This window comes from Poecilia mexicana, unplaced genomic scaffold, assembly GCF_051168715.1.
Source record: "Poecilia mexicana isolate PSO_F unplaced genomic scaffold, ASM5116871v1 scaffold_17, whole genome shotgun sequence".
NCBI classification, from domain to species: domain Eukaryota; kingdom Metazoa; phylum Chordata; class Actinopteri; order Cyprinodontiformes; family Poeciliidae; genus Poecilia; species Poecilia mexicana.
The window spans coordinates 3,042,836-3,114,752 of NW_028263386.1; the positions used below are offsets into that span (position 1 = coordinate 3,042,836).

Sequence of the window (71,917 nt, forward strand, 5' to 3'; positions counted from 1 at the left end):
GGTTCAAAACTAAACAGAATCAACTTATGATTTAAGAAACAAGAATACAAGTTCATAAAAATACCATCATCCCCTCAGTTTTCTGAGTTCACAGAGAAAATCCAAGTGAAACTGAAGTGACTTATCAATTTATATTGATTTAATTTGCAATAATTACTCAAACCCTCCCTCACAAACCAGTCTTAAAATATTAAGGAAAATGTAATTTTTAATTGAGTCCTAGCTTTAAATTAGATTTTGACAAACAAACTTAGTAAATGCGTATTTCAAGCTGACAATAAAATAAACAAACACCAGAGGCCAACCACATCCATCATGCATAAAAGTCTACATATCATTTCCCTGCAGGTATCAGGTTTTCCTTTCTCTCACATTAAAACTCAGAGAGCTTTCTGACCTATTTGAGTTGCCAGACGTATCTAGGACTCATCGGCCTGTTGGACATGGCCCGGCGAGTCATGGTGTTAAATAGAGTCTGAGTTGACTGAACTCAGCTGAGTCTCCAGTTTCATACAGTCGTATCCCAGCCAGCAGCGGCTGAGTGAATTTGGTCTGGACTCTGTGAAGGAGAGTCCTGGATTCAGGGAAACTGAAACGGTTATTAGGGAGGAGAATCGTGGTTCCAGAGACGCTGTAGAAGGACAGAACACCTGCTCTGTGGTTCAGGAACACTCCTATTTTAGATGAACGAGGAACCGAGATCAGACTCAGCCTGTTCTGCTGATATCTTTGTAAGCAACAGCCACTGTGAATCTACCAGAGCTCTCCACCTCCCAGTAAGAACATCGACTCAGAGAGTCTTTACTCAGCACTTGGAAGCTTCTATCAAACCGTTCAGAGTCGTCTTTAAATTGTTCTGTGTTCCTTCTTTACTGCTCTGTTTCCTGTGTCAGACAAATATATGTTTGCCGTCTTTGAGTGAAGTGTTAGGTTCAGTGAATACTTCAACAGTTCCTTTCTGGTCATCAGCCCCTCTGTGGGAGTTGATGATGAAGACTGAATCAATCTCTGTCAGTAGAATAATGAGATTGAGTAACTGGGCTTTGATTGTATTTACTCATGTAGCAAAGCATAAAAGCTGCACATTGGTGTGGTTGGTAGAGCTGTTGCCTTGCAGCAAGAAGGTTCTGGGTTCTTTTCCCGGCCCGGGGTCTTTCGCATGTTCTACTTGTGCATGGTGGGTTCTCTCTGGGTACTCTGGCTTCCTCCCACAGTCCAAAAACATGACTGTCAGGTTAATTAGTTTCTCTAAATTCTCCCTACGTGTGAGTGTGTGCATGGTTGTGTGTCCTGTCTGTCTCTGTGTTGCCCTATGACAAACTGGCAACCTGTCCAGGGTGACCCCCCCTCTCAGAACAATAGCTGGAGAGGCAGCAGCAAGTCTCCCAACCCCATAAGGACAAGGGTGTACAGAAAATGGATGGCAAAGCATAAAATTACTAATAGATCCTGGGAAAAATATAAGGGAAACTTTGTTAATTCAGTCTTCCAGTTGGGAATAAAAACTTCAAACAAATATCTATAGAAACACAGCCTATTTTATGGAGAGAAGATGTGATGTTAGAATATAGAAATAACATACAATATATATAATAGATGCATTTAGTTTAGCCTCTGTCACTTTTCTGTTTTATATGAAAAAGAAACTAGACTGAGTGACTGATCAATGGAGGTTGTAATTCTTGGTAATTCTACGAACAAGTTAATGAACATCTCTGTTAACTCTGATATTAATGTAGAGAACTACAGACATTTCTTTCCTGTGGTGCTGCACAGTGGAATATAATTTTCCTGCAGGAATAAAGACGCATAAAAAAGGTGATTCTGAAAAGCTTATTTCACAAAAACCTAGCAGAGTCTCTAGTTTCATACAGTCGTATCCCAGCCAGCAGTGGCTGAGTGAATCTGGTCTGGACTCTGTGGAGGAGAGTCGTGGATTTAGAAACACTGTAGAAGGACAGAACACCTGCTCCATAATCCAGGAACACTCCTATTTTAGATGAACGAGGAGCCGAGATCAGAGTCAGAGTTTTGTTGTGTCTGAATACATACATGAGTTTGCAGCACTCCAGAGCCCAGGAGGTTTCATTTAGCCCAAATGTGTAGTTCCATAGTCGGCCTGTTCTGCTGATATCTTTGTAAGCAACAGCCACTGTGAATTTACCAGAGCTCTCCACCTCCCAGTAAGAACATCCACTCATAGAGTCTTTACTCAGGACTTGGTAGCATCTACCAAACCGTCGAGAGTTATCTTCAAATTGTTCTGTGTCCTTCTTTACTGCTCTGTTTCTTGTGACAGACAAATATATGTTTGCTGTCCTTGAGTCCAGTGTTAGCTCCTGTGAAAACGTTAAGAGTTCATTTCTGGTCATCAGCCCCTCTGTGGGAGTTGATGATGAAGCCTCTGAATCAATCTCTGTCAGGGAAATATCCATCCACCTGTTGGTCATTATTTCCTCAACCATATTAACAGCCTCTGAGACAGCTGCTTGTATTTCAGTGAGACTCGGCATTTGACAAACATCAGACATGCCAAGGCAGGACCAGTAAAAGTCTGGTTCTGAAATGTGGATGTAATTATTCAGAAACTGGATGTCGTCCTCTGTGTCTAAAAGTTGCTCCAGTTCAGCGTCTGTCCTCTTCAGCTCAGCGATCTGCTGCTCCAAACCCTTTTGTTCATTTTCAGCTTTACAAACTTCAGTTTTATGGCTTGATTTCATGAACTTCTTCACATCACAGCGTTTCCTCTGAATTAAACTGATCAGATCAATAAAGATCTTCTCACACGCTTCAACTGAATTATCAGCAGAGCGATTTATGAACACAACTTTCTCTTTTTCCTTTTTCACATCTTTCTCTCTGTCCTGGATTCTCTGCTGGATGTTTCCTCGTCTCTCCTCCAGCTCTCTCTGCCTCTCAGCTCTTTCTGCTGCAGCTGACACTGTGTCATGGCCTTTATGTTCATCCACAGAGCAGAGATAACAGATACACTTCTGATCAGTGCGGCAGAACATCTTCATCACCTCATCATGCTTAGAGCAGATGTTCTCCTGGAGGTTCTTGGACGGCTCCACCAGCTTGTGTTTCTTAAATGTAGCTGAACTATAATGAGGCTGAAGGTGTTTCTCACAGTAAGAGGCCAGACAGAATAAACAGGACTTGATGGCTTTCAGTTTTCTCCCAGTACAGAAGTCACAGGCCACATCTTCAGGTCCAGCATAGCAGTGATCAGCAGGAGCATCTTGGAGTCCAGTCTTCTTCAGCTGCTCCACTAAACCTACTAGAATTGTGTTTTTCTTCACAGCAGGCCTTGGTGTGAATGTCTCTCTGCACTCAGGACAGCTGTGGATTCCTTTCTCATCCTCTTTATCCCAGTGATCTTTAATACAGTTCATACAGTAGCTGTGTCCACAGGGAATCGCCACCGGGTCCGTCAGTAGATCCAAACAGATCGAACAGGAGAAAGTTTCTCTGTCCAGCTGAATTGCTTGCTGCGCCATTTCTCCTCTCAGCAACAATGACTGTGTGAGTTTCACTTCATGAGAACAGAAACTAGTTTGAGCTCTGATTTACCAATCAGGTTTCAGTGCAGAAAGGCAGCAGCCAATCAGCTTTCACCTTCAGCAACTGTTGGCTCCACCCAGCTTCAGGTTTCAGATCAGGAAGGGAGAAAACAAGGAAACCTGAGGTGAGTGAGATGAGCTGCTGGGTTTAAATGCAGGGACGTGTTTCACTAAACTCTAATAGAAATATAAAGAACAGTTAACTGGGATTCACTGAACCAGAATCAGAACTTAGTCATTCACACAGCAGGCCTGTCTGAACCAGAACAATAAAATCAGGTTTCATCCCAAGCCGTCTTTATAAGGCCATGAGGTGATAACAGAAGCCAACACATAAAGACTGTCTGATTCTGAACTTATCCATGGTGAAAAACAGGGTGACACTTTATTTGACGGGGTAAGGTAAGGTAATTTTATTTATATAGCACATTTTCAACAACAAGGCAATTCAAAGTGCTTTACATGAATTAAAAGGAAATACAAACAAAATAAACAATGAAAGGAAAGAAAGAAAGAAGAAGAGAATCTAATGTTGATCTAAAGTATGTAAACTGGGAGCTCCTGTTCAGGGTTGCTAAGTTTCCTCTGGTCTAATTACATTTCTAGGTTGGGAGAACGGGAGTCTGAAAAATAGTCTAACAATGTTGATCCAGAAGTTTCCTCTGGGCTTCTGGTCTCTGCATCCAAATAGTGAGTACTCTACAGTTTCTGATAAAATAAGCTAAAGAGCGACTAATCTAATTCCTTTTCTGGGTTAAAGTCAGTACTCCACAATTCCAAATCCTTTTCTGGGCTAAAAGCAATACAAACTAAGTTGATTCTGATTCCATTTCTGGGCTGTATAATATTGATCTAAGTAGTCCGTACTCCACAATTTCTAATATTACTAATAAACTAAAATAATCTTTCTCTGGGTTAAATAGGGAGTACTCTATCAAACCAAAACAAAGAGAGGAATGTACACATTAGAGCAGATGGCAACATTCAGACAAAACAAAGGGGGAAAAGAAAGACGAGTGAAGGCGGTGACGTCAAAGGACCATGGAGCCAGGTGGCTGTGACCCCTGGCATAGTCCGATATAGGTATTTTATTATAGAGGAATGATGTCCTTAGGAGCGCTCAGCTCCACAGCTCCATGGAAACAGGAGGGGGTGAGGTGGGAAGGAGCGTTGTGTTTACATATCTTCAAGGAGATCGGAAATATGCAGCCCTTCCAAGGCCACATGGGAAAAGCCAATTCAGAAACAGAATGTCTTAGGTCAAGTAGATTATAAATTTCAATCTTCCCTAAAGTTTCTCCGATACATCTCAGTTCTCAATCATCCAAATTAGTTTGGTCGTTCCACTGAGCTGAAACTAACAACTTCTCCAAGATCGATTCCAACTCGTTAGTGAGTTTTAGAGTCCTCATCTCTGTCCACACCAACAGTCTGAGTGTTTGCTAGTTCGGCCAACTTCGCCACAAGCCAGGAATCCACAAGCTCCAAACAGCAGAAATCCTGTTATCATGAATAAATCCAGGTGTGTCCCTGCAGAACAAGAGGCTCTCCTGTGCCCAGACTTCTCTTCAAAAATTTGATCAATTGCATTGAGAGATCAGTTGACCAGATCCATAATTTGTAGATTTGGATGATGTGCAAAGCAAGGCTCCAAAAATATAGAAAAAGAGAAAAACACAGGACAAAAACAGAGCAAGCAGGGCAGGGAGGGAGCAGAGGAAAAAAGCGTCCGCCTTCATCGAGAGCAAGAGAGAAAGATGTCATAAGAAGGGTGTTCATAAGACTGACATGATACTGTCATAAACATGACAAAACATCTGTCCTGAACATGACAGATGTCTTTATGAATGTATATGACTGTCTATGACACTTTTAATGCAAATTGCTCTAGAAGTCTATTAAAAGGTCCAGCTTTGCATTAAAGTATCATTATTTACATCATTACATTATTTACATTACTTTATTTCCAAAATAATGTTGACATTTTGCCTTCAGTTAAGCCTCTTGCAGGTAAACATGTTATGAAAAGCTGTTATCAGTGGATCCCTGAAGTCTTCATATTCATTTATTTTATTTTCTTTGCAGAAAAGGGAGAAGGTGCATTGATGGACAAAACCAAAGTAAAGGCACTAAATACAGGTAAAAAAAAAACAACAACAAAGGCAAAAACATCTAAATAAAATCCAACAATCGAAGAGGTTGTGAGGCTTTCTAGGAATCCATCCAGGCAGTTCAGAGGTTTATATGCTCATTTTGCAGTTTTGGCTAATTGCTCTGTCAGCCACTAGGTGGTGCTGCAATCTTATGATCCCAACCAATTTATGGTCACTGCTCATGTTCCTGTTCATCTCTGTGACCCATCACAGAAATCATGTGATGGGTCATTGTTTGGACGGGGTCTGCCGTTTTGGGCAGCGTCCCATTGACAAGCTGCTAAAGTTAGCATGTAGCTGCTAAAGCTAACATGCTAGCATCTAGACCAGGGGTCTGCAACCTGTGGCTCTTAATAACTTTAGCCCAAAAATAATAAAGAATTGAATAGTGTTTTAAAATGTAAAGGTATACATAAATGCTAGCTTTAACAGTTCTTCACAAAGGTTTTAGGAATATTTTTGGAGATAATTTTTTTCTCCAAATCCTCCAAAGCATTTAGTATAATTTATAATGAAAACACAGATAAACAAGTGTTAACTTTGTCATTACAAAAACAAAAAAGTAGTTTGATTCATTCAGAAATTAAATGTTTTAATCTAAACTTTTTACAGTTTGAATGTGGATTTAAAGGGTAAATGACACATTTAATCAAATCTTATAATTCAAGTGAATCAGCTCTTAGCAGAATTGGGACTAGTGAGTTAAATGTTAAAATACTAAACAATTAACTATTAAAAATATTTGAATATAATTTTTCCGTTAATGTAATTCAGACAAAAAGGACAAACACTAAAAAAAATCATGCTTGAGTCTTTAGAGACTTGAAAAACGGATTTGTGAACATCTGAACGCTGTCCTTATTGTGAAAGCTTATCCATTTTAAAGCATAAAAATATAATTATATACTTTTTTTCATCAATGATAATTGTAAACAAGTCAACAAGGATCCCTCACTGGTTTGCTGATTTTCACAGCACCATTTACAGAGGATAAAAAAAAAAAAACATCTAAAAAAATAAAGTCTATACATAAAACAAGTTATGCAGTTAAAATTAGTTTATTGGATTTATCAAACAGACAGAGGTGATATATAAATGACTGAATCAACAGTCTTCATATCAATGTCTTAATATCCATCCATCCATCCATTTTCTTTACACCCTTGTCCCTTGGTAGGGTCGGGAGGGGTGCTGGTGCCTATCTCAATGTAGAGGGTACCCAAGCTGGGATTTGACCCCATGACCTTCTGGGTGTAAGACAACAGCATTAACAATGGCACCATCATGCAGCCCCGAATCAATTTTTTTTAAACATAAACAACAAAAGTTGTTAAGATTGCAGTGAGCTGCATAAGTTTTCACGCCTCTTGTCACATTTTATTTTTCAGCCACAAATTTTAGTGTTTTTGTGGTGCAGGCAGTCAACGCAAAGTACATCATAATTATGAACATAAGGGAAAATGAATTATAGTTTTTAATTTCTGCTGCAAACAAAACTCAGAAAAGTGTGTTGCACATTTCTATTCACCCTTTTTGTATTCACTCCTGCAGATTATTCTTCTCTATTTACTGACTAAACAGATTGAACCTGTTTGTTCTGTTTCTGGCCTCACTGGTTTGTTAGAGAAAATTGGAGAACAAACAGCATCAAGAAGGAGAAGTTTAAAACAGGGTTAGGTTAAAAAACAAAAACTTTGATTTACAGTTAGTAAAGCTCCATGTTCATCTGGTTTCTCTTTCTCACTTTGGGCTAAAGTTGAACTGATTTATGCTTTATTCTCTAAGTCAGGGGTGTCCAAAGTTGGTCCTGGAAGCCCGACATCCTGCATGTTTTAGTTCTCTCCCTGGTTTAACGCACCTGGATCAAATGATGGCTCGTTAGAAGCCTAAGAAGAACATTGACCTGCTAAAAAGGTTGTTACTACCACCAGGGAGAGAACTAAAACATGCAGGATGCCGGCCCTCGAGGACCGACTTTGGACACCCCTGCTCTAAGTAGTCAAAATTTTACCAAGTAAATTTGGTCTAGTTTCTTGTGAAAATGTGCTAGTGCAGTTTATGTCACTTATAACATGGGAAAATGTCTTGTTACAACTGAAATAATCTGCCAATGTAACTAGAGATTTTTCATCAATACTAAAATTATTGACTTAAAACAAGTTCCTATATCATGCTGAAAGTTTTGTTGTAAGTTAGTATATTCGTAATAAAACAAAACTAGAAAATTTGCGCATGAGACTACACCAAAAATACTTAATAAAATTTTGTTTTTTTGCAGTGAAAGCACAGCAACACAGGTACGGGTGCATACAGAGTTATCACTAGCTGACTGAGGCAACATCTGCTTAAATCAGGAAATTCTTTGTCGGGGAAAAAAAAATCTTGTTCTGTTCTGGTTATCATGAGACAGAATGAGACAGGACATTGCTGGGCCTTTTCATTTTATTGTGGTAATTTGATTTATAAATTAGGCAATTTATAAAGTAGTGAAAAACATGTTGCTTAGATGATTTGAAAAATCATATCAAAGTACAGACGACCCAGGTTGGCATTCACAAGGACAAGAACCTCACTTTTCATCATTGTTAAAATAAACTTTATTTATCTGATTATCTATTCTCCTGACTGTGTTCTGTATGTGGGTAAAGAGACTAGAACCATGACAACCATGGAGCTCAATCCTGACCTCCAGTGAGGGCTGCAAGGTGGTCAAATATTGCCTTATAATTTATAAAAAAATTGGAGAAAGAAAATGTGTCAGAAACTGATTAATATCTATGAGTTCTTTGTTTCTCAACATGTCGTCTCCTTCAGATATCTGAGATGTTTATAGTGGAACCAACACTGAACACAGGATGGAAGTTGATTGACTATCCATAATTACAGGAAATGCATTATTAAATGCACAGTGGTTGGTAGCACTGTTGCCTTGCATCATTGTCTAAAAATGAATTAACATGTAACATGACATTAAAAATGTGAATTAACTTAATTATCTTTCTCAAACGCATTTGGCTTTTATTTTGGATGGAATCAGTAACAAAAACAAGACAGACACAATCCCACCAATAAGAAGTTTATGTAAAGTGATCAAACATCAGTTTAAAATACATTCATTTAGCAAAGCTAATGATAATGGAAGTGCCATTTATTTCATCAGCATCTATAACAAACTAACATCACAAGCAATGTGGCACCTAGTTTCTTAAGCTGAAGAAACAAAATATGAACTGTAAAATGCAAACAAAACATGAAAACACCTCAAGTCCAATATGAGAAAATGTCCAAACAAGATCAAAGAATTGGTTTCACTTTTTCAACCTGAGGAATCATTTGTCATTTTTTTAGTAAGCAGTAAAAGACTTGCAGAAAATATTTGAAGGACATCTATATCTAAAGAACCAATAGCAAACTGAAAAGCAAAAGATAAAAAGGACAAGCAAAATAGAGGGAGGGTGTGGAGTGGGGAAGTGGATAAATCAGTCAAGCTAAATACGTTTTAGATTTGGTTTTGTGTTTCTATTTAAGTTGACAAAATTCAGCAGAGTCCTCATAGAATAGCAAAACTCCAGCGTGTAGCGGCTGAGTGAATCTGGTCTGGACTCTGTGGAGGAGAGTCATGGTTTCAGAGACGCTGTAGAAGGACAGAAGACCTGCTCTGTGGTCCAGGTACACTCCGACTCTGGAGGTATGGGGACCTGAGACGCGAGTTGAGTTGTCATTGTGCTGGAAGTAATAATTGTTACCTATAATATCTAAAGCCCAAGATCTGTCATTATGTCCCAGTTTACACTGATTTCCTTCCCCTACTCTTCTGATATTCTTGTAAGCGACTGCTACAGTACAGAGCAGTACTCTTCTGTCTGTCCACTCCACCTCCCAGTAACGACGTCCAGTCAGACTCTCTTTACTCAGGACCTGATGATGTTCAGTGAATCTGTCTGGGTGACTAGAATAAGGCAGATTTCCACGTACATGCGTCACCTTCCTGTTCCCTTCTGATAGGAACAAAGAGGTGTGAGCCGTGTTTGGATCCAGTGTGATTTTACATGAATATTTTAAGAAATCAGCTCTGTTCTTTGGTTCTGGTTCTGGTTCTGACAGTAGAACATCCACCTCAGTGACCATCAGTGAGATGTTTGTCCATGAGTCTCTCAGGACGTCCTGTAGTTTCTCTCTGAGCTCTGACACAGCTGCTGCCACGTCCTCAAAGTGTCTCAGAGGACGGATGTTGATGCTGGATGAGTGTGTCGACTCCCTGAGTGCTGGCAGTGAGGGGTAGTTGAGGAGAAACTGGTTGTGATCCTCTGTGTGTGAGAGCTGCTCCAGCTCAGCGTCTTTCCTCTTCAGCTCAGTGATCTCCTGCTCCAGCTTCTCCTGAACATCTTTGACTCGACTCACTTCAGTTTCCTGCTGGGATCTGATCTGCTGCTTCACATCAGAGCTTCTTTTCTGGAGGAGACGGATCAGCTCAGTGAAGATCTTCTCACTGTCCTCCACTGTTTTATCAGCAGAGTGATTGATGGCCTCCACCTCCTGTTGAAGCAGCTTCACATCTTTCTCTCTGTCCTGGATTCTCTGCTGGATGTTTCCTCGTCTCTCCTCCAGCTCTCTCTGCCTCTCAGCTCTTTCTGCTGCAGCTGACACTGTGTCATGACCTTTATGTACTTTCTCTAAACAGAGACTACAGATGAATTTCTGATCGGTGCGGCAGAAAACATCGATGACTTCATCATGACGAGAGCAGATGTTGTCCTGGACCATTTTGGATGCCTTCACCATCTTGTGTTTCTTTAAAGGAGGATCATCAAAGTGAGGATGAACATGTCGACTACAGTAAAAGGCCTGGCAGATGAAACAGAAGCTGATGGCTTTCAGTTTTCTTCCACAACAGAAAAAACAGGCCACATCTTGAAGTCCAGCATAGCAGGAATCATCTGGAGCAGCTTGGAGACTGATCTTCTTCAGCTGCTCCACTAAAGATAGCAGTGCTGTTGTTTTCTCTGAGGCACCACTTGGGTTAAAGGTTTTTCTGCACTGAGGGCAGCTGTTGGTTCCTGTCTCCTCCTCTTCATCCCAGTGGGCTTTAATGCAGTTTATGCAGAAGTTGTGTCCACAGGGAATCGTCACCGGATACTTCAGTAGATCAAAACAGATCTCACAGTAAACATCTTCTTCATCAATCTGAGCTCTTTGAGTTCTTTTCTGAGCCATTTCAAGTCTCAAAGCAAGAAGCTGTGATGCCTTGGAGGCAAAAATCTGTCCGAGTTCACAAGTTCTGCAGGGAGAACAGTGTTTGTCAGCTCTTAAATACAGGATGGCTCCACCCCTCGTAGGTAGGAGGACCAGAAAGGGAGGGAAAATGGAAAAACATGGAAAAACATTCAAACTGCATCACCAGGATGTAGTTTCACTTCCTGAGAAGAGAAACTACCTTGAGTTTTGTTGATCAAAACAACAAAACTCCCTCCTCTGAAAGGCCATCTTATAAAACCTCAGCCCATGTTAGTAACACATTTCTCATATCTGACTTTAATTCTGAAGTCAGAAAAGAAAGAGTAAGGGTTGTGCAGGTAAACTAGGTGAATATAAACATATTTAAACTGAAAGTATGTTTCTCTGCAGACCTGTGAATTTTATCAAAATCTTATAAATGCTTCATTCTGAAGAACATGTGGTCTTGCAGTTCATGGATATTGCCTTCATGAAGGCAATATTTATGTAAGGTTTGTTTCTAGAAACAGTTTCAGTCAGAAACGAAACTTGTTTCTGTCCAGGTATGCAAATCACGCCCACTTCTCGTGTTTGACGTTGATCGCATGAAAAAGAGAGATAAGCACAGGATATGGATCCTAAAGGATGAGATAAGAGCTCATCTTCATCATGGGAACAGAACAGGACATCAAGGCAACATTTTGAAAACTAAAAATGACACATGAGCTGGATTTGAGTAGAAATCTAATAAAAATAAAAAATAAAATCCAAACACACAGCAAGCTGAAGCAGTCTATCTTTGCGATAACTGAAGAATCAGATGCTTAAATTGCTTTAAGTCCAACATTTGTGTTCGCTAGAAGAAAAGAAAAGATTGTTTTTTGCTGCATCTCTGTATTTTATAGGTCATTTATTTATGAAACATATTTTCAAATTATAAAAGCTTCTCACCTGGTACCTTTACCAGGTGTCACAGATACAATTTAAAATGAGCAAATTCTGTTTCTTTACATTGATATTTATGAATGTATAAACCTTTTCTTGTATTTTAAAAGGGACCTATTACACAAAATTAACATTTCGCATGTTTTTGTACTTCCATTTGGATTTCTACTGTTTCTAAAAACAGCCATACCCTTTTTAAAAAAAAAAAAAAAAAAAAACATAGTTTTTTGGCAATCAGTTAATGTTTTTGGTGTCAAAAATGACCTGTTTCAAAAATTCAAAATGGCCCTCGGAAACATTTAAAGTTATTTGAATTTGAAACCTCCAGAATTTAACATCACAAATCAGGAGAGGCAGCACTGTTACCTAGCAACCCCAGCAAAGTCCACCCCGTTACCTAGCAACCCCAGCAAAGCCCACCCCGTAACCTAGCAACCCCAGCAAAGCTCCAGGACATTTGGTTTCTCATTTGTTTATCTTTAGCTCTATCTCTTTATTTCCATATTTTTCTGTGTTAATTCTCATGTCATTCAGTTCACATCCTTGATAAACCAGCCAGTGGAAAGGAATATTCCCGGACGCACAGTGGTGCAGTGCATGCTTTTGTCACGTTGGTGCAACATGATTTGAATCCCACCCTTATATCGATCAACAAGTTTCAGTGTGCTTTTAAAAGAAAATTTCATTTTCAGTCTTATTTCATTTTTGAAGGAACTGATGATACATTTTCCTCATTTATTTACGGATTATATCTGCTTTGTTTTTGTATTTCTGCAAGATGTGTTTGTCCATTAAATAAGTTTGCAGATAATGTTTAGATGTTTCTGCAGCTGTGATAGCAGAAGAGACCTGAAGACATCTTGAGTAAAATGCTTGATCTGGTGATTGAAAGGACTGATGTGTGTGGAATGTAGTTTGTACCCTGTTTGACCTGACCCCATGACGAATTGACAAAGAAGAATTAGAAGTTTCTCCTGAAATCCTTATCAGCTCTTTCCTGCCATAAAATCATCTCCTCCAAGAGGTGAGGGACGGTTCATGAGGTGGGGGTCAGGATTGTCTCTGTGGTCCATCTGGTAGTAGAGATAAGATCAGACTTTGGGTGGGTCTTTGTCTTGCTGTGACTATATAATGATGTGATGTGTGTTGTTCAGGGCTCTTCTCCTGACTGCACTCAGTGAGACGGGTCTTCAAACACTTTTGCCTTTGAATAAAGAAACTTAAAGACAAATATTAATCTCTCTCTTATTATTGAAACAGATTCTCATTCCTTGATAATGAAATGTCCATAACATGCTCTCTGTACATGCATGGACCTGTGCTTTCCACAGCCCCAAAAACATGACTGTTAGGAAAACTGTTCCTTGGAATTGTCCGTCAGGGTGTTTGTGCTTGGCTGTTTTCCATGGGTTTCTCTAAGTTATTCTTAGATTAACTGGCAACATGCGCATTTAATCTCCCGACCTCTCATTGGGTGAGAGGAAGGAAGATCCTACCTCTCGCCCAATGACTGCTGGAAATAGGCATCAGACCCTGCAGGGATAAGCAAGTCCAGACAATGGCTGGCTGGATGAGTTGTAGTGGTTTCACTTCCTAAAACAGAAACTAGTTTAAGTTTCACTCAATTTTTTTAATTTGTGAAGAAAAAATAAAAACTTCACTTCATACATTTAATTACAGGCTGGTTACAGCCATCTTCAACCTGCTGCACAAAAGGGGAAAGGAATAAATATGTTTACAGAGTAGAGTTGTTATGTACGAAGTCATAAAAAAGAGCAGGCATATCCAGGGGGACGAAGTAGAGGGGGATTGAGCCTTTAATCCTCGATGCCCCAAATCTGAAGTCTGTGAAAGGGGAAACAAGGCTATTATTTGAACTAACTAGCTATGATATATGTGTGAACAAACTGAGCTCAAACTCAAAGATTACAGATAGCACCATATTGTAGCCATGGCAACACAACCATCCTTGTCATGGTGTTAGGAATGTTCTGAACCCACAGGAAGCAATACACTCAGGAGAACTACAAGAGTAATAATGCGGCATGAGTTGAGGAATCAGTAAACAGCAGGCAGGTCAGAAGCGTCTGGGCTGGGGCTCTGAAAGGACAGATCCGTAGAGGTGAGTACACAAGGGATTGGGAATAATGCGCTGGGCGTACTGGGTCCAAACAATGTCCGCCCGTGGAAGTAGAGGGAGAGGGGAGCTGACTTGATGATGCTCACTGCATCAGAGCGCCGGAGGTCTAGATTTCTACTAGCGGGCTCAACAGGTCCTGGGCTTTGATCCTATTTCTGGGCAAGGTTAACGTGGGACGAAAAGACTTGAGGTTAGATTTAAAACGTGTCACAACACAAGAACACAAGGCTTTCTAATGGCTCTCAGTTACCACAAGGGTCAACACTCTGGCGTGGAAATGTTGGCTGCAGGCTCCTCTTATACTTCTCGAACTAGTCAGATCATCTGCAGGTGTGTGCTGACACACCCGCAGAGGAGAGCTGAGCGATTCCCCTGCTGGCGACAACAATCCTGATGATTCTATGCACTCTTACAAAGTAAGCTTCCTAATTAAATTCTAAATGTACTATTTAATTTTTTTGTCGCTGCTGAAAGCATGAAATAAATTTAATAGCATTGTCACTTTCAAACAAATTTTAAATCAGAAGTGCTAGCATCGAGTTAAACCCTCTGAGCTGTGTTGATCTGTAAAGCAGCCAAGCTGCTATGGAGGTAAACAGTCAGATATTAGTTTATGTAGTAAGATAGCAGCAAATAAACCCAGTGACGTTCTCTCCCTTAGTCTGAGTCTACAGTCTCAGATCAACACAGGCCTCAACAGCAACTTTATACCTATCAGGGAAAACATGAACTAAATTTGCTTTGCATTGTCCCCACATGATGAAAGGGACAAAATATGATCCAATTAAATATTAGATTCAATATGGATTGTTGCTAGTGTATGATGTTTTAAGATTTTACTATATGTAAAACTTTGGCCCCTGCCCCTCGAAATGTCTCGAAAGAAAATGTGGTCCCACAATCCACTTCATGAAAGCAATAAATGTACAAGGTTTGTTTCTAGAGACAGTTTCAGTTCCTCACAAAACTAGTTTATTCTCAGGAATGGAAATCACACCCATTTCTCATGTTTGGCATTGATCACATGAAAGATAAGCAGATAAACATGGCAAGAGTCAGAAAAAAGAGGAAGCACTGAGGAAGTAATCTAGGCAAATATAAACATATTACAACTTTATATAAGTATGTTTCTCTGCAGACGTGTGAATTTTGTCTAAATTTTTTAAATATTTCTTGTGTAAAGAAAATGTGGTCCCACAATCCTCTTCATGAAAGCAATAAATGTACAAGGTTTGTTTCTAGAGACACTTTCAGTTCCTCAGAAACGAAACTAGTTTTTGCCCAGGTGTGCAGGTCACCTGATAGTGGAACATTTGTGGCAACGCCCTTTTCCCATGTGACTTCGATTGCATGAAACGGGACAAACACATGATGAACTAAGAGACTGATCTTCCTCATGGAAACAGAACATGATGTCAAGGAAACATTTTGAAACTGAACATGAAACATGATCTGCGTTTCAGTACAAATAAAAAAACAGCTAACAGGATCAAACCACACAACGAGCTGAAAATCACAAACATTAGAGAACATGTCCATATTATAATGGCTAATAAATCAAATGTTTCAGTTTGCTCTTGAATAAATAAATAAATGTTTTCACAAACACCTTTTTGTTTGTAAAGAGGAATGTAGTCTGTCAGCTTTTACATTTTACCCCTCATTAAACTCTTCAGCATTGAAGAAGAATATGAAAAAACAGAATCAAAGCCTTTTAGCCAAACAAAACATATTGAGTGTTTCTGATCAAGAAAAAGTGATGTATGAAATTATATTTATTAAACAAAGAGCATTATTTTAAGTCAGTAATTTCTGGTAGGTATTCCACAGGGCTTCATACTTGGACCACTTGCTTTCTTTGCATATTAATTTACTGAAAACATTCAAAGATATCAACATTCAAATGTGTTAGAAATACAATTATGCTGTACTGTATCTGGTGTTTAGCACTTTAGCTAGTTAGATAATTAAAAACTGTGGTCTGTTCGGGTGTGTCCTGTTTGCTGCTGCTTTGATTGAAGTGTTTAGTGTTTGGATTTGTTCCAGGTGGCAGGTCCAATTAAATCAATTCTTTCTGTCTGTTGCCATCAAATTAAAATGTGGTTTGGCTGGAACAAAGGTGCTGCAGCGCCACTGTTTTTGTTACACTATAACAGGAGCTACTTTATTCTATTTATGATTTCATATTGTATGATTTACATGTGTATATTGTATTTGTTATATTTTACCTGTCAAGGGACAACAGATTAAAATCTTTTATTTAATTATTGCTGATGTTTATTATTTGGGCATTATTATTATTTGAGTCAAATAATAATAATAATAAAAAAAACCCTGAATCTTTCATGGTTACTTTTAAAATCTACGACTTTTTGAGCAGTAAATTTAACAATCTTACTTGTAATCTGTAATTTCTTGTTTCCACTGAGTGTTACAACATGGATTGGTTCAGTTCTGTTATTTTATCGGCTCCCATTGTAAAAGTAGCTCAAACATCCAACCGTTCCGCTTCTTCACTTCCTCCTCTGTGCTGAGCAATGTTGATGCTGAGTGTCTTTTCAGTTAAAAATTCTGTATTTTTTATTTTTATTTTTTACTGAAATTAATTGAATAAAACCCGACTTCCTTAAATCTGATTTCCCCTCAAGGTGAGGATTATTTGTCTTGTGTCTTTGTTTAAAAAGTGACAATAAAATCCAAGTTCTGTTTAGGTGTATGTTTGTAAAAGCTCACTTGGAACGTAATAGTTTAGTTTAAAATCTAAGTGATGGTTTACTGAAGAAAATTATATTTTAGAAAATAGAGATGAGTAGAAAATGTGGAAACATTAAAAGTACATGAAAAAATATATTTTTTATTATTCAGCACAAACTATTGAAAACTAAATATGAACAATGTGATTTAATTCATTCATAAAGTGCATAAAGATGTAACAACACAATCTTCCAGTAGATGGCAGTGTAACCATCTCTGTAGAGAATCACTAAGACAGATCAGAACAGGTCGGTAAGAACAAATATTATAATGAGAAATAACATCAAAATATATTTGGATTCAAACTTTACAATCATCCTTAACAGAACTGATCAGCAAATCAACATAAAAATCAGCAAAACATCAAATCAGCTGAAGTTCACAAAGAGACGATGATATCTGTTGTCTCATAACACAAAGAACATGACAAAAAACAAAATGGCTTCACTTTAACAAACTCAGGAATTGTTTCACATTTTATTTGAAAGTTTTGCTATTAAAAGCAACAAAACTGGTGAAAAGAAAGTGGTGAAAATTTTTGAAGATGATTTTTTTAGGACACAAATTAATGGTTTTAAGAAAAAGCTTGCAAAAAAACAAAAAACAAAACAAAACAAAAGAAAAAAAATACTATAGCCGAATTTTGTTTACTTAAGTTTACAGAGCTCTGCAGAGTACCCAGTTTCAGAACCAATGCAAACTCCAGCGTGAAGCGGCTCAGTGAATCTGGTTTGGACTCTGTGGATCAGAGTCATGGATTCAGAGACGTTGTAGAAGGACAGAATACCTGCTTCATGATCCAGGTACACTCCGACTCTGGAGGAAACTGGACCTGAGATGGAGGTTTTGATGTTGTTATGCCAGAATATATACTTGTTCTGTTGAAAGTCTAATGCCCAAGATTTATCATTACTTCCAAATATACTGTCATCTCCTTCTCTGATGATATTTTTGTATGCTACTGCTACATAAACTCTCCCACTGCACTCCACCTCCCAGTAACAACGTCCAGTCAGACTCTCTTTACTCAGAGCCTGACAGTAATCAGTGAATCTGTCTGGATGACTGGAATAAGACTGAGGTTGATCCATTACTGTTGCCTTTCTATTTCCCTCTGATAGTAACAGATAGTTATTAGCTGTGTTTGGATCCAGAGTGATTTCATATGAATATTTCAAGAATCCAGCTCTGGTCTTTGGTTCTGGTTCTGACAGTAGAACATCCACCTCAGTGATTTTCAGTGAGATGTTTGTCCATGAGTCTCTCAGGACGTCCTGTAGTTCATCTATGAGCTCTGACACAGCTGCTGTCACGTCCTCAAAGTGTCTCAGAGGACGGATGTTGATGCTGGATGAGTGTGTCGACTCACTGAGTGCTGGCAGTGAGGGGTAGTTGAGGAGAAACTGGTTGTGATCCTCTGTGTGTGAGAGCTGCTCCAGCTCAGCGTCTTTCCTCTTCAGCTCAGTGATCTCCTGCTCCAGCTTCTCCTGAACATCTTTGACTCGACTCACTTCAGTTTCCTGCTGGGATCTGATCTGCTGCTTCACATCAGAGCTTCTTTTCTGGAGGAGACGGATCAGCTCAGTGAAGATCTTCTCACTGTCCTCCACTGTTTTATCAGCAGAGTGATTGATGGCCTCCACCTCCTGTTGAAGCAGCTTCACATCTTTCTCTCTCTCCTGGATTCTCTGCTGGATGTTTCCTCGTCTCTCCTCCAGCTCTCTCTGCCTCTCAGCTCTTTCTGCTGCAGCTGACACTGTGTCGTAACGAGAGCAGATGTTCTCCTTGAGGTTCTTGGACGGCTCCACCAGCCTGTGGTTCCTTAATTGAGGCTCATCATAATGAGCCTGAAGGTGTTTCTCACAGTAAGAGGCCAGACAGATTAAACAGGACTTGATGGCTTTAAATTTTTTTCCAGTGCAGAAATCACAGGCCACGTCTTCATGTCCAGCATAGCGGTGGTCAGCAGGAGCAGCTTGGAGTCCAGTCTTCTTCAGCTGCTCCACTAAAGCTGCTAGGATGGTATTTTTACACAGGTCGGGTCTTGGTTTAAAAGTCCTTCTGCACTGAGGACAGCTGTGGATTCCTCTCTGATCCTCTTCATCCCAGTGAATCTTAATGCAGGTGAAACAGTAGCTGTGTCCACAGGAAGTAGTCACTGGATTACTCAGTAGATCCAGGCAGATCGAACAGGAGAAAGTCTCCTGGTCCAAAAGACATTGCTCCATTTCTCCAGTCAAACTGACTGTGAGTTTCACTTTGTGAGAATATATTCTAAGCTTTTGTTTTAAGAAAGAATGTCGTCTGTCAGGTCTGTCACCTACGTATTTGTTACCCCAGCTGTCACTGCTAGGAAGAGGATGAATGTGGAATGACTGGAACCGCATGAAAGCGGGAAGAAGAAGGGGGAATGCCAGACTTACAGTGTGAAAAGACAAATAGCTTAAGGGAAAAACTGATTTTCTATCTGTATTTCCTTCAACCATAAACCTATATGGTTTATGGATATAAAGTGTTTATTTGATTTCAGTTCATTGCAGGTGTTGCTTATTTTAAAGATCTCAAAAGGGTAAATGTGATAAAAATATTCAGCGGTTTGAAACTCAAAACCCCCAAAAAGGTAAAAATTGGAACAAGTAATGAAAACTGAACTGAGACAACAAGGTAACCATGGAGGACTGACAAACAACACAACAATCTGTCAAAGAGTGTCTGCAGCCACAAAGAAAGAACTGGGGATTGCCTCAAGAAAACAGTTGAGTGGTTAGAAATGAACTGCAGACATGAGAAAGTCAGAACTGATCCACAGAGGATCAGTTCAACCATCAGGAGAAAATGGTTGAACAAAATAACACAAGAATTAGACATTATTACAACACAACGAAACACACAAAGGAATCAGACTCACATAATCCCAGTGCAATACAATACTAAAACCAAAGTGTTAAACAAAACCCAAACTGTTCCAACTGATGACAGATTGCCTCCTCTAAAGGGTCTTCTGAAAAAAAATCGATGAAACAGAAACAGGTGGAAAGCCGGACAGTACAGAAACAAAAATATTAAAACGCAGGGTACCGTGAAGGATACCACAGGATCAATCAAGGGCTATTATGGTGGAACCCAACATGTTGCAGGATACAGAGATGCAGCAGGGGAGGCTATCCAGAAATCACACTCTATGAACGACCTCTGGGGTCTTTGGGTCTGAGAGACAGGTTTTTGGGCACCAATGATCCACAGGGTAGTGTGCCTTGGAGTCTGTTGAGACAGACAAAGAGGTTCTGGAAAATAACTTTGGAGCTCCAAGATCCAGTAAAACTATCTGACTAATGTCCTTTATGCTGCAGAGGCTATTAAGGTAGCTCTTGAAGAAGACCTAGAGGAAGCTTGAGGAATGGCCAAAAGTTTGAGGACAAGTAGTTGGCAAATGGCTAAGGCTTGTTAGCCTCAACCCAGTCAAAGAATTCAGGAACAACAACTGGAAAAGGTTTGTCATCCTCGATTTCCTCGAAATGCAAAGACTGTTGCAGCAACAGGTTGTTCTTGACCCTCTGGGAGACCTGGGAGTTTCAGAGGAAGGTCATCCTCAGCTCCTTCCAGGAGAACAAGGAATTTCCACACAAACCCACTGAAAGCAAAGTGTCTCACAGGCTGGTTGTTACCGACCCCATCAGTGATCAGGGAGATTTAGGTCCTAATAGATTATTTCTGGGATTAAGGAGAACTGTTCAGGTAGGACACATGTGTCAAACTCAAGGCCCGCGGGCCACATGTGGCCCGCCATCTCATTATATGTGGCCCGCCCAGCATTTTATAGGCTGATGATTGACTTAAAATAGGTTTTGAGCACGAATTGACTACAAACTACATCTCCCACAATGCATTCCGATTGTTACCAGCCAACATTACGGCTTCTCGCCACTAGTGAGCAGCAGAGTCACCTCAAGCTGCTTATTGATTTTCCCAGCGAATAAAACTGAGACATTGGCAGGTCGCGCTAGACTTTTTTTTGTTAACCGCTATCTTGACCGACAACATAAAAAAACAAAAACACAAACCCGTCATGTACTATTTTTATCCATGAAATTACAATCATATTAACATCGGCTATTTAGTCGCATTTTATGCGGTTTAGTTAATATTCACCCTGAATCCAGATCCCATCACAAATTAAGCAGATAAATGTATCTACATTTTCTCGTAGTGACAAAAACCACTGATTGGCCCCAATAACTTATAATAAATTAAGCGACTTCACTTAAATTAGCATCACTTCACCCGCTGGGGTCTGAATGCACTTCCTCCTGGTTCCCATCTGCAGAAAAATCTGCGCTAATTCATCAGTCAGTTGGATCTGTCTGATCCAAACAGATCAACTGAACTCTGTCTGTGAGTGTTTTACCCTGTGCGGTACGGATTATTTATTTATTTATTTGCGTGGTTTCGCTTCTCCGAAACGGACAGATGTTACGTCTGCAGCTCCTCCAGAGCAACGCTCTCCTGGGTAACATGAACCCAGAAGGCTCCATTTGTTAAATCCGCTGGATGAGTTACTTCCAGCGGTTTCTAATTCTTCGCAGCGGTGGAGCCGCGTCCGCAGGGTTGAGCAGCGGACTGCGCATGTTACAGTCTAATTAACTTTTGCATCGTCATTTATTTCCAAGAGATAAACTGCCGGCTCCTCAATTGGATTAACACAAAGTTGATTTCTCTTTAGTTTTCTCTGATCTGTAATGGAGACTTGAATTCAACCAAAGGTTTGTAATGCGCTTCCTAACCATTTTTTATTTGTAAGTATTGATTTTATCTGCTAATGACATCTTCAATAAATTTTTTGATCCCAGGCTTACTTTATGGACTGAACAGATACCATTATACATTTTGAACTGTAAATTTTAGGAACCATTTTTATTTGTAAGTATTGATTTTATTTTTGAAACCTTATTTATTGTAAAGTGTTGATTTTATTTTTGAACCATTTTTTAATTTTAAAGAGTTGAATTTATTTTTGAACCTTTTTTTAATTGTAAAGTGTTGATGTCATTATTGAACCCTTATTTATTTTGAAGTGTTGATTGTCTGAAAGACCTCAGACATGAATTGCCCCATACGGGTTTGAACCGACGACCTCAGGATTACCAGCACGGTGCTCTAACCTGCTGAGCTAACTCACCTACCTTACAAACTGTTGAGTTTCCATGGATTTAAGAAGAACTTACATGATTTTACCACAATGAAGATTTGATAAAAGTGCTTATATTCTAATGTTTTTCAAAACAACACATAATATTTTATTTTCCAGAGATTTTGTATTTTGAAGTGTTGATATTATTTTTGAACCATTTTTAATTCTCAAGTGTTGATTGTATTTCAGGTATATATTTAATTTTAATGTGTTAATTTTATTTTTGAACCATTTTTTATTTGTAAGTATTGATTTTGTTTTATAGCCATTTAGCCAAGTCTCTGTAGAACCATTTGTCTCTGCTAATGACATCTTCAATACAATTTTTTGATCCCAGGCTTAGTTTATGGACTGTAATGTGAAATTAGGCACAAGTATAAGTTTGTTCACCAAGTTACTGTGCTCTCTGAGAGGATCTGTAAATATTTGACCTTGTTCCATGCCCATCATTGACGTTAGTCTCTAACAAAATGTGGATCATCTACCAGGAACAGTGAAAACAGCATGAGTTTCTGTAGTGTAGTGGTTATCATGTTTGCTTCACACGCAAAAGGTCTCTGGTTCAAAACCAGACAGAAACAGATTTTACACATTCTATTCATCACAGGTGTTTACTAAAGGCCAACAAGGGTCTGTGGTGTCATGGTCTGTACTCTGAATCCAGGCATCTGAGTGCAAACCTCAGTTGAAATTTTCATGCGTTGCATCTCACATCAGGAACTTTGGAACCTCAAACTGAAACAAAGCAGAGAAGTTCAGTTCCTGTAGTGTAGTGGTTATCATGTTTGCTTTACACGCAAAAGGTCTCTGGTTCGAAACCAGACAGAAACGGTTTTTGTAGGTTATGCATCTCTTGGGGTGCAGTGAGACAACAAGAGCCTTCCTCTTCCATGATGGTTCATTTGCCAATCGACTTCAATGTCGGCTTCTTTGAAATCGAAGCTACTTTACTTCAATTACCAATTGGCAGTTCTATGGCGTAATGCACATGTGTCAAACTCAAGGCCATCTTTGCGTAAAGTCTATAATGTCTGCCCACACTGAGAAAAATTTGACCAATGGTTACTTAAAAAAATTGTGGCAACAAAGTGACACGTAATATAATTGAATAGAATTTAAGTTCTACAATTTTGATTAAAAAGTATTGAATATGTTAACTTAACTTAACTTAAAAAAATGAAGTACATCTTAATAAAAGCAACAGCTGAAATGTGTTTGATTTATTAATATCAATGCAAATGATCATTTATATTGCCCAAAAATATTTAGTAAATCCAAGTCAATTTTACAAGAAAAACTAATTTTTATTTACTAAGTATCTGAGCAAAAATGATGTAGATTTATTAAATATCTGGGGGAAATTTAATCATATTTACTAATAATCTAGGTGAAATTAACTTATATTTATTAATTAAATGCATGAAATTGATTTACATTTACTAAACATCAACATAAAAATTATTTGGATTAAGTAAATAATACAAATAATATCAACTCATATTATAGCACATTATTGGTTAATTCAACACATTAAAACTGTTGTTCTTATTAATCTGTAGCTAAAATAATTAATCAATTTTAAGTTTTTATTTGTATCATAGCACTTTAAATCTATTCAATAATATTGAATGTCACTTTGTTGCCATAATTTTTCTGTGTCTAATTTACACAATATCCTGACCAAACTTGAGTGGCATCAAAAAATAACAAATTACAATGCATAAAACAGCAGCAGCATTTATTTGTGCAATGTTATAAAACGTGTTTATCCAGCACCAACTAGTGCAAAATTCCTAAATACAACAATAAAACAGAGAAGGGACAATATATATCAGTATCAAGTCAAAAACATAGTGCCACTCTGCTCAAAGTATAGTTAACATGATTTTTTAGAACCATCACATCAACAACAATCAACGTGGACTCAGTTAAACTTGCTTCAACAATTTATCAATCACATAAGAGTTCACTTTATGTTTAAAGGGAACTCTTATGTTCACTTTTGTGCTCTGCATGTTTAAGGCATGCAGAGCCCAAAACAAGTATGCACATAAAACTTACCTGGGGAAAACACATGACAAGATGTTAGAGTTGGGCAAGACCTTTGAGGCATAAAAACTTCCATTTTCTTTTTTTTGTATGTTTATGCTACATCTTGTCACTGTATTGGGGCCCTTGGCTCCGTGACACTTACTTTCCTTTTCGAAAAATAAGTTGAAAGACAGAACTGGAAAAAAAACATTAAATAAAGTGCAAATGAAACACAACAAAGTTTTCCAGCCTGCAGATCATCACCCTTCAGTGGTGAAGCCTGCATGGACTCTCCAAAAAGGCAATAGTGGATGCTCTATGCTGTATAAAAGGGACAAGGGTTCATGTGACAGACCTGAACAGATCCAAGCCATATAACAGGCACATATGAGAACAAGGGGTCAGTCCTTAGAAAGGGTGGTTAACTGTAATGTACTGCAAGAAAAATACACATGCAGAAATCCACTGAACTGAAAATGACCCTAATTTTAACTAACTTCACCGAGCATTTCACAAAGTTTTGCGTGTTGGTTTTGACAGTGACTTGTCTATTCCCTTTTGTTTAGCAAGGGTCCGTTTTCTTAAGCCAGTAGTTTATTCCTGAGGCTGTTCACTTTTGGGGAGAGCTTTGAACTATCCAGCCCGAGGAGAAGTTTCTGAAACACTTCAAACGTGTATCTGAGCTCCTTTGGATAGGCGAGATTCACAGCATACGCCAACCCAACAAGCAGGGAGCAAGCCCTTGGAAAGTTACCCAGAGCAGTTAGAATTTTCATGCCGTCCACCACGATACCGATGTCTGGATCCTCTGACGTGTTAGCTTTGATGTTGTAGATCTTCAGGCTTTGAACAGCAAGGTCCTGTGACACACTGTCTTCATCAGCATCCTGTAATAGCAAGAACATTGTGCATATCAGACAGTGCAGCCAAAGGAGAAGGTTCCATTTCCCAAATTGCTTGCAACTGTTTGGACAAGAAAATCTGGAGTTTGTCAGCCGTTGCTTGTAATGCACTCTATTTATGTCAGTGTTTTAGACAAATCTGAGATAACAAAAAAAAACGCACATAATTTAAAAAGGAAAAATATATATATAAATCAATCATAATAATATATTATATTATAATCAATTATGCAATGAGGAGCTGAACAGTTACAAATATTTCTAAATGAAGTTTCTGAAATTAAATCAATCCATTACACTATTATTTCTTCCTGGCACTGTCTTGATTAATATCTTATTCTGCGTTGCCTCAGTCTTTCTGTAAAAATGTCTTTGTATTCACAAAGCAGCGTCTTGGCCATCATTTCTTAGCTCACTTTTAGGGAAAAATTGCCAAGACTTAAAAAAAAAAAAAAGTTATGGTTAGGTAAAGCATTCTTAGGAAAAAAAATACATAAATTACTGACAAGTTTTAAATTATGCCAGTTGGTGAAATCAAATTGAGATAGCATTCTGCACTAGCATTTAAAATTACTTAATGGAAAATAAGAATTTAAACACACTTAACAGAGGACAATGATATACCTTGCCAAGAACTACTGGGAGAAATACAGTTATGACTATTTTGTGATTTGACTTTCCAACAAATAACAAGTACAAGAGATGAGAGAAATCACCTACTTTATATTTTAACATCTAATTCAACTTACATCGTACTCTTTTAAGAGTTCATCTGTAGATTCCCCAAGGTACATCATCAAACATCGAATCTCTGGTCATGTTGATGTCAGGATTGCTTGGAGTCTGAAACAAAAAAAAGAAACACCAGGTGGTTTATATTACTGTTAATATTGAGTTCCTGCGCCGTCTTGGGGACCAGTGCAATAAAACACTACTCATACAAATTCTCATGCGATTATTTCATATTCCATTTATAAAGACAATCACAGGCTAACCTCCAGTAAATTTAAGTAATGATATTCCAGAAGTTTAAACACAAAACTTTGAGAATAAAATATTAGCAACGATAATGCTCAATGAAAGATACCTTGAGTAGGATAGCCTGCAATCTCAACCCCATGCTTCCGCCCTTCGAGTGGAAGAGGTTCAGAAGTCGAGGAGTATATTCATCCAGTTTGGACATGAACTTTGATTCAAGATGCACCATTGTGATTCTGTGAAACTCATCCTGGATCTGAAAGACAAATCATGAAACCAGTTTTAAAGCATCAAATATTACAAACATACATACTGTTCTTACGACATTTTTCAAAAGCAAGAAGATGGATCAAATTTGATCTATAAAAAAGATGACAGTAACGTAACACATTTAGTTTCAAATTGCTAAATGCAGAATCACAAATGCAATCCTTCACATTGACTAGGAATATTTCTGATTGGCATGCACTTAGAACTCACGTGAGATGTCTCAAATAGAGTGGGCCACCTGGCTTTGATGTCCTCTATACTGGGTGATTGGTTGATGATTTCGTTTCTTCTGTGTGCAAATGTTTTGGCCATTTTTTCTTTTATCAATGCATTGTTGTCCTTTTTCTTTACTTCAGTAAGCAACAGAATTCTCTCTTGTTCTTGACTTTCTTCATCCTCTCCAGCCGGGTAAGGAGGAAGGAAGTTTATCTCTGCTTTTCGAGGCTTTTTAACATTCTTTGCAGACTTCTTGTCCGCAGGGGTCTTGCGTTTTAGTGCATTGCATAACACCTCAGGAACACCGTAGCCTCTGAGTTTGGTGCGATAATTTGACATCTTGTATTTAAGGCTTTGCTGCCAGCCATAGTAACCTGCAAAGGAACCGGGTTCCTTGAGACAAGGATATTTATTGACAAGTGCCTCAGCAAGGACAGGATAATGGTGTCCTGTGAAGAAGATGTTCCAGCAGATGACTCTGCATTTGATGCAGTTGACTCTTCAAATGATGCAGAGTCACAGTCAGTGGACTGTTGAACAGAGGAACTGTCCAAACTTTCATGAGCAAGGGCAACTGTCATATAGACATGGCTGGGTTTGCCCACGACCAAATATTGCGTGTTGTAGTCTGTAATGTTTTAGTAGATTCCCTTTTGTTGCAGACAAAGACTTGCAGATCTTACACTGCCACCCCATAGGCCAGAACCTAAGATAATAAGAAAAAAGGTGTTTTTAATTTAGTGTATAACTAGTAGCCTACATAACTAATAGATCTAGTAATTAAATAATGTGCCAGGGCTGAACAACTAATCAAAATTTTATCAAAATTGCAATACAGCCTACTGCAATTTTCAAATCACAGGAGGTACAATATTTCTTACATTTCTTAAATCTTAAAAAATTATTTTAAATGAAATGTTCTGCTGCAAAGATGTCCTGGCCTACACATCCTAATCTAGAGACTTAAAAAAAAACATCCGTTACACATCCCTGCAAGAATCACGCCATAATCATCTTAATTTTTTTAATGAAAATAAGAAAACAATTATACAAAATTATATTTCCCTCAGAAATTGCAAATCATTTCGCAACTGTAATGTCACTGAAAAGATCACCACAATTAAGTTTTTTTTTAAATCATCCAGCTCTATAATATACCAACTATGGATGAATACCTCATCCAATCCCACTTCAAAAATGAACTATCGTTTTAAGATGTTAAGACAAAAATATGAAACAGATTTTAAGGTAATATGCACATCAACAAATGCCAAAAAATAAATATTAAAATCAAAGATGCCCAAAACGGACTAAGGAAACATTTCTCTCCCTCTCTCTGTGGCAGCTCAGAGTCAGTACGAAGCTACATACTGATTTCAACCCAACATTCACAGACGCATCTCACTGTAACTGTTTATCTGTCAGTGTGAGCTGCAGCCACAGTTTGAAAGAATAACGTTTTTCCGAGAAAACGGGAAAAATGAGGAAGCCGTTTGTGCCAACTGAATGTAACTAACGTAATGTTAATGGAGAGCCTCAGTGAGAGCCGGTGAACTGGGGTTTAGCAAAACACCAGCCATTGTGCTCAAAACACGCCAAATTAAAAGAAGAAAAAAGAAACAGCGCACTTTGTCTGAAAATGTAACTATGCAAAACGGCTGATTTTTCTTTCGAAATGTGTAACGTTATAAAAACTGATTAGAAATCTGCTTTTAACATGCTACTTGAGTAAAAATGTTACTTGAGTACATTTTAATTGTAAAAACTACATGCAGTAACTTTAAACGAAACTCCTGAGTTGATTAGCTCATTGATTATCTCACCGTTGAAAACAACGTCTGTTCCTCCATTATGGTGCCCAAACATGCTAGCTAGCTTGTTAAGGTGGGGGAGGGGAAGCTTGGGCTGAGGCCAAGAAACTAAATTAAATAAAAGAGTAGCTTGTATTCTACGGCCACTATATAACGATGTTATGTTAGTCACATTAAATTGTGACATTGAGACTACTTTTTCAATCATTGCAATGCATTTAGTCAAATCAAAGACGACGTAGACTGACTTCGAATCCTTCACAATATAACTTAATTGACTTGCTGTACAGTAAAGTTGCCACGTTTGCTAATTTGCAGTAACTTAAGACAATGTTTAACTGCTACAGACACTTGAATTGTTTAACTAAGAACACTTAAAACATGTCTTACCTTTAAGCAAACGGTAGTCCACGAAATGCTGAGCAGACGCGATGTTCCTGTGATGAAAATGCCTTGGGCGGGAAAAAGTCAAAGCCTCCCAAATGAGTAAAATTTATCAATTTTCTGCATTTTTGACTTTACCAATGAAAATAAATAAATAATACTTATTGTTTTTTTGCTGATTATATTTAAATAAAAACAGAGTAAAATGCAATTAAAAAAATATTCAAATTTGGTTAATTCAGCTCAGTGAGATTCAAAACTGCACACAGTCTTTTTTATTATGTATAGTTTGCTCTTATTTATTTAGTAAATATTACTTAACCCTGATCACACTTTTTTCAGTGCATGTGACTTGTTTTTATTATTTGTTTTCTTACCTTTAAACACTGATTTAAATATTGTAATTTTTTAACTGAGCAGTAATTTTACATCCATGGAAACTCAAATGTAATATTTAAAACTTCAATGCATAAAATCAATTATTTAACATTATGAAGTGTTGTTTAATTTATTTTTAACATTGTATTTTTATACATTTATGCTAGAGGTGCCCAAGTCTAGTTTTCCAGAGCTACCATCTGCAGCTTTAGATGGTTCCTTCTCTAACACACCTGGACCATTGACTCATTATAAGCCTCTACAGAACTGAATGAGGGAAGTCAACCTTTTGTCTGGGGTGTTTTAGCAGGGATGCACTCCTGATTTGTACCGTCAATGTGGCCCGTTGAGGGGGGCCAATATGCTGAAGTGGCCCTCGGTGAAATTGAGTTTGACACCCCTGAGGTAGGAGATCCTTGACTTCCTCTGGGAGCAAATGGATCTTCAGTGGATGGTCACATTCAAGTCTCTCCAGAAGTAGAGATAATTTAAGCTCATCCTCGATCACCTCTGGGAGGAAATGGAGAGGGGCTTCTTACTCCACCTTGTTTGGAAACACAAGGCATTGAATCCTTGAATGGAAATGTTAATGACTTCATCGGTCCTCTTGCTGAAACATGAAGGAGGGCAACGTTTTATAAAAATAACAGGTTTTAAAACCTTTAGTGGCCTTAACCTTTCTCTCAGCTTTATCTCATTTTTATGTTTCCTAGTGATTAACATTTTGGAGATATTATATTGCTCTTGTGGAAGATTTCCTTAGTGATTCCCTCTTTGAGGAACGACTGTGAGAGTGAAGACCAGAGTAAAATGCATCATAAAACCTCTGATAAACTCTGCAGCAGCTTCAGAGTCTGGTAGGAAACTTAAAGCAGAGCCGATGAAACATTAATACCAAAGATGTATCAGTTTAATGTTCTTAATAAATCTGATGCTCACACTGACATTTTCACAGTCAGCTTACATATTTATTTTTCTTTCAGTCACATAAAAAGAACATCTTCTTTCTTCTTTTTCAGTCATTCATTACTTTCGGTTTTGTCCAAACACACAGAGCTCAGCAGATATGGGGCAAGTTTTCTGCCATAATTCGAGATCACACATTTTCAGTCTAAAAGCAGGATTACATGTCTTTGGTTCTAAGAACGTTTAGTACATTTGCTTACATTTTCATTTTGAAAGCAAGATTACATGTCTTTCTTCTCAAAACTTGTAATGTTTCTACTCTATGGGGGAATTTTTCTGCCATAATTCGAGAGCACACATTTTCAGTCTAAAAGCCGGAATACATGTCTTCAGGTCTAAAAACGTTTAGTACATTTGCTTACATTTTCATTTTGAAAGCAAGATTACATGTCTTTCTTCTCAAAACTTGTAATGTTTCTACTCTATGGGGGAATTTTTCTGCCATAATTCGAGAGCACACATTTTCAGTCTAAAAGCCGGAATACATGTCTTCAGGTCTAAAAACGTTTAGTACATTTGCTTACATTTTCATTTTGAAAGCAAGATTACATGTCTTTCTTCTCAAAACTTGTAATGTTTCTACTCTATGGGGGAATTTTTCTGCCATAATTCGAGAGCACAGATTTTCAGTCTGAAAAGTCTCCCGTAAGCAGAGGAGGATTTCCTCCCTCTGCTACATTCATTTAAAACCAGTTCAACCAGAAGCCTGAAGCTGTTTACCTGAAATTAACTCAGAGTTTTGACCCATGTACTTAAAAACTGCTTTATTTCAATCTTATGTTATTGAAGTTTTTATGAAATTAGAAATAAGTGACGAACTAATTGAAGCAGTATTTATGTATGTAAATGTATTCTCAAGTTTAACATTATAAAAATCAACAACATATGAAAACAATGTCAATAATACCACTATATATGTTGACTTGTGTCAACAACATTTGATCAAAACAGGACAGAATCAAAGAGCTGGTTTCACTTCGTCAACTACTTATAATGATGATAAACTATTTCAGTGAAAAAGGTCACAAGTAAGAGATAAAACACCAGGAATGAATAAAAAAATCACAGAGAATGAAAGATCAAGACAAGAGTTCATTCTTTCTAAGCTTGCAGAACTCCGCTCTGTGTCCACTGTAATAAAACCTAAAGCCAGCGTGAAGCGGCTCAGTGAATCTGGTCTGGACTCTGTGGATCAGAGTCATGGATTCAGAGACTCTGTAGAAGGACAGAATACCTGCTGTGTGGTCCAGGTACACTCCGACTCTGGAGGAAACTGGACCTGAGATGGAGGTTTTGATGTTGTTGTGCTAAAAGGTAAAACCTTCCTGAGAACAATCCAAAGCCCAAGATCTGTCATTACGTGCAAAATTACACTCACAGCCCTTGCCTGCTCTGATGATGTTCTTGTATGTAACCGCTATGTAAACATGAGCTTCGCTCCACTGCACCTCCCAGTAACAACGTCCAGTCAGACTCTCTCTACTCAGAACCTGACAGTAATCAGTGAATCTGTCTGGATGACTGGAATAAAACTGAGGTTGATCCATCACGGTTGCCTTCCTGTTGTTTTCTGATAGAATCAGGTATGTTTGTGCCGTGTTTGGATCCAGAGTGATTTCACTTGAATACATTAAAAATCCAGCTCTGGTCTTCGGTTCTGGTCCTGACAGTAGAACATCCACCCCAGTGACCATCAGTGGGATGTTTGTCCATGAGTCTCTCAGGACGTCCTGTAGTTTCTCTCTGAGCTCTGACACAGCTGCTGTCACGTCCTCAAAGTGTCTCAGAGGACGGATGTTGATGCTGGATGAGTGTGTCGACTCACTGAGTGCTGGCAGTGAGGGGTAGTTGAGGAGAAACTGGTTGTGATCCTCTGTGTGTGAGAGCTGCTCCAGCTCAGCGTCTTTCCTCTTCAGCTCAGTGATCTCCTGCTCCAGCTTCTCCTGAACATCTTTGACTCGACTCACTTCAGTTTCCTGCTGGGATCTGATCTGCTGCTTCACATCAGAGCTTCTTTTCTGGAGGAGACGGATCAGCTCAGTGAAGATCTTCTCACTGTCCTCCACTGTTTTATCAGCAGAGTGATTGATGGCCTCCACCTCCTGTTGAAGCAGCTTCACATCTTTCTCTCTGTCCTGGATTCTCTGCTGGATGTTTCCTCGTCTCTCCTCCAGCTCTCTCTGCCTCTCAGCTCTTTCTGCTGCAGCTGACACTGTGTTGTGGCCTTTATGTTCATCCACAGAGCAGAGATAACAGATACATTTCTGATCAGTGCGGCAGAACATCTTCATCACCTCATCATGCTTAGAGCAGATGTTCTCCTGGAGGTTCTTGGACGGCTCCACCAGCTTGTGTTTCTTTAAAGGAGCCACTTCATGATGAGGCTGAAGGTGTTTCTCACAGTAAGAGGCCAGACAGACTAAACAGGACTTGATGGCTTTCAGTTTCCTCCCAGTACAGAAATCACAGGCCACATCTTCAGGTCCAGCATAGCGGTGATCAGCAGGAGCAGCTTGGAGTCCAGTCTTCTGCAGCTGCTCCACTAAAGCTGCTAACGTGATGTTCTTCCCAAGATCAGGTCTCGGTGTAAATGTCTTCCTGCACTGAGGGCAGCTGTGGATTCCTCTCTGATCCTCTTGGTCCCAGAGATTTTTGATGCAGTTCATACAGTAGCTGTGTCCACAGGGAATCGTCACCGGATCCCTGAATATGTCCAGACAGATGGAACAGGAGAAGCTTTCTCTGCCCAGCTGATCTTCTTTCTGCTCCATTTTGTCTCTCAGTTATAGTCACTATCTGAAAATCTCTTGTATTTTTAGACTTCAGGCTTGAAGGGGAGGAATTAAACAAATATGAGAACAAAGAGCAGCTGTGGAGCTATCAAGGCTTTACATGCTCCACCCATCGGAGTTTAACCTTTATACAAGGAAACTTCTGTTAATCATTGATGTGATGCCACATGACAGCCTCAGTTTATCCAATCAGTTGTTTTATTTTTAAGGAAAAATTTATTTATTTAAATTCTATAGCAAACCATAAAATATCTGAACTAAAATCTTCCCCAAACTCCAGAAAGAGTTCTTCTTGAACTCTAAAATTTAGTCAGTTACAGTCAAATTAAATATTAACAGTTTTTCATGGAGTGTAAAACAGTCAATCTTTATGGCTATTGTAATATTCAGTTTTAAACTTTAATCTGATAAGCATTTAGATGTAATAACAGAGTAAAATAAAGGAGTTGTGTAATCAGAAAGTGTGTAGTTAAAAGTGAAACCAAACATGTTATCTTAAGTTGAGAAACTCCTGGTATATTTAAACCTTTGGACTGAAGCTGGAACTCCTCTAAACACTGTCAGCATCTTTAAATCCATTTAAACTTTGTTATCTGAAGAGTCTTCACTCTGTTTCATAAGAAGGTAGTTGACTTTTTTCTCTCTCTATCTGACATTAAATAAGATTATTCAGGATTATCAGAATAATTTCTATTTACTTAAAGTTTTGGAAAGCATGTTAGCCCAGATATTGAAGTATTAAGGACAAATAAACTGCCTCTCATGTGACATCATGGAAAAATCTAAAGAAATCAATCAGGAGAGTTACGACCTCCACAAGTCAGGTTTGTCCTTTGGTATCAGACTCATCCGTTGTTTAAAGTGGTCATAACTCTCCGTATGTCGGTAACAGACAGCAAACTTTACCGTTTCTCCTGTTTTCAGGATGAATCAGCCAAAATCCCAGCAAACTCTTGAAACATCTGGAGTAGAAAACCAGGAGTTAAAAAGCAAATTCTACCAAATAAATGTAGTGACTGCAAGAAAGTTAGAATAATCTCTAATTATTCTGGTATTTACAAAAAATAAATTATTTTGGTAAGAAAGATGTGATTTAATGTCGGCTGTTCTGAATCCCTTTAAAACTTATACATTTTCTGTGACGTTTACATAAATAGTAACTTATTTATTCTCTCAAAGCCTGTTGGTTTACCTGTAAACACACCTGACTGTCTTATTTGACCTGAACTGAGTCATGCAGAGTGATAACACACATCAACAGTGTGTGAGATGCAGCATGAGTTCATTTACTCTCGAGTAAGATTTTAGATTTATTTACTTGCAGCTTCTCTTGGTTTTTGTTTCTTTTCTTAGTTGGTGTTTCTGTTGAATTCAGGCTGTAATAATTCTTTACCTGTTCATTGTCTGGATAGATTTCAGACCAAAGTTGTCTTGATTTTCTTGACACAGTTCTACTTTTCATGAAAATGTTCCTTTATTGTTGTAACTGCACATCTAAATGATTTTGTTTCTGTGAGCTTTCAGTCTCATAAAAGAGACGGAAACAGTTGAGAGAAGGTTGTTATTAACCATGAAGCCACCAGGTGGCGCAAGAGCAACATAGAAATTAAACATCTCAGTTTATCTAATTGTTTCTTTATTCAAGAAGATAAATATTTTTTATTTATTATGATCAATTGAATAATTTTTTGATTGTGTCCTTATGTTCCTAGTACTCTACAGAAAACCTGCCGTTTCTATTTTGTTTCAGATAAAACATTCAAAGATTAAAAACATGGATTTATATTTTACAGTCACTTTCCTAAAATAATGACCTCATGATATATCTCTGATTAAAAATGTGTCTTGTTAAATGTTTTCACTTTTTGGGCTAAATAGACAGAATGATGAGTTTTTAGCAGTTATCAGAAAAGGTGCAGTTTTAAAACAAAAAACTATAAAATAAAACTAATTAGTCATTAGAATATTAGTGAAGGTGAAATGCCTGCTGCTGCATAAGTGCATTTGTTTCATAATATTATAGAAATTAAGTGACATCATCACTTTATGTCCCAGTTTTTAAAGCCCAACAGTTCAGATGACTTGAAGGCAAAAGAGTCGCCTTATTTCTGATCCCTGAATGTGACAAATATGGGAAAAGCTGCAGTTCCAGGAGACAAGAACAGATGAAAAGAATCAGATTTTATTTCTGGAAAAGCTCAGGGGAAGGACTCCAGGTTGGACTGATATTTTACCGTTTTCTTCATGGAGCTGCTGTTAAAACTTCAGGTCAGTAATGAAATGACTGCAAAGCAAAGCGGGACGACTCGGCCCAGATACCGTCAGTTATTCACAAACTGCAAATTAAAACAAGATCTGCTTCTTCACAAAGTTAATGGGTCAATAAATGTATCAGAAAATTCAGCTTTACAGTTTTCACTCCACACAAATCATCCCAACAAACAGCAGAGCCACAAATACACTGACAAAAATGTTACGTTGGAATAACTTCAGGGCCGCAAAAAGAATCTTAAACTTTTGTAGATACAATCTTATAAAATGATTGTGTTATAAGATTTCTTCTTTTTTGGGGGTTGATCATTTCCTTATTTGGGTTGAATGCTTTGAGTAAAAGTAGGTTTGAGTTTGAGTATCTCAATATTGTAAAACGTTTAGTAAGTTTTAGTTCAGCTGATTTTACTAGAATTCAGCTTTAGATAATTTTATTGTCAAACATTTGATTTCAAATTTATTCTGCTTTTCATTGCATCTCATCTTGTTTGTGTATTTATGGATTTGACTAAACTGCAAAATATTTTTAAATTCAAAATCCTGTTTAAAATATGTTTTTTGGAAGTTTCTGCTGGAGGTTTATATCTGTTAAAGAGGAGTTGTCCCCCTTCTTTCAGCACTCTAAAATCTTTTTCATGTCAAGTTTCATTAATAAATCACAATAGTTCCAACTTTAATCTGAAATTCCTTCTTTATTAATACTGAAGGAACCGAAAATAAAAAGGAAAGTTTATCATTTCTGTGAAAAAAGGATTTATGGGACACAGAATTCGACAGAGAGCCGATTCTGTTGTTTTGCTCCTGATCTGCTTTGGGTTGATCAGAAGAAGAAGAGAAGCTTTCATGTGTGACGGCGGCAGGCAGTGATGTCCTGAGGACGACGGCGACTGTCAGCTCAACATTCAGGGACTTCGCCGTTACAATGAGAATTTAATAACCAGATTTAATAAAGTTTGATGCTGTTTCTGCCCTCCAGCAGTTATGAAATGAAATGAAATGAAATTTAAATGACAACTTTCAGAAAAAATATCAACTTTTAAACGTCGCATAGCTAATTTTAAGGGAGTCTCAAAATGCAGTGAAGCTTATTATCTAACTTGTAACACACATTGTAACTTTTAAATGAAAAGTTGTGAGCTGGAGTTGCAGAATTTTAAAAAGAAATTGCCAAAAACTTTGCAAAAATGTCAAGTGATCCTTAAAAGTTTGCAAATGAAAATGCATGCAATGCAAAAACAAAAGTATTTTTGATTAGTTTTGAGAGCAAATATGTTTGTAGACGTGAAATAAAACAAAACTAATGAAGTAGTAGCTGTTCAGCAAGAGGAATTTGTTTGAAGTAAATAACTTAATATTGACAAAAGAGTTTTTGATCCTGTGATCTTGCTTCAAGTGAAGTCATTATTTTCTTAAAACAAGTTTCTATATTTTGCTGAAAATCTACTTGAAAATGAGTTTTGTCTTTTTTCAAGAGTACTAAGATATTTGCACCAGAAACTAGATTGAAATAAGTCATATTTAAATAAGACTTTGTGTTTTTGCAGTTTGGACTCGCAGTAAGCCGACTAGTGAGACTAACTAACCTCAGCTCAGACTCAGCTTTGTGGTTACAACATGATGTTTCCATGGTAACCGTCCTTTTAGCTCAAAAATTGAGACAAAGTCGTTAATTATTCACTTACAGTATATTAATCTCTGTAACGTAAAGTATCCCAAAGTTCTGGATGTATCTTCTGTTCGAGCAGCATCGACATCATCCAGTTTGCGGAGCAGCAAATCTATCGAGTTCGATTTAAATTTGATTCTGTTTAAAAAGGCTGAGGACGGTCCCCGAAGGAAACGAAGGAACTTACACTTTTGTTGGCAGACTTAAGGTCAACCGGAGCTGAGAGGAACTAAATTTGACTCTCATTTGAATTGATTCCATTCTCAGCCCTCTCCAAGGTGACTAGGTAGCGCGTCGGCGCTGACTGCCTGCGACAGATTGATGGCTGCAGGTTCAGACGGCTGAACAGGACTGACAGCTCAACCCCTCAGCCATGCTCTGCTGCTGACCTTTGAACTCTGGGAACGTCTAACCGCAGAACGCCGAGGACAGGATGTCCGTCTTATCAAACACTAACAAGTCACCTCGAAGTTCAGTAAAAGAATTTTACATTATGTGGATGAAGTAATAACTGGAATCTCACTGAAATCATGTTTACTGAAGTTAAGGTACAAAGAAATGTACTCTAGTAAAAGTGACTTTTACTCATTAACTTGAGTAAAAGTAAACACGTTTCATGTGCTTACTATATGAATATGTTCTTTTAAGATTTTGTAAAAACAAAAATTTACAAAGTATTTTTGGTTTCTAGTGCAAATATGTTCATCCACTTAAAATGAGAGAACTTGCAAGTAACTTTTCAGCAAGACATATAATCTTGTTTTAAGTAAATAATTCCTTAATATTAATGAAAAAGTTCTAGTTCCACTGGGAGATTATTTCACTAAAAACACGAACACAATATCTCGTTATATGTGAAATAATTTGACAATGGATCTAGTTTTTTTTGCAATATTAAGGAATTATTTACTGAAAACAAACTCCTATATCTTTCTGAAAAAGTGCTTGTAAGTCAGTTTAGTTGTATGGTTTTGTCTATGCAGGATAGAGCAGCTCTGAAGGTGATTTATGGAGAACATCGGCTCAGAAATATGTTTATTTATTTCACCATCATCAGAACCTTTAGGTGAACAGAGAAGTTCAGATTTATATCTCATTCAAACAGAGGAAACAACGAAGCAACAAGGAAACTTAAAATTACAGTTTATCAGTCAGATCAACTATACTTAATAATCAATCAGTTCTCTAAGTCAGGGGTGTAAACTCAATTTCACCGAGGGCCACTTCAGCATATTGGCCCCCCTCAACGGGCCACATTGACGGTACAAATCAGGAGAGCATCCCTGCTAAGACACCCCAGACAAAAGGTTGACTTCCCTCATTCAGTTCTGTAGAAGCTCATAATGAGTCAATGGTCCAGGTGTGTTAGAGAAGGAACCATCTAAAGCTGCAGATGGTAGCTCTGGAAAACTAGACTTGGGCACCCCTAGCATAAATGTATAAAATACAATGTTAAAAATAAATTAAACAGCACTTCATAATGTTAAATAATTGATTTTATGCATTGAAGTTTTAAATATTACATTTGAGTTTCCATGGATGTAAAATTACTGCTCAGTTAAAAATTACAATATTTAAATCAGTGTTTAAAGGTAAGAAAACAAATGATAAAAACAAGTCACATGGGCAGACATTATAGACTTTATGAAAAGATGGCCTTGAGTTTGACACATGTGCATTACGCCATAAAACTGCCAATTGGTAATTGAAGTAAAGTAGCTTCGATTTCAAAGAAGCCGACATTGAAGTCAATTGGCAAATGAACCATCACCAAAGAGGAAGGCTCTTGTTGTCTCACTGCACCCCAAGAGATGCATAACCTACAAAAACCATTTCTGTCTGGTTTCGAACCAGAGACCTTTTGCATGTTAAGTAAACGTGATAACCACTACACTACAGGAACTGAACTTCTCTGCTTTGTTTCAGTTTGAGGTTCCAAAGTTGATGATGTGAGATGCAACATGAAAATTTCAACTGAGGTTTGCACTCAGATGCCTGGATTCAGAGTACAGACCATGACACCACAGACCCTTGTTGACCTTTAGTAAACACCTGTGATGAATAGAACATGTAAAATCTGTTTCTGTCTGGTTTCGAACCAGAGACCTTTTGCGTGTGAAGCAAACATGATAACCACTACACTACAGAAACTCATGGTGTTGCCATTGTTCCTGGTAGATGATCCACATTTTGTTAGAGACTAACGTCAACGATGGGCATGGAGCAATGTCAAATACTTACAGATCCTCTCAGAGAGCACAGTAACTTGGTGACCAAACTTATACTTGAGCCTAATTTCACATTACAGTCCATAAACTAAGCCTGGGATCAACAAAATGTATTAAAGATGTCATTAGCAGAGACAAATGGTTCTACAGAGACTTGGCTAAATGGCTATAAAATAAAATCAATACTTACAAATAAAAAATGGTTCAAAAATAAAATTAACACATTAAAATAAAAAAATATCTCTGAAATACAATCAACACTTGAGAATTAAAAATGGTTCAAAAATAATATCAACACTTCAAAATACAAAATCTCTGGAAAATAAAATATTATGTATGTTGTTTTGAAAAACATTAGAATATAAGCACTTTTATCAAATCTACATTGTGGTAAAATCATGTAAGTTCTTCTTAAATCCATGGAAACTCAACAGTTTGTAAGGTAGGTGAGTTAGCTCAGCAGGTTAGAGCACCGTGCCGGTAATCCTGAGGTCGTCGGTTCAAACCCCATATGGGGCAATTCATGTGTAAGGTCTTTCAGACAATCAACACTTCAAAATAAATAAGGGTTCAAAAATAAAATCAACACTTCAAAATAAATAAGGGTTCAAAAATAAAATCAATACTTAAAAAGGTTCAAAATAAAATCAACACTTTACAATAAATAAGGTTTCAAATACAAAATAAAAATAAAATCAACACTTCAAAATAAATAAGGTTTCAAATATAAAATCAACACTTAAAAAGGTTCAAAATAAAATCAACACTTAAAAATGAAAAATGGTTCCTAAAATAAAATTTACAGTTCAAAATGTATAATGGTGTCTGTTCAATCCATAAAGTAATTTATTGAAGATGTCATCAGCAGAGAGTCTTGGCTAATACTTACAAATAAAAAAGTTAGGAAGCACATTACAAACCTTTGGTTGAATTCAAGTGTAAAGTGTATGAGAATAAAATATAGAATATACTAGAATAAAGTCATAACATGAGAATAATTGTAATTTTATGACTTTATTATATATATAGAATTAATAATTTTATTTTTACTCAGGTTGCATTATCCTGATTTAAAAAAATACTTTATCCAAAAAAAATCTAAATGTGACAAAAAAATTGTTTCCCTCATTTTATTCTTTTCTACATCCTACAAGTTAATACTCACACCACGGCGTTTTGTTTTCTCCAAGTAATTTCTGGTAAAGACTGAGTTTGGAGGATCCTGCAGTTCATGAACAGTCAATGACGCAAAGCCAAAAGTTCAGTCATCGCCTCAACGTGAACGCCGCTCTGCAGCACTTCCTCTCCTTCCCAATTAGCAGCGTCTTTGCCTCCAGTGTCTCTGTCAAGTCCAATCAAGGCAGCCGTCTTCCCGGAGATGACTGAGCATCCAGCGCGCCGCCTCCAGGCCTGGATGTGAGGATGCAGGAGAGAGCGCAAACGAAGGACGCCGAAGAGGTGGAAGATGGAGAAAATGGAGCAAAAATTAGGAACCAGCAATTAGCTCCAACTCCACTGTGGAGAATCCCAGAAAAAAAAAAAAAAAAAAGGTTTAGGGGATTTTATGTTGTAAAGTTTGGGATGGAAAACTAAAGTTGGTTTCAATGGCGAGAAAAAGGCAGAAATTCCAGAAAATATGTAATATGGTTTATTTGGCTAATAGTTACTGCATAACTCGTTATTAAAGCCTGGCTCAAGGGTGTTTTATCACCACTACATCTCACTTTATTAATAAAGTGTTTGCTGTATTTATAGTGTAATGGATTTTAAATAAGTGAGTCATCGCCTTGAGGTTTAGCATGACGAGATGCAGAGTTGAGTTTTACTTCAGAGGAAAAAAGGGGAAAAAAAGCTGAAATTTGGATAATTTAGTGCAGAAGTTGAGTAATTAAAATGTCAAGAGGTGAATCTAATTTCCCACTAATATTGTTTAATTGCACTCAGTGAATACTTAGTTATTATCAGTGAAGGTTTCTGATACCAGGGTGGTTGCTCAGGGCTACACTGGAAGTGGGGCGGACAAATAATTTTTAAACCAAAACAAGCTTTATATTGCTTTTATGCATATGCAGTTAATAAGGATTTGACGTTATGTGTTATATTAACACAGATTTAACATTTATACAACTATAATATTTTGCATTATAGGAAACAGAGTTGGCTTCACAAAACTGCAGAAATGTGAAAATCTTTAAATCATGAGTAATTTATCACACGGATAAAGTTGTTGAAATGCTATGCTTTAATTTGGATAATACAAAGTCAATAAATCAATATAAACACCATCTCCAATAAACAAATAATGATCTGCTTATGTTCAAACTTCCAAAATAAAACATCAAAAGCTACATTCACACAGTACATTGCTTAGAAAGACAACCGTTATCAGATTTAGCATGACATTCATTGTGTCTCAATACAAATGCATTGGTTCAAAGTGGAGCCAATGATCAATAATATACATTAAATATTAACATTAAGAAAACAGTGCGTCCTACATGGCAGAGTGTTTAACAACCTGTGCTGAGCGGAAGAAACAAAGTGAAACGAAGTGAAATGTGACATTTTTGGTAACACTTTTCTTAAGGCATACAGATTCATGTTTCCTTAAATCTGTGCAGAAACAAAATGTTTTTACACATGTGGTGCCTTGTTGTGTTTTTTATGTAAAAGAAAACCTGAAAAAAAGTTAAAATACGTAATTATTGAATATTAACAGTTGAAGTTAATCTATTATGTAAGTTATTTGGGGTTCCACCAGGTGCTTTACTTGGCTATTAGTTATTGTCACAGTAAATGTGGCTGAAGCTATGAAGTAAAACTTTCTCTGTTGATATTTATAGCTATAAAACTATAGTTACATTTATAAAATCAACTTTTCTTTAACAACTTTAGAAGAAAAGATTGAAGCTCAACTTTTTCACGAACCAGCTGGGATCAGTTTGAGATTTCACTACTGTGACGTCTTTAAGGCACATTGATGTCTTGGTTCGACTTATAAATGGTTTCTGTGTCTAATAAAGTACTGAATACAGAAGGAGAGCTAACAAAATGATTGGCACTCACTTAAGACATTAAGCACACAACAATAATGTGAAATTAAAGAAATGATGCCAGAAGGCTTGTTGTCACTCTGTATGCCTTAAGCCAAGTGTCAGTTTTTATTTTATAGCAACAATGTAATGCAATATTTAATATTCAGAGCAAAAGCTGATCCATTTTCTTTTCATCTTTAAAATAAATATACAACAGAATATTAGCAATACACAAAAACGACAATTCAGTAAAAGCAAAAAAAGGCGGCGGCTAATAAAAGTATCTGAAAACTGCAGAGCGTTTGATAAACGTTTATCCACCTCATTTATGAGCTTTGAAGAGTTTCTGTTACCAACACATTTCAAGATTTACACACATTTAAACCCAAATTACACAAATCCCTGGCAGAATCAGGTTTGAACTTTAAAAAAAGTATAACCTACATTGGCGGATTATGGTAAAAAATGTTAAAATGGAAGTAGTACTTTTTCATCAAATCAAAACATTTATTTAGTTAAAACCAGTTCCTATATCTGTCTGAAAAGATACTTTTGTTTTATTCCTGGTGCATCAGAAACTAGACCAAAAATAAAAGGTAATATTTTGTGTTTTTGCAGATTTTACCGTAGCTTCTGTTGTCGTGCCAAATGGTTTCCATTGAGCGTTTTTATATATATTACGGTATCTTTGCTATTTGGACTATTAACTTAACTTGACTATTAACTTTGCTATATGGACTTCATGTATTCCTGTAGTCATAATTTTATCAGATCTTTGATCTTTTCCATGCACTTTGGGAGTCGGTAAATTAATTTCCCATCTAAATCTACCAACAGTATGAATAATTCTGGGTTGTTTAATATTAATGTCCTCAAATCAGGTTGCAAAAAAAGTTGTTGCTTTAAAATACTAAACATTGGAGAGAAATTGTATTAATGTTATTCACATTTTAAAGAAATAAGTGAAGTTAAAAGTGAATGAGAGAAAATAATAAGTCTGTCAGAATAAATATTTGCTTTTTCAGGCCAAATCAGTAATTTGAATCCTAAAAAGTCTCAGAAATAATTGTTAAAATGAGATTTTTGTTGAAACACCAATATGAAAATAAATGGGAAACTTGGACTCTCAGTGGAAATATTTGTGTTGCAGTTAGTAAATCAGCAAAAAGATGTTCTGATAAATTTGTTTCCTAAGACAAAAGGAACAAAACAACCTGGCTGCTGCTGGTTGGAAATAATGTAACTTAATTGTTGTTTATGCACCAATGTTTTCATTTGTTAAAGAAGTTTACTGTTAATAACTCACTGTTGTAGTTTCTCTTTATAACAAGAAAATGAGGCAAAATCCCTTTTCAGACAGGCAGTGAGTGTGAATAAATATCTACACAGAAACAATCCAGATTCACATTAAGCTCTTCTTGGAGAGTTTAGCTGAATTTCTCTCATGGAGGTTTTAGAAAATATCTCACGTTCATCTCTTTTCTGAGCAAAAACCGAAACAATGTGAAGAATCTGCAGTTTAAATGTGAGCATTGAGCTAAATATCAGTTATTACACGCCTTCATGAGCTCTCCGTCTATAATTAAAAACATTATCACCGCTTTAACACAAACTCAGACCCATCACAGCAAAGCATCACAACATGCACAGCATTTTAACAGAAGCAGCTTAAGAAATGCACATTAAAATTATACCATTTTCCAGATTCTGAATTGGTACAAACTGCACTGTAAATCATCAGTGCAACATGAAGAAGCTCAGACAACCTGAGCTGAAGAGCTGACCTGGGTCAAACATGCGTTTATGACCACAAGAGGAGGACAGTTTAACTAATCAGCTTAAAGTTAAAGATGCTAATCATTTTCCTGGTCAAGTGAAAAACCAGTTCCTGGTGATTTTGAGGCATTTTGATATTTTTTTGCAAATGTTTCAAAAGGTTAAAACGACCATTTATGCATTATTGCATTTGCTTTCTCACATATTCAAGAACAATTTCATTAAAATCATAAAAGCTCTTCAGCAGGCAGATAATTCACACCTTCAGTTTAATTTGGATTTTATGTTTAACTCAAACTTACAAAAAATACGAAATGCAAATATTATTAACCTCAAAGCATAATAAATTTAGATATCTGCATAAAATTGATCACATCCTCCTTCCTAATTGTCTTCAGCCAATCAGAATAAAAAAAACCTATTTTTCCCATATTTTTACTTTTTTTAAATGTTAAAATTATGCTAGGCTAACCATAAAACTCTAAATAGTAAAATTATAAATATTTGTCTTTCTAAAATGCAGAATCATAAAAGCTTCTTTAAAGTCAAACCATCAGATCACATCAGTAAGTAAATGCTGAGCAGAGCCCAACCGCCTTCAGCAGAATAAATGTATTTATTCTGGGAGTTCTGGTGCCCAGTTTGGACAAAATGGCGTCAAAAAGGTCCGTCACCCAGCTACACTGCAAAAACACAAAATCTTACCAAGTATTTTTACCCAAGTTCTAATGCAAAAATCTCAGAGCACTTGAAATAAGACTAAAGCTTGTATTTAACTTGTAAAATAAATATTACCCTTGTTATAATTGAAATAATCTGTCGATAAAACAAGGATTTTTTTTATCATTAAGAAATTATTGACTTACAACAAGTTTATATCTTGCTGAACAGAAGTTAGTTTTGTCTTTTTTCAAGTGTGCCAAGATATTTTCACTAGAAATACAGACAAAAAATAAATACTTGGTAAGGTTTTATGTTTTTGCAGTGTAACCTCTGAGGATCTCACAAACAAAACACATTAATAACTCCATAAAAAATGACACAATTTGCCCACAAAGCCTCTTAAAAGCAGCAGCAGATGGAAAATGTAAGAACAGTACCAACCAGTTTATTTGATTCCTGAATCATTTGCCAAAATGGCACCTTTAACAGAAAACAGAAAGCTACACTCACCGCTTATAAACAGTATTTATATAAGAGTCATGTGATCCTTGGCGCCTCTGGTTTACTAAAGATATTCACTCTAGTCGTTAACGCTGCCATCTTGTTTTCATCAGATGTTGGCTGCTCTATTTGCTACGATTGTTTTTGTTTTTGCTGTTGACAGTCCACATGCACTGCTGTACAGTCTAGAAACATACATCTAGACTCTAATCTGCAACGTGTTTCCATTTCTGAGGTTTTCCTCTGCAGACCAAACAGCTCTGTGCTTCCTTTTATTTATATTACTACCCACTTTGTACAGCAAAACTGATGCACATTAAAACGACACAAAGAAGAACCAAAAAGCTACTCAGATATATTTAATGAGAAACATTCACTTTAAACCTCCAGCAGAATCAGTCGAAATGTAAAACTCACAGCTCTGAGGAAACTGCTGCAGATATTTCTAAAGCTGAAACCAAAATATGCAGGTCGCTCCCATGCAAAATCTACCCAAAGATTTTACTCAAGTAAAAGCAAAAAGTATCCATCCAGGAAATCACTCCAGTAAAACAAAAAAAGGATTTGGTGAAACGTTCTGAGTAACCGATCAGATTATCAGTATTTTAATATTTAGAAATTACATCATCAGATGGAGCAAATATAAAGTCAAGTGGAAATTTTGTTGAAAATGACAATAATTCATATAAGTAACAAAAAATATCCAAATCAGGCAAAAGAAAATGTTTCCAAATCAGTTTCTTCCTGTAAAAATCTTTGAAACTTTAATAAAAACTGCAGGTGTGTGTCTGGTGAATTTCTGGTTAAAACACGTTTTAATTCAGTGGGTAGAAAATCCAGCAAGTTTATTGTTTCTTTAGTAGCTACAGAAACTCATGTAGCTACTAAAGCTACAGCTGCAGCGTATTGAGAAGTAGATTTAGTCAAAAACGTTACTGAAGTAACTCTGCTGCTGTGTGGTTCTTCCCGTCTCTTTCTCAGTGTGAATGTGTGGAGCGGTTTGACCCAGGTCAACGCGGAGGCTGCGTGTGTGTTGCTTTGTGTGAAACGCCCGGCCGGTTTCACAGAACCGTGGTCTCGGACTGCAGGACGGACCGGGCTCTCACAGAACCGTGGTCTCGGACTGCAGGATGGACTGGGCTCTGGAGCTGCGCTGGAACTGCATCATCTGCTCCGACCCGTTCCTGGAGGCGAAGTTGTTGCTGAAGTGACGAGCTCTGCTCAGGTGGCAGTTCAGACACATGCTGCGCCACTTCCTCTTCAGCTCCCCCTGAACCTGAAGGAAACACGCTGTAAACTCCAGGAACTGCTGCAAATCATCATAAAATGTTAATACGTTTCCACCGAATGCTCTAAATCTGGTCCTGTTCCAACATGGCTGCTTGGTGGGCAAGACTGGTGCTGGAGACTTTAACTGGTCCAAACCAGAGGAAGGAAGAGTAGCCAGAACACTGAGCATCACTACTTCAGCAAAAAGTAGCAAAATGTACTCAAGTCTACAGGAAAGGACTGGGGCTATTGAACAAAAGCAAAACTGTAATTTTGACTTTAATCTGAGAATTTTGACTTTTTTTCTAATTTTCTGAGAAAAAAGTCAGAATTAAGAGATTAAAATCAGAATTGGGAAAAAAAAGTTGCAAATTTAAGAAAAAAGTCAAACTTGTGAGAAAAAAGTCAGAATTTTGAGACTGAAGTTAAAATTCTGATAGAACAAACTCAACATTTTTAGTTTAAAGTGAAAATTCTGAGAAAAAAAATCAATTTTAAAATTTTGTGAAAAGCCAAAGCTGTGAAAAGAGTCAGACTTTTGAGACTAAAATCAGGATTGTGAGATTAAATGTTTTTCAGTGAACCTGATTATCTTCCATACAAGGAAAAATAAAATTGGTAAAGTTACTGAAGCAGTGAGTAACTGATCAAAACAGATGCAAAAAGTTACTTAAGTAAATGTAACTAGTTACTCCCCAACTCTGGTTCTGATCTCAACCCGGCTAAACTAACTTGGGATAAATTAGAGAAGGACAGAAGTTGCTACAGCTGCTAACATTAATCCTACGGATAAACAGTGAGATGTTTGTAACAACAGAACGACTTTTGGGTTAACAGGTTAAAACATTTCCTGCTTGGTGATTTATTAAAACTCACCTCACTGTTCAGGAAACAGTACAGGATGGCCACAACCAAACCCTGGAAAACAACTGCATTCAGTAAAATACCAAAAATGCCTCATTATTATAACTATTTAAAGAAAGCAGCAAGCTCACCTGGAAGGACCCCAGAGCCAGGTCGAAAAATATCTTATAGTCTTCAGTGATGGATTCGTCGATGAAGACGACGTAGTGGATCCCGAACAGAGGGATGAGGAGCAGCGTGGATTTGGCCAGACGCCTGGCAGCAAGCAGAGAAAACATTAAAATCCAACGATATGTTCAAATCCCCGCCTGGGATTTCAGTTTTGTTTACATATTCCCAGAGCTTACATGAACTTTATGACTCCTCTGGCTTTCTCCAAAATTACAAAAATATAAATGTTTGGTCAACTGACCACTCGCTGCGTAATTATCCTAATAATGCAAAACACAAAATATTACCACATTTTTTAGTCTAGTTTTTAGTGAAAATGCCTCACTGCACTTGAAATAAGGTAAAACTAAAACTTACAAGTAACTTTTCAGCAAGATGTAGGAGCTTATTTTAAACTCAATAAATCCTTAATATTGATGAAAAAGACATTTTTTTCAGTAGGAGACTGAGAATCACGTAGACTGCAGGTGAATTTAATAGTAAAAATTAATTTATAATGTTCAAATAAATAAACATAATATTACAATAACAGAAGATCTGACAATTATTAAAGAGAAAATAAGAGATATTAATCCAGGGGAGGTGATAAAAACAGATGAGTGAGAAAAGAACAAGAATAAACAGGTGATGACATATCAGGTAAAAAGTAAGGAAATAACTGACTGCATATAAACACAAAGAGACAAGAACGTACTCAAAACATGAAATAAGATTTAAAACCAAATCTCAGAGGAACAAAACACCTTCACACAGATTTGGTAAAGTTTATTCAAGGTTATAATAATCAAGTCAGTTGTGGAACAAACTGGATTTTTCCAGCTTTTCTCCTCCTACATTTTATCACTTTATAAGTTCAATAAAGATTTCAGGATAAAGATGCTTGAAGATTAAAACCATAGTTTGTAGTTTGGAGTTTTCATCAGACGGTAGAAAAAGCAGAGATTTCATCGTCTTTTATAAAGGCTGCATCATCAGACGCTGCCCCGGTCAGTTAGTGTCAGGAAACCCTCAGCATTTCTGACAGCTGGAGAAAACAAAATGCACAACACAAACGCGTCGCTGCTGATCCGTTTTTCTAAATATATTCAGCTGAATTTAGTCCGACTGACTGAGGAGGTGCAAACACACATATTGTCGTCTCCTATCAGCGATTATTAGCATAAATGCTGAATAAAAGCCGGGTTTGGAAAGCAGAAAGTCTGTGTGGGTTACCTGTACTGTGATTGGTCGTTGCCGCCGATGTCAGGACATCGCAGCTTCTGAACCAAGATCCGAATGATGTTGATGAACTGGATGAAGTTGACCTGGAAACAGGAGAATAGCAGGGAATAACTGACAAAGTCTCTGAACGTTTGATCCAAGCAGAGTTGGGCAGTAACTTGTTACATTTACTCAGTTACATTTACTCGAGTAACTTTTTTGAAAAAGAAAAAAGTACTTTTAGGAGTATTTTTATTGGCTGTTGTTTTTACTTTTACTTGAGTAAATTCATTATGAAGCATCTCTGCTCTTACTTGGGTAAAATTTCTGGATTTTAAAATGCATAAAACTGTGACCCAGTCCCCACAGCTGCAGCATGTTCAGTGCTGCAGCATGTTTAGTGCTGCAGCATGTTTAGTGCTGCAGCACGTTTAGTGCTGCATGGCTCTGTTTCTTCAGAGCCACTGCTCCCTGCAGAGACCTTTAAAGGTTGGGAGAGCTGACTGTGGGACGCCGGCCGGTCAGCGGGAGGAAACCCAGCAGGAGGTCCGGTGATTTTAATGCCCACAGACGAGGATTTCTCAAACCTGAAACCACAGCTACTGCTGGGGCAATGCTCACCGGTGCATGCTAATTGGACAGATTTTTCAGCCCTATTATAACCCCCAAAAGAGGGAGCCATCAGTAGCTTTCATTTTTCTTTAATTCATACTTGGAAAGCAGAACTAAAACAATATTTTTCACTTTGTTTATGTTTAAATTTCCAGAAATAAAAAAAAAACAAGACCTCCAATAAGTTGTACGTTTACGTCTAGCCTCATAAATTTACTAACTATTAAAAGAAAGCGATAATAAACATCAACCTACCAAAATGGAGACTACAATTGGGCCGTTGATCACCCAGTTGGGAATGGGATTGTCGTTCCTTTCCCAGCATCTACAAAGAACATCAGCGGAAAACAAATCATCTAAATGTGAAGTAATTATTTATCATTTCTTTTCCCCCACAGAATAAAAAGTCAGATTAAAGCTGGATTTCTCTACATTGTTCAAACTAGTAAATTTTAATTCTTTTCACACATCTCATGTTGGAGTGAGCGGATGTGATGTGGTTTACGGGCCGACGGGTAAGAGAGGGACTCACCCCGTGTCTTCCAGGTAAATCCTGGTCATTACCCACACAGAGACGAACACAGTGGGGATTCCTGAACAACAGAGATTTTTATATCAAACCACAAAGAAGAACTGTGGAAATGAAAAATCAGCCTCTGCTACTCTGTAAAATAATTTTCTTCTGATTCAGGAAGTGCAGGATGAACTGAAATTTGCTAAACTCAAAGTTTTATTCTTATTTTCTCAAATATTCTTAGTATTAGTGCTTTATAGTCTTAAAGAATTTAGGTTTAAATTTACTTTTCATAATTTCATAATGTCTCCTGAGACGCTCTTGTTTTGGGCAAGTTGCATGAAAAAAGTGCAACAATTAAGGTACAACTTAGTTTTTTGAAAAAATTTGCCATTTTTTGTAGCGATTTCTGTAATAAAACATTCTGAGATCTTCCACATCCTGTTTGAACTGTACAGTTTATGTTCCCAAATAATAACAAATACAACCTGAGAAGCACAAATTAAATTAGATTTAATTCAAAAATACTTTATTACTCCCAAGAACATGGGATTATATATCAGCAATGTCTCATTTGGAAGAAAATGGGGAAGATTGTGAGCCTACAAACAACATCTGGACTGTAAAGTACAAACTCCAAAAATAGAAATCATGAGAAAAGACATTATGTGGACACAGTCAGGGAAGTTAAGCCTCTTCCATGGGACAATGACCTGGAATGTAGAGCCAAAGTAGTTACAGAGTGGATTACCGTAAACTGAGTGGATGTTTAGGAAAAGTGGTTAAGAAGCCCTCATGTTAGTTTTATAGAAAATGAGCGGTTTGAGCTGGAAAACTTTGTTTAGGTAAAACCAAATCCCAGTTCTGACAGGGACAAAAATTCCCACAAATTATTGGGAGAAGCTTGTGGAAGGAAATCCAAATGTTTATTTAGCAAATCTATGAAATAGGAAGGAAATTTAAACTTAAAGTAAAAGCAGAAACATTTTAATCTAATTCAGTGTCAACCATCGAAGAATGCCTCTTCTGTTAAATTATGATTTTTTAAATGTGCCATTCATGGGGTTACCTACCCCAGCCGATGAACATGTAAATAATGAAGTGTTGGTTCTCAGAGAAGATGACCACCAGCAGGGTGTGGAGGTAGAGGCCCTCCACCAGCAGCCAGAAGAAGTTCGCCATGATGAAGTAATGGAAAAACACCAAACTGGCTTTACATCCCACCTGAAGGAAACACACACAGCTGCTGTTAAACACCAGCACACATTTCAGCATTTGGTTTCTAATATGTGCAGTCATGCAGTCACTGCAAATGTTATGACTGTTCAAAAAAGGAGTAAATTTCCACCAAAAATTCAAACATTTTAAGAATTACAGAAGATTTCCAAATAAAAAAACGGAAATTTCCTGAGTTTCAAAAGCTGAAAATGTTCAACTTTTGATAATTTCTAAAAGTCAGAAATTCTTGACTTTCCAAACTCATTTCAAACTTTTTTCTAGAAAATTTCTGACAAATATCTAAGCTATTTCTAACAAATCTTACGTTTTTAAATTCACATATTTCCAAGTTTTTTCTAGAAAATTTCTGAGATTAATCTAAAAATCTCTAATGTTTTCTAACAAATATTCACACCTTCAAACATTTTCAAGTTTTTTCTAGAAAATTTCTGTGATTAATCTCAAAATTTGAAAGTTTTTTGGCAGAAATTTACTCCTTTTTTTCCACCTATAGTGCCCTAATACTGTGTCGTATAATGGGGAGGAGGAAAGAAACAGATACTTTTCACTCAAATGAACATATTTTCATGGCTTTTACTTTTTTGTTCCTGGACTGCTTCTTAAGAGGTGTGAATACTTTTGCAGAACTCCATAACAATACTCCTTATTGTTGATCTTTAAAAATCTCTTTCTGACCAGAAAAGAGGATTAATTAATCTGCTTGTGATGCTCTTTGTTCTAGTTTAAAATTGGGTCGCTGGGAGGACAAACTTCATTTTGTAGCACATTCAGAGTCCCTGCAGTTATCGCAGGACATTTTCCCAATGTTAGATGAACGGCAGGTCATCTAACATTGACCTGCCGTCAATGTTAGATGACGGCAGGTCATCTAACACCTGGCGAGTCTGACTTTACACGAGTAAAGTCAGACTGAGGCCAAAAGAAAAGGAGCTTTTATTGGTTTAGAGGTTCAGAAACACTGAGGATGTTATGAAGTACCATAACGTTTCACAACATGAAGAGCAGCGATAAGAAATCCTGTTTGGTCTAAATTTGTTTCTAAAAACTTGTTTAAATATTGAGAATGAAATTACATAAATGAAATCAGCTTCATGGTGATAAATATAAAAATTCCAACACATTAGGAACAGAAAACTTTGTAACACTGAAACCTGGAAACATTTCCTTGTTAAAAATGACTCAAAACTGAAATTATGCAAAGATGGGAAAATGTAAAATGTTTTGGTTTTATTAAAAAATAGTGTTTGCCTCAATAAAACAAAGAGATAAATGAATAAATAAAACGAAAGAACATAATTTAATAAAATTTATGATTTCTTCTGGGCTGAAACTGCAGAGTAATGACCAAAAGAGGTGAATATATCACCATTTCTACTTCAGACTATCAATATGAACTTAAGCCTGATTAGTTTCCTCATTTTATCCTCTTATTTTGTCATTTTATTCCAGCTTATTTCTGCTTTGTGATCAATCAGTCTCACAACCAATTGATTTAACCATTTATAACAGTTTATTTCTTTTAGTACTCGAGTTTCTCATAAATCGAAGGCTAAAAAAAGAAGAAATCCTCCATATTAATCTAACCTAGAAATATTCTCTATTTGAATAAGACCTTCACTGAACATGTGTTGTTCTCCTCCCATTTGCATGTGACCTTATTTCCTGGGTCAAAGCAGAACTTATTGACCCGGGTTTAAGTAATTGTGCATTCAGGCTGGACCTGAATGCACAGAAAGCTGCAGAAAATGAACCCAACAAACACGCAGACCACAGATTTACTCCCCTTTCACATTTAAACACTGGATTTTTGAGTTTTAGTTTGTTTGCAGTGGCCAGCAGTTTCACCAGAACCACAGTAGAGACGCAGCATTCAGCTTCTATGCACCGCTAATCTGGAACAAACTTCCAGAAAACTAAAAAGATGCAGAAACACTGAATTCCTTCAAATCAAGGCTACAAACCCACCTGCTTAGAGACGCCTTTGATTAGTAGTAAATGGAACATAGATCAAAATATCTGATGTGCTTTTGGTTGATGACAAAATGTAAAGTTTACTGCTTGCTTCATAATTGTATTATTTTTTATGGTGTAAAGCACTTAGAGCTGCTTTCTTGATGGAATAATTAGTGACTTTGTTTTGACTTTACTGAGCCCGTCTCTGAAATAACCCTAAACGTTGGAGCAACTGGTCGTTCTTCTGGCTGAGGAGAAGTTGTGGCCTCACCAGAGACGGCTGGTTGGAGCACGGCGAGCTTCGGTTGAAGACGATGGCGTCTTTGACGAGGACGGCCACGGCTCGCAGGATGAAGGAGATGAAGAGGTTCAGGTGGATGTAGTTCCTGGTGCAGTGGAGCCTCCTGTGCAAACGTTGCACAGAATTAAGACAAAGAGGTAAATTAGGAAAATATCTGTTAATATGACGATGCAAAAGATAAAAACTGTCGCAACAAATCAATTCATCTCATGATAAATTAAAGCAAGCTCGACAAAAGACTCAACTATCGCCTGTTTTGGAAAACAATGTTTACAGCAACTTTGAAACTAATTTTATTTTTTCTTTTGGTTGTTTTATTTATTTATTTTGGATATTTAAAATATCTTCTGGATTCTGTGTTAAATGTTTACTAGAAATTAAAGTTACTGAGCTTGAAAATGGTTTCAAACGACTTCTAGGACAATTTATCATCCAGCAAAATGAGTTATTTAAAAGCATTAAAAATTATTAATAACATCTGATCTATACATTTTCCAATTAGGATCTTAGGAGGTGCAACATTTTCCTCTTCGTCATAAAAAACTTGCACTACCTTCTTTTGCAAAGGTGATTACTTTGTTTTCTCAAAACAGCAAAAATGTCATTAATGCAATTAAAACTTTTGAGCTGAAAACAATAATTAGATTTCTCATGACCTGCAGAAACAAACACTTTTAACTTGAGAAATGAAAAAGCCGTGAAATGCAAATGTGATCCATTAGTCGCAGAGTCACTGCTTGCTAATTTAAAATCCAATTAAACTCACTGGAAGCTCTTCCTCAAGCTCTATTGATCTGCCAATTAAAGCACAGAGGGACAAAGAAATGGACAAAGACTTTGGTGGCTTAAAATTAAACATTTCAAACATAAAATGTGGCTTCAGTTTTTGATGGCAATCAAAGTCTTTCAAAGAAGGATTTTTAAAGCAAATTTAACCAAATGAAAGGAAAAAAGGGAGGAAATGGAACAAAACCATTTAATTTTTATGACAAGTTCAAGACTTTGAATAAAGCACGACAGACAAGAACTTAGACAGGAAATTAATACCTAAAAGCATTTAGAGGGAGCTGAACACAAAAGTGTCTTAATTATTCTGGGGTCTTGATTGCTAGTTTGAAGATGCTTAGCATGAGGTAATTATTACAAGTTTGGTCGCCTGCTGCTGTGCAACCCGGAGATTTTCAATCAAAGTTTGAAGAACCATTAAAAAAAGGAAAAGAGGAGAGAAAAGGGTAAAATACTGTAATGTGTCGTCAGTTCTCCCAGCTGGAAAGTTTAAAAGTTTTTTCCGATCCCATATTTATGGTCTCCATTCAACAGTTTCCAGTTAATGCCTAAAATACAGTTTTAGTGCAAATAGTTGACATATGTTTTATTAGAAAAATCATTAAGAGGCTGGTATTTACATTAATACTAAAACTTTATTGATGTCCAGTTTCTAATATTAAAGCCTTAAAAAGTTTAAATCTGTGCCATGTGTTAAAATATAAGTATTTATGGGAGGCTGCTGACTGTACTGTCATTTGTGAGGTCAAGTACTGATGTTGGCTGAGATTATCCGGCTCGCAGTTTTCACTCTAATTCATTCAAAATGGTTTCTATCAGATTTACATCAAGATAGTCAGTAAGATTCTTGAGCAAACAAACAAACAGTGTTATAATGGCAGCGGTAGTGAAACTCAATGAGTTGAGACATTTCTTGAGTCATTTTTGCCTTATTGGCCAACACTGAGGCAAAGAGGACAGGCAAGAAAATTCCCCAACGAGTTGTACATCAGGTTTGTAAGGTTATTTGCAGGACACAACAAATAACCTTACAAACAAAATGAGTGAGTAATAATTTAAGAAAATCAGCCTTCAAGAAAAATGCTAAAAAATAAACATTAAATACCGCAGTTACTGCAGCATTTCATGCTGCCATAAATCTACTAAATACCCATATATAACATCCTGTTGAAGTATTTGGTCTTACCGGAAGAGACAGAGGATGGCGCTGCCGGTCGTCAGGGCGATCAGAGACAAACTGTGACCCAGTGTGTACAACGTCTGAACGACCACGTAGAAGACCAGCTGCAGACAAACAGAAAACACTTTAAATCATCATTTTCATCTTGGTTTCATACGCTGCCCGGCCCGTAAGAAACACTGAAGCTTTTATTAGCCATTGAATGCTTTATTTCTCAACAAGAACATTTTCTTTACACCAAGATGGCTTAATAAAAACAATGTAAAGTAGTTAAATTCAAGATAATCAAATCTTACACCAAAACACAGAGCAGAGACAGTGCTAAAAAAAAAAAAAAGTCAGTTAAAAAGCCATGACCAGTTCACTCCCCAGACAGAAATTATGGAAAAACTCAAACGATGAGCTGAGGAGAGGAGAGCAGGGTTCTGCATTCCTATCTAACTGAGTGAACTACAGCAAAGGGCATTCTGGGTAAATGCAACCAAAACAAACGCAGTGCCTAACACTAGCGGGAGAAATAGCTCACGGTCTTTTACCTTTAAATCCTACAACAGCTAAAATCTGATGCCACTTTATATTAGTTTATATGACGGAGTATCAGCTACCAACAAATAATATAAAATTCCAAGAATAACGTAAAAATAATACAAGAATAAAGTTGTAATAATATAAAATTAAGGTAATATTTTGAGAAGTCATAGTAATACATGAATGAAGTCATAATATTGTGATGTTATTCTCATAAATCTACTTTTTTCTTGGCGTGGCATTAATACTCCGTCATAAATGTACATTTTGGGGGAAGGAAGTTGTGCTTTTGTCTTCCTCTGAGGTTTTTGTGTTGCTTCCTTCAGCAGTTCTTGGCGCAGCGCCCCCACAGGAGACAGGGGGAACAACTGGTTTGAAATGCAGGAGGAAAGCAAACCACAGCAGCTAAAAATGCAAAATGTTGCACTTTTGGTTCCTATAATCGAACTGAGTCTATTGGACTGTCAGGTGTACAGAATATTTCATGCTGATTTGTTTAGGATTATACAAAATATAACTTGTAAGGAGGTTAATGTTTTTAAAAACAATTTATTAATCTGGACAATGAATTCAAAAAGTGAAGGTTTCAAATATCGTGAGGGTAAAAGAGCAGTCTGCTGTGTTAGCTGGAGTTCAACTAGAAAAGGTGATTTAAAAATCTAGTCATTTGCTTCTAGTTACATAACCTCAACTTTAGCTTCAGATTTGGAGCAGAATGATTAAACCGGCTTGCAGCCGGGTCAAACGATAAAGACAGAGTTATGAGACCACTAATCGTTCGGTCTTCCTCCTGGATCAACTAGTTTAAACAACAAGCAGCATTAGAAGCTTAAAGTCTTACTGACTGCAGCGTTATTAGATCACATCTCCCCGTTTCTGCTGAGCTAGCCTGCTTACAGCTCGGTGATTTCAGCTGAAATTAAGAGAGGAGAGCAGGACAGGGTGACATGAAGCGAGAGAGAGAGAGAGGACAGCACAATGAGCAATTCAGCCGCGCCATTTGTGACACAAAACGAGCAAAACAAGCGAACAGGAGGAAGCCGCGGTTACACAACAAAAAAGAGCAGAAAACAGGAGCAGAGTGGAGAGCAGAAGGTGGATTTCACGGCTGACATGTCGTACAGAAGCCACCGAAATATGATCACAAAAATCAACATCCTCACAATTAATGATAAATTAAAGAACTGGTAGCTATTTAAATACACAAAAATTCAAAACATGAGAATAAAATATGTGCTATTTTAGTTAGTTTCAACTGACAGCTGATATGAATTCAGGAACATCAAAACTCATTTTCTAATTAATCTAAAACCTTTACAGTCCAAAGGGTCATTTCTCTCCCAGTCCAGATAAATAAACACCAGGCTGCAAATGTTACATGATTGAAAAATAAACCACAATTTATCATTTTTGAGAAAGATCTTCTGTAGAAAATGTCTTGACATTTGGAAAAAGGAAAAAAAGTGAATGTCCTTTTGTAAAATGCTTTTTCTTCTAGTATAGTTAATTAGTTTTTATCTATTTTGCAATTGATGGATCAAAGAAAGATCTTCTTAAAAATAAAGAAAATTACAAACATCCCAGAGCATCCTCTTCATAAAACTGCTTTAGAACCGCTGTAACACTGACTGCTACAGGAGATCCTTCCTGCCATCAGCACTTGAAGGAAATTGTATCAATTATAGCAACATTTAGTTAATTTTCCTCTGGGATCAATAAAGTATTTTTAAATGAATGAGGAGCCATTGCAGAAGAGAAGCCAGTTGCAGACTGATCTAGAGTCTAAATTAGTCATAAAAATCAATTTGAAACAGGGAATTATCTCTAATATGAATCTTTAAATCATGTTCAGTTGCACTAAATGCACGCAGACACCCCGGTATGTGTTTCCATTTGGTTTTCCTGTGACAGATAGTGGGCAGTTGAAGGTTCATGCAGGGAGATGATGAAGACAGAAATAATCTCCTGACATTCCTGGTGATCCTCGAGGCGCCGCAGTGACAAACGTTATCCAGAGCAGCTGTCAATCCAGATGACAAACGGCTCTCTGCGTCCGCCACGACAGCAGCAGAGCCACTTATTCAACAAAAACAAGGCCAGCAGGACATAATGCGTCTTAAATCCAAGATAAATAAATAAAAATGTTTCCCTCTTATTTAACAAAATATATAAAACATACAAACATAATAGATATCACCATTTTACATTTAGAATCCTTTCCAGACATTATATCTTAAACAGTCATCTAATAACACATTTAAATTCAGAATATATAAGTAATGAACAAAACAACAAAAAACAACAAAACCACAATAAAATAAACAAAACCAAAATGAAAACAAAACCTGGAATTTATAGTAAATTAAACTTCAATTATTAAGAAAAGTTTGACTCTTAGAGCTGTAAAATATTTTATTAAAGATTCACAAAATAATTGTTTTTAATGCTTTCTCAATTGGATTTTTTTTAAACATTTATGGATCAATGAAGTTTATTTGCATATTTCAGTAACAAAGCAGTTCAAAGTTCTTTATGTCATAAAAATATAAAATATAGTAATAAAAAAACACCAACCAGTAAAAACCAGTATGAAACTTTACATTTTGATGATGACCATCATAAAAATAAACATCAAACATGAATGTAAAATTTGGAAAGCAGAATAATATTTTTTTATTCCTTATTTAAATTACAAATTTTTCCAGAAAAATTATAAATTTCAAGAGACTTGGATAACAAGCAATGTATTTCCATCTAAATATTTACAATCTCACTCATAAAACTAATTTACTAATTATGATTTACAAAACTAATAAATTATTAAGTGAAGTTCAGTGTGTAAGAAAATGTTAAATTAAAGAGGAAACATTTTCCTTCAGCTCCTTAGACTTTTCTCTGCCTACATGTTTTAATATCAGCCAGCAGGAGCTGCACACGCTCTCTCCCAAAGCCCATTTAGTCACAAATTAACCCTAACAAGCACAAAACCAGGGAACTGGGAGACAGACCAGCAGCAATGCCCCCTGCTGAGCTGCTACTTTATGGCATAAACTGGTTTTTAAACATGTCCAAAGTCTCAGTGAAAAAAGGGAACCGTTTTCTCTTTTTCGTGATTTTCTTGAAGGTTTAGTCGGATGTAAATGTTTCTCTTGTGTGTCGCTGCAGAGCTGGTGCAGTGAGGCAGTTTGGTGCGTCTCGTGAGCTGAAGAGCCTCATTAACTCGACTGTGTTGGAGGGTGAAAGGAAACTTGGAAAGAACGCTGATTACCAATGTGAACATGACTATTCAGGCTTTGTTAGCGATAAACGTTTTCATTCAGAACGGTCTTTCTGCTTCGTAAACCTCGGATTGCTACTAGAAACATCTTAATTTGACATGAAAATGACCGTCATACCTGCATGGAGAGCAACAAGTACAGAAACCGATGAGTGGAGCATGGAAACATCAATCTGCAACATTTAATCCGACATTTTTACTCTTCATCTGTTAGAGGGGGGCAATGACATCATCATCATCAGTTATCTTGCTGTTTATATTAGAAAATACACCTGATTAGCAGAGTTGGGCTGTTCTGGTTTAAATGTTCCCTTAGTAAGGAAATCACCATCAGAGGAAGAGAAAGCAGTGAGTTACAGGCAGTGAGCCAATCGCCCAACAGTCGGCCAAAACATGGCCAATGAAAACAGGAGACTGGTGTCTCCATCCATCCATCAGTTCATCATCCATTCAACTGTTCATCCATCCATTTGTCCATTAAAACATCCATTTAACAGTCTGCCCATCCATCCATCTATCCTTCTACTATCCATCCATCCATTGGTTCATCATCCATCCAACTGTTCATCCATCCATTTGTCCATTAAAACATCCATTTAAAAGTCTGCCCATACTTCCATCCATCCTTCTACTATCCATCCATCCATCCATCTGCTCTTCATTGATCTGTTCATCATCCATCCATCCATCCATCCATCCATCCATCCATCCATCCATCCATCCATCCATCCATCCATCCATCCATCCATCCATCCATCCATCCATCCATCTGTTCTTCATTGATCTGTTCATCATCCATCCATCCATCCATCCATCCATCCATCCATCCATCCATCCATCCATCCATCCATCCATCCATCCATCCATCCATCCATCTGTTCTTCATTGATCTGTTCATCATCCATCCACCTCAGATTCCATATTTGACTCCTTTCTCTGTCCAGGAAAACCTGAACTGGACTGTCAGCGAGTCTGGATGTTCAGAAAAATAAATCCTGACCACAATGCTTGTCATGCTGCTTTTTTTAATGCTCAGTCATCTTCAGAAAAAAAAAACCCTGTTTTTGGCACTTTAAAAGCTTTTTCATATTTCCCCGTGGTGTATATAAAAATCAGTGAATGCATTCTGTAATTGTTGTCCCGTCTTCCTTTGTTCTGAGAGACGGTCCACTTCTCTCTGCCAGAAGCTCGTTATTGTTTAGGATGCCGTGGCTGATTGGTCGAGTGTCAACAGTGAAGCTGAACCCAGAGAGACCGGCTGGAAGTTAGAGGAGCACAATGGACGATTCAGAGGAAGAATGGGACCCTGACTGAGCCGCAAACACACAGAGGCCAAACGCTGTTCATATCACAAATCCTCCTGAAGGGTCCAAACGCTTGAGAGGAAAATAAAAACACAGAACTTCCTCTGAAACAAGTGGCTTTAAAGCAGCTAGTGATGAAGATGCTTCATGATCATTTCCATGTGACGATGTGCACAGACAGACACTAGGTGGTGCTACAGTACCTTTTTCCCATTGAGGAAAAAAGTGCCCTTCTAAAATACTTTTTTTAAGAAGGTGTATTATTTAATTTCTGGATTTAAGCTACACGGAAATGAATCTGAAATTCGTTGAGCAAATAAAACAATGAAGTGTAAAAGTGTAAAATGTTAAATCATTGTTAAATCCAGAACAGAATTTTAAATTCTCCTGCTCCCATATAAATCAGCTGACCTATTTCTGCCAATAACTTTGTGTTTTTGTTGTATGTATTTTTCTCTTGACTCTTTAAACTCGGTTCTCTGAAGGAGTTATTTCTGCAACTACAACTCTTACAAATTCAGCTTCAATTCAATCCAAGATGGAGGAACTGAAGGAACCAGAATCAGCTTTAAAGTCGAAACCTGAAGCTTAACTCTGGTTTCTCAAGTTCACAGCATAAATTTATTACTGAATATAAATTAAATTTTCATTTGTAAAGTGCATTGAGGTGACATTTATTTTGAATCAGCCTTAAATAAATAAACTGCAGTGAACTGACTTGAGTGTATTTTTGACTTGCATTCAAATTGCAAACCTCCTCCACTGAATTAATTCAAGTTAAACTTTTATTTTTAGCCTTCATTTAGGTCTTCGCCAGCCTTACTGAAGCAGATGAACACATCAGGACCCAATTTAAAGGGTTAAATATGTGATTATATGAGCAAGCACTTCCTTTGAACCAAATTAAATTGGACAAACTCAATTTATTTGAAATCTTGATAACAGCAGATCCGCATCTATCAGATCATACATATTTAAACATCTAAACATTTCCAGTGTTTTACCCGGTGCTGATACATGATCAGATGTTTCCTTTAATTCAGACACGCGTCTGAATCTCTGCAGATGGTGGGAGGAAGATGAAGTTTGAAAAACTACAAACAAGCAGCACTGAAAAGTCTGCAGAGCCTTAATTAGGTAGAGGAGAAACAACAAGTCTGCAGCCGTTTTGATGGGATGCTGTGGGAAATCTCTGAATGCTCCAACGGTTAGCAGGAACAAAAACAACCGAAGATCCAAACAATGGAGACTTTTTAATGCCACAGGCAAAGATCAGCCTCTCTGGTGCTTTTATTTTCATTTAAATGAATTTTAATGCAACTTTCAACAGTTTTTCTGATCTTATACACATGTTGGAGACAAATACGGTGTAAATAAAGTTGAAGTCACTTCATTCACTCTGCGCTGCATTAAATATGTTATTAAGGGTCAATTAGTGTGCGTATACTGTAAATCGTAACATTGTATTTAATTGAAAAAAAAAAAGAACAAATATAACTTGATTTTGGTTAAAGTTTTGCAAACAGTTAAACTAAGTCCAGTGAATTTAAATGTACTTTTTAAACGTTTTATACGAAGCACTTCATTTAAATAAGTCGAAGGCCTTTTGAGGTAAAAATGTTTTAAAAATTAGCTTAGTTTAGTTTATATGACATGAGGATTGGCCAGAGAGGTATCCCACAATCCATTGCGCCACCAGCAGCAGCAACTAATTAAACCACTTTTTTGTCAAAAAAACAAACAAACAAAAACGTTTTAAGACATTTAAGGGAAGAATGAGCCTCTTTCAGAGAAGTGCAGTTCTTCTTGGCTATTTTTTGCATTTACATTTGTACACATTAAACACCTTGAGTGAGTTTGATGTTAATTTTTATGACCATCCTGCACTGCCTGGTATAAGATTGTGTTTTTTTAGAGAAAAGTGAGCAAAATAAAACTTCATGTATTTTCTGTCAAAGTTTGAGCAGAGAAACAAATAAAAAGCAGCAGCCAGGAGTTAGTTTAATCAAGAAATTTTATTTTGATATAAACAGATTCAAGTTTTGTTTTTATGTTTTTAGGAGGCTTTGTGGTTTGTCTACATATTCAAAGAAAAATAGCTTTGAGTGCCGTTTAACTACAACATACTCAGATTGATTAAACGAACTTAAGTTATGCTTAATAAAACTGCACAAGTACTCAGCTTCTTTAACGAAAACTTAATTTTTTTTTGATGCAACAAGTTTGCATATATTTTTAAAAAAATAAAGAGAACTAATTAGATTTTGCAGTGTTGTGTGAAATCTCTAATATAAGCTGTTTTTCTTGTTTTCTTTTCCAAGTTACTCCTCAAGAAAATTTCAGAAAAAAATACAAATTATAATAGTTTTCCTTTAAATACAAACTCGATTAGTAAGAAACTACGTTTTCCCTCATTATTAAGTACAATCAGAGTTACAGTATTAACTCAGTTCTGTTCCATCACTCGGTCAGCGTCTGACAGCATGAAATGAACAACTTAACATCCATTTGCTGCATGACTGGAGCAAATGGTTTTATATGTTGATGCAGAAACCAAACTACACATCTCACTCAGCCGTTGTGCATATTGACCTCTGAACGATCCAGGCTCCTGCCACTAACCGGTGTTAATTAACAGCCAAGCCTGCAGGCCTCGTCGATTTGAGGCCACTAATGGTCCAGATGATGCTGCAGCTTCCTGTCAGCATCACAAACACGATCCGTCTGAGATTGGTGGGAATTTAAAAACAGAGTGAATCCAAAGGGAAGGGACGCTACCTTCTCCTGGCGCGTGTCCAGCCCACACACGCTGCTGATGTTTGGGAAAACCTCCGACCAGCCGGCTGCTGTGCAGTTCCTGCTGATGTTACCTGGGAAGAAAAGATGGAGCGAAAAAAAATCACAACGAGTCCAAAAAATATTTCTACCAGCAGGAAAGATGTTCTGGCTGCACAACTGGTTCAAATGTAGAAATGAAGGGAAACTGAAGGAGTTGAGGTGTGAAGGAAGTGAACATGATCTGCACTGAAAAAACACAAAATCTGATCAAATCTAGTTTCTAATGCAAATATCTCAGTACACTTTCAATGAGACAAAATCGTATTTATTTACAAGCAACTTTATAGAAAGATAAAGAAGTTTAAGTCAATAATCTCTTCATATTAAAGTTTTAGTTCCACTGGCAGATTATTTCACTTAATAGATGAGAAAAATGTATTTTTATAAGTAAAATAAATTAGTGTAACCATTACTTTATTATCAAACTTAAAACAAGCTCCTATAACTTGCTGAAAAGCTTTAAGTTTTGTCTCATTACTGGTGTAAGAAGATAGATGCACTAGAAACTAGACAGAGATACTTGGTAAGATTTGTTTTTGCAGTGTGAATTTTATCTGACATCTTAACGTCCCACAGCCAAAATGCTTCTAGTTTTTAATCTGTATTGGTAGAAAGTAGGTGAAACCAAGAAAATAACTCTAAGCTAAGCAGTACAATCTCAACCATTTTGTCGCAAACACGAAGCTAAAACTTAATCAGATTTCCAACTCTGGAAACTGTCAACACGATTACAGATAATGTTCAGAGTTCTTAGTTTTTTTCCCCACTTATATTGGAATTCATGCAGAATATATAAAAAACAAATACATTCCATTTAATTTTGCAAAAACAATAAATTTGTTGGATAAAATATTTCAACCAGAGAAACATATTAAACTTCTGATACTCTGGTCCTGATGCAAAATTATGCAGCTTAAACTTAAAACCACATGACCTTTTTGATAAAGGTCACCACTTTACCGTCTTCTCAGTATGTTTAACAAACCCGGTTTGTCACCTTTTCTCTGAGTAGCTGTGACATTCAGCATGAGGGACACGTTTGGTTAAAAATATAAAGATCTTCACTGCAGAGCTGACATGTACAGTTTCAGCAGCGTCTGTGTTGTTCAATCATGCAGGTGTAAATATTTCATCAAGCTCTCACGGTAACAGAAAGAGTCAAACACAAAGTCAGGCGTTCTGCACAGAATTCGTAACGAAAGAAAGGCTGCAGAAACGGCGTGACATTTCCGAGCTGAGAGAAATGCAGCCTGCAGGATGAAGTCACCGATGGACGTTACAGCAGGATTATGCTTCAAATTATGACCAGGAACAAGGCAGGATGATGCAATCCATCATAAACTGGCGAGAGATCCCAGAAAAAAAATAAATTCTGGTGAAACAGTCAGATAAACCATGATGAGAAGTTTCATTTATTTTTATTCTTTTCCTCGGTTTCATGTAAACCAAACATTAATTTGTTCTTCCATTAAAAGGTTTTTATCCGATTCTTTGAAATGCTAGATGAGACATGATGTGAGAAGAAAATACTTTAAACATTTGAAACATTTTACTAAACCAATTAGTCAAAAGATCTTAAAAGCTTTGTTGTTTTTTCCTCCCTTCTGTGTTTAATTACATAGAGAACAAAAACATTAAGGAAATTAGGGATTAATATTTTAATTAATGGGCTGCACAGTGTAATGATGGATAAACGTTTTTTGTGTAATGTTGAGTTTTCCTCTGCCATTTGCACATTTAGCAGCGCGTTGATGCGACTCATTGACAGCGTTAAGCCCCTCCTCCTGGCTCTGATTGGTTGTTTTTGGTGCATGTCTTTAGATGTCAACAGCAGCTCAGGGAAAAGGTGGAGGAGATCAATCTTTTCACAGATCACCTGTCACATATGACATGGTGACAATATGTAAAAAACATTTTTTATAAAAGTTACATACTGCAGCTTTAAATGAATTGATATTTTAACTCCAATTTGGCAATTTTATGGTCAACTCAAGAAAAAAAAAACATTTCAGATAGGATACTTCTAGGGTATCATGACAAAATGTTGCAGAAAGCTCAAGATCAGCTTAAGATTATTAGTTATAATCCAGTCAGATATTAACAGTCATGGAGTTGAAACACACTGAACTGTGACCTTAATCTGGTGTGAATCAGGTCAGTGGAACATTTAGTGACAAGAAGATTCAACATTTCCACCAAAAGTCTGGATTTTCTCTCCCAGTCTGTGACTAAAAACATGTTTTATGAGATTTTTATGCAGCAGCGTCACAGCTAATGGGACTCTAAGAAACTGCAGGATAAAGAAATCTGACGATGACCTGGGGGCAGCGTTGAACCTTGTAGAGCTTAGAAAAGAAACATTCTTAACACTTTAAAACTGCCAGAACAATTTCCCTGAGGCCATGTATAAAACACAGCGAGTGTCTCACAAGTTGTAGAAAATTACCGGTAACCATCCCGTCTCGGTGCTGCAGCAGATAAGCAGCTTAATTGCGTTTGTAAATAAGTGCCATGTTCAGTAAACTGTGAACTGCTGAGGGACGTTTTCACTGCCAAAATCAGTGCGGTGCACCGCGAGTTCAGCTCCCTTTGGAGATGCCCAGAATGCACTGCAAGAAGCTCAAAGCATCACTGGCTTGCCGAGTGGAAGTAAGCACACGTCTGCCCTTAATGTGCCCCTAACAAACCCTCTGTACTGTTATCCTGCAGGCTAAACCCAGCTGAAGCTCCCAGATTATGTCTGTGGGCGCAACGCTTGCAGAGTATTGCAGTTCTCTGGAACCTCAGGGCAGGAGAAGGTCAGGAGTGGGAAAAAAAAGTTTTGTTTGAAGTTAGACTGAGACAGATGTAAGACAAATGCTAAATCCCTGCGTTTAAAAATGCCAAACTTTAAGGAGAAAACTGTGCAGCGAAGTCTAAAGGTCAATAAGCAGCAAATCCTCAAATTTAAGAAGATAGTGCTCTCAAAAAAGGCACAAAATTAACCAATCCTTTGTCTAAAAATAGCCAGACTTCCTGTAATGAACTGTTAGGTACTATTTTTTTTAAAACTGTATTTTAACCATTTTTCTTTCTTTCCAACAAGAAGCCTACAAGTGTTTGTTGTTGGAAGTCCTCTTTTCCATGACATCATTTTCTTTCCAAAATTTAAAAATCTTCAACTTTTCAAGTCACTTAGTGAGTTTTTTCGGCCAAAATGTATTTTTATCCATGTTCAATGGCCGATGTAGGCTGTAAATGGCATTTAAATCTCATTCCTTATATTTTATGGATGTCATTTTCTCTCTGATCCTCCCAGAGAAAAAATGTTTGATAGGAAAAAAATTGTTTTTATGACACATAAAAGCCTGATTGACACAATGAGTGCAAGTTAAAAAAGAAGCTATATTTCTAATGACTGAAACTTCAGGGAGCATCCTGTAGATACTAAATGTTATTAAATGTTAGTCCAACAGCGTAAGCGTGAAACATTTCAATAAAAAGCTTCAGTAAAAACGCTGTGACTTTGGCGGGGAGGAGCTGTCCCACAGAGAGAAGTGTCGGCACGCCGCCGGATGCTTAATAATGTTCAGTCATCAATTTGGAAATCGGAGCAGAAAGCCAAACTGTCGTGCGGTCACCGGCAGGGAAAATGTGATGTGGAGTCAGGAGGGAATCCAGGAGCCGCAGAGTCACTCAGACGAGACGATAAGTGAAGGTGAATCATGGGACATGAAGGACAGAACGTCTGCTGAGCGAAAACCGCCTTCTGACACGCTGTCATTTAGAAATGCTCTAAACCAGACGCATTCATTAAATTAAAAACATGAAAGTCTCTGGAGGGTGGCAGTTACATCATGAATTGTACTGGAGACAAAGAAATATGTTACAAAATGTTACCTTTTTGTTTTTATTTAATGAGAAATTATTTTCAGAGGTTTTTTTGTGCCCTTAAAAATGTTATGTTGCTTTGAGAACTTATTGTTTCATAAATGTATCATCATGTGAAACACACTTACACACAGATGTTTGAAAGCCTGTATTTTTGTTATGTCTTGACATTGGAAATTAGAATATTACATAATACGAATAAAAAAACCTTTTAAAACCAGAAATGTGGGTTTAATGAAATGCATGTTTAATACCTGCTTGAAGATTATTTTCAAAAGGCAAAATAAAATAACAAAAATTGTCTTTATTATTTTTTCACTGGTTAACGATTTATTAAATCACAGCTTACCATTTCTGCTGAATAACAACTTGAGGGCTCGAGGACAGGGGATGGTGACCGTCTCTCCAAATTCAGCCCGGTCCCAACACGCGATGTTGTCCCAGGTTCCTCTGCATCCCGACTCTGTCCAAAACAAACACAACTTCAACTCAACACAGTTTAATAACAGGAGCTGAACTGAAACAGTGTTTGCAAACTGTTTTCTTCCGATTATTGCAAACAGATAAAAAATTATTCAATTGTACAACTTTGAAAAGAAATAGTAGAGCCTCCTGCACAACCCACAAGAATGGAGCAAGTGGTTTCTGGATGGGAAGTCAACAACAAAATACTTTTCTTTTCCAACAGCCATTGCACAGCTCATACAGCGATAAAACCAGCTGACCAAACATGCTGGAACTTCTTCCTGCTAGTTAACAGCATAGTGTGAATTTGCTCGTTTTCCAGACACCAAAAAACATTAAACTCATTTAGAAACAGTTCAGACCAAAATGGAGGTACACAAATATGCAAAATGTGAATTTTCCACAAAAGGCCCCCATAATCACTTTTTGTTAACACCTATATGCTGCATTATGCATGATTTGTCTCAAAAAATTGCCACACAAATGGAAAATCGGCTCAAAATGGGCCGAAAATTGCACAATGTACCCCAAAAAAATAAAAATAATTAATAAGGTGTCCTATTTTTTAACACAGCACTAACAAGACCAAAGAAGAAAATGTCTTAGTACGAATTTGTCTGTGCATCTTTCTCACTCTGACTAAAAGTTTGAACAGAGCGAAACTTGATCATGACAAAACATGAGGGAAGCACCAACCCTGCAGAAAGACAACAAATAAACTCTGGACAGAAATAGCTCCTCCAGCTCTCAGCATGAGTCCTAATGGGTGCTACGCTGCTGATGGCAAACAGTCAACTGGGCTTTTTACTGATAGATGAGCGGAGACAGTGTGTGGGATAGCATGAAGCTCTGCTCCACAACATCTCTGCTAAAGATCCTTTGTAACCGCGCAGAGCCGTAAAAACCAGCCCAAAATAACACAGAGACAGAAAAAAAGCTGCAGCCCAAACTGGATGTGACATTTTTATGTTGCTCAGCTGAAGATCATATCAAAACTCTGAAGCATTGCTGTTTTGTCAGGAAATATTAAAGACACTGACGGATCTGGTTTAGAGTATGGAGGTCAAAGTGTGCAGCGTTGAAATCTAAACTAGTTCAGCAGATCTTTCCAGAGACGTTTCCTCTCAACAAAATCTCTCTATTGTTTTCATTTGAGCTCAAGACCAAAAGATATTTATAAAAATCCTTCTGCTGATTTTTCTCCAAGTCTGATCAATCAACATTTATCTGCTGTGACGATCCAGGAGCTGCTTCTTCTTCTCTGATGGTTTATTTCTGGCATTATTGTCAAAAGGTCTGAATGTGTTTTCAGTGAAGCATCAAATTCTGCCACATCCAGTAAGTGTATCATTTATGATGTGTCCCCTTTGCATAATATATTGCATTTATACTACAGACAAATGTAGAAAGTCTACAATCTGCATTTTAAGAATTACAAAAACATGAAAATTACACACCAAGGCAAAGATCTGAGTGCAAGAAAACGTTTTTTACTACCTTGTAAATTTAAACACAACTATTTACTGCTAAAAGAAATAAAACTCCCAACAGCTGAGATTAAAGCCATAAGTAACCATAAATAGTTACAGACGAAGGTCCCAGTCACAACCTGGGAACTCTCTTAACTTCTGATCTGAGTGTTTCGCTGCTGGGAAAGGGTCAAAATGGATGAAACTGAAAGAGCCTCTTTGCTTGTTTGTCTAAACCTGAACAAAAACACAAAACTATTCGAGGGCACATTCAATTTCAGAGTTATTTACAGAGTCAAGTTTTGATCCAGTCCAATTTGAAAAAGTTTCCATTGCATATTGTCCATTTTCTGTATGTACTTTTGCTTATTCTAGGAACACGGCCGGTTCTGGCTGATTGGCTTGTATGTTGATTTTGCTGTACAGATAGTACACTATTTCTCGAGAGGTTTTAAGACACGGGCTCATTTGTTCCAGCCTACCACTTCTGACCACACATCAGCTCCCTGCGGATGTCTAATGCAGCAGCAGCAGCAGGCTATTCTCTTTCAGGCCACTACAAAAATAAATGTTTCATTAAATGGAAAAAAAAATAGATTCCGTCCTCTCCCAGAGTTTTTATAGCAGCAGATTGAGAGAAAAAGTCAGTGGATAAATGGGTAGAAAGAATGTGAAAGTAGAAGTGGTGAAGTGGAGGGTAAGAGAGGACAAAAGAGGAGGAGAGAGGAAAGAGTGTGAGTGTACTTGTCCCGGGGGCAAAACAGCTCCAACACCAATCCAAAATCATCGGTGCATGAAAAAAAAAACTCAGACTAAGTGATCCATCCTTTCACAGAAACACATCAGGGGCAAGACCCAAGGTTTTAAGCAACAACTCTTAAAAAAGCCAAATGTAAGAAAAAGCCACTTTAACAAGCTGAATCGTACAACTGTACTCCATAAACCTCCTTTAAATATGGATTTTTGCTGCAGGCAAACTTTGATCTATTTTTACGGCAAAGTCCAAATGCTTCCAACATGTTGGTGAGGTGAGTGTCAATGAGAAATACCCAGCAGAGCTAGCTGTGCCTCCCTCTGGTGAAACTATCAGACAGGACGGGATGCACCTCTTCAGTCAGGAGTTTGATTTCAGACCAGCCATAAACCGTGAAACTAGTCAGCTGCATCTATGGAAAACTCTTTCCTGCTGAATCTTTCTGCATTTAGTGCAAAGCTGAACTTCTGTCAATTTTCAGTCGTTTTGTCACGTTTTCAAAACGTAACTTTTTTCTGCTTTGTAACATCGGCTGCAGACACTCCAGGTCCAAACGCAGGAGATCATAAACGGAGCATTTACTGTGAAGAAGCGTGTATGACTGATATTCTTCAGATCGACTAATGTGGATTCTTCACAAACATCTGGGAACTAATGATAAATGCAAAAGCACCCACCAAGGAGCATTTCATCTTTGATATAAAAATCACCATTTCCACAGCCTTTTCTTGCATCTTGTGAAAAAGAAAACAGCAGAGAGAAGCCCATCTCCATCACAGGATCCTGTTCTGAGCAACATAACAAGCGTTGCCATCATCCACATTTGGGCAAATGGAGAGGAAATCTCATGCATCTCTAATCCAGTTTAGTTCAGGTATGATTTGCTTGTAATCCATTTTTAGTCCATTAAATTGTTCACAGAAGACCTGATCTGAACTTTAAAAGTTTATGTGTTATGAATCTAGCAGGAAAGATAGAAAACCACCAGATTTAACAAGATCTGGATCAAAAAGCTCTAAATGTAAGACCAGACATTTTAAAAACAGCTTCTTCAGTCTGTGCTTCCCCTTCATGTTTCCTCTTTTAAAGATACTTTCAGCAACAAGGACATCAGAAAAACAGTAACGATTAATTTAAAACATCTGTTTAATGCTGAGGTTCCTGCAACTAAACTCAAACGACTGCAAGCTGATTAACTCACAATCCGACAGTAAAAGAAAATTAAAACCGAATGGGGAAAATATGACCGATTAGGCAACTTTAAGTAAGTTAAAAAGCAAAAATTAAACAGTTCCAGCTCTTTAGAGCCTTCTTGAAAAGACATGAGCAAAGAGATGCTGTCTATGTTGCATATTCACACCACTGCTATGAAGTTCACAGAAATGTTTGCTATGTACTTTTTTTGTAACATCAACTCATAGTCCATGCAGATGCTCTGTCTGCACTGTTGAAGATAACTCACTACAACATGTTGAGGATGTGCAGAGGCTGGAGCTCATTAACAGAGTGACTGATGTTTCTAAAAGATGCTAACCTTTATCGTCGCCGGCAGCCTCCTCTTCCTTCAGCTTCCTCACACAGTCCAGACGATCTTTTTCCACCTCCAGCAAGAAGTTACATGTTGGATGTCGGGTGACAACCTGTGTGGAACAAAACAAGGATTCAGTAAATGAGCTTAAGCTGCCAAAACCCAAATTTTACCTTAAAGTAAAGCTATGATTTAGTGAGGATGTCTGAAAAGGAACAAACATAACGACTGAGGCCAGGAAAGACTGAAAAAAGTTTATTTGTATTATTTATTTGCACAGTACATTTCAGCAAGAAAGGAGATCAAAGTTCTTTACATCATAAAAAACATCAGTCAGTCATCAATTGTGAAACAAGCAGTAAATATTACATTGTCAAATGCCATCATCAAAATCATCAATGCACATCAGCTATATCGGTCAAAAGCAACAAACCAGGCGGGTTTTTAGCCTGGATGTAAAGGAACTCATTTTGGATGCACCCTGAACCATGATAGGAACTTTTCACTTTCAGTTCAACTCCAACTCAAACACCATTCACATGAGCATTTCCTACACAGCAGCTTGTTATAACATCCCAAATAAAAATAAAAAACATGTCCAAATAGTACAGTCCAAAAACTCCATCAGTTGGTTGTTAAATTTGCAATAAAACTGTTTGTTCTCTTTTACCACAATGCAGTATTTCACTACATTATCAAGTCACTTTTTTGTAAATTGTAAAATCCTTTTACAAAAACAATATGAAAAACATAAAATTTTACCCAAACAAAATAATTTTTACATTTGAGCAATTAAGTAATTCAGATAAATACTATTAAACAATAATCTGCTAAACAGAATAAAAATCTAAGTGAAAAGCACAGAATATCCTCACCAAGCTCAGGATAGGGTGAATGATCTCCAGTACAGTGGCTCTCAGTCTGAACATGAGGCGCACTGGGTAACGTAACAAGGCGTGTTTTTATTAAA

At 37.2% G+C, this 71,917-nt stretch overlaps 5 protein-coding genes, 2 non-coding genes and 1 pseudogene across 7 annotated transcripts; 1 reads left to right on the forward strand and 7 right to left on the reverse strand.

Annotated features, from left to right (window-relative positions):
* Positions 1–728: 728 nt before the first annotated feature.
* LOC106912506 (E3 ubiquitin-protein ligase TRIM47-like) lies at positions 729–3,523 on the reverse strand. Its single transcript, XM_014979332.2, has one exon. The coding sequence runs from the start codon at positions 3,498–3,500 to the stop codon at positions 1,839–1,841; it is 1,662 nt and encodes a 553-aa protein (XP_014834818.2). The 5' UTR covers positions 3,501–3,523; the 3' UTR covers positions 729–1,838.
* Positions 3,524–9,172: 5,649 nt separating this feature from the next.
* LOC148154535 (tripartite motif-containing protein 16-like) lies at positions 9,173–10,993 on the reverse strand. Its single transcript, XM_088014985.1, has one exon. The coding sequence runs from the start codon at positions 10,928–10,930 to the stop codon at positions 9,236–9,238; it is 1,695 nt and encodes a 564-aa protein (XP_087871111.1). The 5' UTR covers positions 10,931–10,993; the 3' UTR covers positions 9,173–9,235.
* A 5,856-nt stretch (positions 10,994–16,849) lies between these two features.
* On the reverse strand, positions 16,850–19,021 carry LOC106923594 (E3 ubiquitin/ISG15 ligase TRIM25-like). Its single transcript, XM_014996721.2, has one exon. It carries the CDS (start codon positions 18,995–18,997, stop codon positions 17,417–17,419), a length of 1,581 nt encoding a protein of 526 aa, XP_014852207.2. The 5' UTR covers positions 18,998–19,021; the 3' UTR covers positions 16,850–17,416.
* A 3,444-nt stretch (positions 19,022–22,465) lies between these two features.
* trnav-cac (transfer RNA valine (anticodon CAC)) lies at positions 22,466–22,538 on the forward strand. Its single transcript has one exon. It is a non-coding gene; the product is annotated as a tRNA-Val (tRNA).
* Positions 22,539–24,132: 1,594 nt separating this feature from the next.
* Positions 24,133–26,955, reverse strand: LOC148154537 (uncharacterized; annotated as a pseudogene).
* Positions 26,956–29,873: 2,918 nt separating this feature from the next.
* LOC106923593 (tripartite motif-containing protein 16-like) lies at positions 29,874–32,679 on the reverse strand. Its single transcript, XM_014996720.2, has one exon. It carries the CDS (start codon positions 32,662–32,664, stop codon positions 31,201–31,203), a length of 1,464 nt encoding a protein of 487 aa, XP_014852206.2. The 5' UTR covers positions 32,665–32,679; the 3' UTR covers positions 29,874–31,200.
* Positions 32,680–38,700: 6,021 nt separating this feature from the next.
* trnav-cac (transfer RNA valine (anticodon CAC)) lies at positions 38,701–38,773 on the reverse strand. The gene has a single exon. It is a non-coding gene; the product is annotated as a tRNA-Val (tRNA).
* A 6,634-nt stretch (positions 38,774–45,407) lies between these two features.
* On the reverse strand, positions 45,408–71,876 carry vipr2 (vasoactive intestinal peptide receptor 2). The gene is made up of 13 exons (XM_088014779.1): positions 71,823–71,876; positions 70,954–71,059; positions 67,081–67,194; positions 62,802–62,893; positions 54,921–55,018; positions 52,919–53,051; positions 50,529–50,679; positions 49,474–49,534; positions 49,197–49,266; positions 48,342–48,433; positions 47,090–47,213; positions 46,971–47,012; positions 45,408–46,101 (listed from the first exon to the last, which is right to left on the reverse strand). Exons 1-13 carry the CDS (start codon positions 71,874–71,876, stop codon positions 45,928–45,930), a joined length of 1,311 nt encoding a protein of 436 aa, XP_087870905.1. The 3' UTR covers positions 45,408–45,927.
* Positions 71,877–71,917: the final 41 nt, after the last annotated feature.

Coding starts and splice junctions, on each gene's coding strand:
- LOC106923594 (XM_014996721.2), bottom strand. CDS start 18,997: ATGGAGCAATGTCTTTTGGACCAGGAGACTTTCTCCTGTTCGATCTGC.
- LOC106912506 (XM_014979332.2), bottom strand. CDS start 3,500: ATGGCGCAGCAAGCAATTCAGCTGGACAGAGAAACTTTCTCCTGTTCG.
- LOC106923593 (XM_014996720.2), bottom strand. CDS start 32,664: ATGGAGCAGAAAGAAGATCAGCTGGGCAGAGAAAGCTTCTCCTGTTCC.
- LOC148154535 (XM_088014985.1), bottom strand. CDS start 10,930: ATGGCTCAGAAAAGAACTCAAAGAGCTCAGATTGATGAAGAAGATGTT.
- vipr2 (XM_088014779.1), bottom strand. CDS start 71,876: ATGTTCAGACTGAGAGCCACTGTACTGGAGATCATTCACCCTATCCTG. Junction 53,052..54,920: donor GCCATCCTCTGTCTCTTCCG/GTAAGACCAAAT, acceptor ACGTTTGCACAG/GAGGCTCCACTGCACCAGGA. Junction 48,434..49,196: donor CAATTGTAGTCTCCATTTTG/GTAGGTTGATGT, acceptor TCCTGTTTCCAG/GTCAACTTCATCCAGTTCAT.